This window comes from Lynx canadensis, chromosome E3 (genome assembly GCF_007474595.2).
Source record: "Lynx canadensis isolate LIC74 chromosome E3, mLynCan4.pri.v2, whole genome shotgun sequence".
In the NCBI taxonomy this organism is placed as follows: Eukaryota; Metazoa; Chordata; class Mammalia; order Carnivora; family Felidae; genus Lynx; species Lynx canadensis.
Window position 1 is genome coordinate 36,598,517 of NC_044318.1, and position 60,238 is coordinate 36,658,754.

The window sequence follows — 60,238 nt, forward strand, 5'->3', positions numbered from 1 at the left end:
CCGGTCTGGCACTCAGTAGTCATTCCCGAATCTTGGTTGAATTAGGAATCCCTACTGGGCTTGGGGAGGGAGTAGGCTCGCAGGTGAGAGGGATGTCACCGGTGACTCCAGGGAGAGGGCGGGGTTGGGGTGTCCAGGGGCTGGGGTCGAGGTCTCAGAGTTGGGGCTCACGGGGTGTCCGGGGGTGGGGTCTGGGCCTCGGATCTGGGCAGCGGGCGCTGAGGTTCCCAGGACAGGGGGCCCTATCTCCGGTCGGGGCAAATGGCGCTGGGGTGTCTAGGGGTGGGATGGGGTCTCCGGGCAGGAGTCGCTGGAGTTCCCAGGGGTGGGGCTGGGGTCTCCAGGGATTGGGTCGGGGTCGCGGGATGAGGGCACCGGGATCCCCAGGGGTGGAGCCGGGCTCCAAGGCCCAGAGCGCCCTCCCGCGCACGAGCGGCACCTCCTCTCCCTCCACGCACGCCCCCTCCGGGAGCCGCGCTCGACCCCGCGTGACCGGAAGTGGCCCCCCGTGGGCGCGGGCGGGGCGGGGCCCGGCGGCAGCACTTCCGGTGCCCACGCGCCGCCGCCGCGCAGCTCCGGGGCCGTCACTTTGTGTAGCGCTGGGCGCGCAGGCCCGGCCCGGCCCCGGCGTCCGGCGGCGGCTCGGCCGGCCCGGCGCGCGCGCGGTGAGTGGGCGGCGGCGCGGGCGGCAGGTGCGGGGGCCGGGCGCGAGGGCCGGGCCGGGGGGTCGGGCCGCCCCTCCACGCCGGCGCTGGGAGGCCGCGGGGCCGACGGGGCCCTGGCCTGGGCCTGGCGGGGCCGGAGCGGCGCGCCGGCCGGGCTCTCGGAGGCCGCGCCCACGCCCGGCGCCGCCCGCCGACCCCCGCCCGGCCCCGCGCGATGGGGGCGGGCTCCGACCCCCGGGGCGGGCAGAGGCCGGCGGCGCGGAGCAGGCGGGGCTGGGGAGGACACGCGCGGACTCCTCGGGAGGTGCCCGCCGCCGGCTAGGCCCGAGGGGCGGGGGTTGGGCCGTGGCCGCCCCCGGGGACACACCCATCCAGGAGGGGCTGTCACCGCCAGGGCCTCTGCGGGAGACCCGAGCCCGATAAGCCCCCTGGAGGGATGGAAGTGGCTTGGCCAGGCGCCCCGGGAGCTTGCTTAGTGACCTTGGGGGCCTCGTCTGGGTCCTCCCTCTCTGCAAATGGAGGCTCCGGTGGGCTGCTGTGCCGTCTTCTGCTGCTGGTCGTCCGGTAGGGGAACTCATCCCTGGGGTTGGACAGGGTCTGGGCCGCCCCATGTGGCGGCAGAGGTGGGAGAGGGGCTGGCCTTTGATAGAGGACTAGGTGGGTAGGGAGAAGGGGAGGTGTGCAGAGGGTTTAGGCCCCTAGCTGCACCTGTGCGGAGAGATCTTGATACTTGGTTTGGTTCAACAAGTGTCGGCAGGTCTGGGGAGCTGGCCAGCATAGTGAAGGGCTGGCCCGGGGGAGCTGGGGGAGTAGCCCCATGGATACACCTGCACCAGGAGCAAATCCTGGAGAGTAGGGGAGCCTGGGCCATGGACACACAGTGAGGATCCTAGTTGTCAAGGAAGGAAGGCTTCTTGAAGGAGGCAAAAACCTGGAAAGCCTTGAATAACAGGAGTGTGGTCAGTAAGGCCACCTAGAGGGAAGGAAGGGGCCTAGATATATATGTACCCACACGTTTCTTCCTTTCTAGGTAGGCTTCTTGGATTTGGGACTTTTGTGGAGAGTTCTAACAGTTTCCAAACTTTGCTGCCGCTTTCTGTTCTCATAGAGGGTGTTTTGTCATCCTCAGTTCTGAGTGTCGGCAGTGCTGTGTCCTAGGGTGCAGGGCCCCAAGGGAGGTAAGGGTCTGGGATGCCCTGGGGGCTTATGTTGATGAGGCTGCTTACCTGACCCTCTGTGGCTTCTGACCTGGGATCGGATGCCAGGAAGCGGGCAGAGTGAGTTTCAGTGGGCTGGCAGGCTGGGAAGAGGAGAGAGGAGAGCGTGTGGGTCTGGGGGAGTGTGCCCAGCACCTAGCTGCCTGGTGAGGCAGAAGGAACCTGGTGCCTGAGTGACTGAAGTCTGTTTTCCGGAATGATTCTGTTCTGGATTCTGTGTTGGGGTATGTGGGGTGTCTGTTTGTGCTAGGCTGTGATTCCATCTGCAGAATGACTGCTGACCTCCAGTGCTGCTGAGCCTTTCCCTTCTCTGGTCATCAGCAGGTGCATTTTGGAGGAAAAGGGACTTCAGGTGACAGCCTCTTTGAAGGCAGAGACTCCATAGTGCTTCTGGGATGGGTTCCATTTTGAAGGACCCCAAAGAGTGGTCAGTCTGTTGTGGAACGTGGCAGTGGGGCCAGAATACCGAGGGTTTTGTTTTTTGTTTTTGTTTTTAGTGAGCTCTGTGCGCAACGTAGGGCTTGCACTCAGAACCCCGAGATCGAGAGTCGCATGCTCTACTGACTGAGCCAGCCAGGTGCTCCTGAGTTTTTAAAATCTCATGTTATCATGTTGATTACAGACTTTAGAGCCGTTTCCTTAATAAATATTTGAGTGCTCGCTCTGTGCCTGGCACGGGGTGGGGTGGGGGGAGTGTTCAGAGATGAGCAGAGGGAACTTCGCCTTCCTGCAGTGGACTGTGTGCTTGGGGAGACAGGCACTGAGCAGACAGTTCTGTAAATATATAAAAGTGAGGCGCCGTGAGGGCAGAGTTCAGAGAACTGTGTAAAAGGGGACCCAGGAGGCTACTTCCAGAGGATCAGTGAAGAAGAGGGGAAGTGAGAGCCGGGGAAAGGGAATGGCATGTGCAAAGGTCCGGAGGTGGGACCAGCATGGGGCCACTGTATTCCAAAGCCTTGGGGTTTTCTTCTTTTGTGAGTGTGTCCTCGGGTACAGCAGACTGGCCTGTGGGAGTCTGCTCTGGATGGTCGCCAGGCAGAAGACAGCTCTGCTGGGCTTGGTGTGGTGTCTGAGTTCAGTGTGGATTTGTAGCCCGAGGCCTGGGTGAGAAAAGCCCTCCTGTGGGCCTGAGGTGGGTGGTGGTTGGGAAACCTTTGCTGAGCACACTCTCAGTGCCCTGAGTGCTGAGGAGGGCTGTGCCCTCCTGGAAGTGGCTGGCGTTACCCACGGCACACGTTTCTACACCTGGGCACCCTCACGTGCCCAAAGAACCATGGAGACCGAGGAGGTTGGTTTGGGGGAGCGTCTGGAGGCTGGGGTGGCCTGTAGAGGCATAGCTCTTCACCTGTGACCTTGGATTCAGTGTCTGTGAATCCGCAATCTAGTCAGCTAGAGGGGAGCGTGAGGGGCAGGACAGAGGTGGCCTCTGGGTGCCCACACATCCCAGCCCCTGGACCCGGGCCTTGGTCTCTGGAAGGCTCTCATGGGTGCACCGAGGCACCTGCTCTGAAAGTGTGGGCGTGTAAAGCCTCGGCAGCTCCGAGTGGTGCCGAGAACCGGTGCGTGCTGCCTCGTTAGTAGAAAAGCGAGGGGTTGTGGAATGAGAGCTCGTCACTGAGCAGTTTCCCTGTGGATACCTGGTGTTCTGAGCCGCTCTCGTGACCCTGCACGTCTCCATGTGGGGCGCCCCTGTCCCGTTGGAGGAGTTCCGCGGCAGATGCTGTCCACTGCTGGAGCCCGATGAGCTGCGCTGGGCCCACCTGCCCCACATGGCCCGATGTTGCAGGATCCTTCTGGTGGTCGTGCCGTCATCCCAGGGTGCTGGGGTTGCTGTGTTTGCAGTGGGCTCAGATCACTTCGGGAGTGGCCCACTTTAGGTCTGAAACGCTGACGGGGCTGGGGGGTAGGCTCCTCAAGTTTTCACTCAAGAAGGAACCCCAGAAACCGACCTGTCAAAACTGTGACTCTGTCCTGCCCTTGGATCTCCACAGGCTGGTGGGGGGTGTGCACCTGGGAGGGAGGCGCGGTCCCGCCCCCACCCCCACCCCCACCCCCGAGCCCTCGGGTCTGGGCCGTGCCGCCGCGTGGCTCTGTCTCCGGAGCACCTGGGCTGAGGCAGCTGTGACACTGGTGTGAGTGGCACCCTGGAAGCCACTGGGCCTTTGACAGTTCCCTCCTGGGATTCTCTGATCCTTAAACTTGAAGAGCCGTTAAAGGGCATTTTAGGTTGTATCTGCTGGTCCGGCGATGAAGCAAGTCTCCACGAGCTGCTGAACTTTTCCCGAATGCCCTGGATGGAGTGAGGGGCCAGGGAGACGCAGGGGGCAGTGCAGACCCACGACGTCTTGTGTCGCTGCCTCTGGCAAATAGGAGCCCGACCGGCCTGCCTTCCAGGCGGTGGCGAATGAGCCCGCCTGTCTTACCTGTCACCCCTGCCCGAGCCCGGGCCTTTCCTCCCGCACCCCTGCTGGCACAGTGTCGGTGTGCAGAGGTGGGTCCCCCGGATGGAGGTGGGCTGTTGCTCACAGGCCGCACTCGCCCCTTGCAGCCAGATGTGGGCCACCCTCGGCCGTGTGGCCTGGACCCCCTGCTTCTCACAGGCCCTGAGGATGAAGACCTAGGCTAAATCCCTGATTTACTCCTAGACTGCACAGCAGTTCGTGCCCTGCACAGAATTGCTGGCAAGAAGGAGCTGAGGCTGCATAATGGGGTCACAGAGAGGGGCTCTGTGGTTAGTCTTTCTGGGCACAGAGTGTCCCAGTTGTGCCTCATGAGAGCACGGGAAGAGCCTCGGTCCTTCCTCCTCTGGTGCGTCACTATCTAGTGGGGGAGATAAGTCCTGCCTCCCGGGGGACGGAGGGAGGCCCGAGGAGCAGCGCGTGGGAGCGAGCGGGGGGTGGGGGCGGCTCATCCCCGCTGCCCGTCTGTGTTTCAGGCCGAGCTGAGGCTTTCCTCCGGAGAAGATGGCAGCTCTTCGTACGACCCCGGACTCACCAGCCACGCAGCTGGCGAAGGCGGAGGATGGGTTGGGATGTGGTCCTGCTCAGGAGGAAGAAGAGGAAGAAGAAAAGGGGGAAGAGGTGGAGCTGGAGGAGGAGGAGGAGCTCCTAGCGGAGGACGGGGAGGACCAGGCGGTGGTGGAGGAGGAAGAGGAGGAGGGGGGGCAGGCAGGGCACGTGGAGCAGGTGGAGGTGGAGGTGGAGGCGGACGAGGACGAGGTGGTGGCAGAGGAGCAGAGTCCCACGTTGGGGACCCAGGGACGCCTTCGCCGTGCCGGTGATGCCAAGTCCCCAGTTCTTCAGGAAAAGGGTAAGAAAAAGGAGCTGGCTTTGGGGGGAGGAGGTGAGGGAGCTTGGGAGGGCAGGTCGGGAGAGCTCTTTGGCCCGATAGGGTGGAGCTGGAGCGTCAGGACCCAGGCTTTGGAACGGAGGAGCGGGGGCTCCCGACCTACTTGCTGTCTGGGCAGGGGTGGCCATGAGGCCTGTTGGCGAGGGAGGGTCCCTAAGAGATCCTCCCCTCAGCCTTGCAGGCCAGCCGGGCTCCAGCCACACCTAGGGATGAGGACCTGGATGAGGATGAGGAGGACGAGGACGAGGAGGACGAGGACGAGGAAGATGATGACGATTCCCTGACAGCTGGGTCTCAGGTGAGCCGCTCTCTCACTTGGAGCTCAGTTAACCAGGCAGGCTTTCCTGAGGGGGAAGCCTGGCACCTGCTGTCCTGGAGAGCCCTGTTGGCAAGGCAGGGGCGCCGTGGTCATCAGGGCGAGCTCAGGCTGTGAGCAGGGACGGGGCAGCAGGACGCGGCTGGGGGTCTCTACCCACAAAGCCATGGGATATGGTTCCACTTCCCGGGGGCCCGAGACTTCCCAGGCCATTGGGATGTCCTGAGTGTGTTGAGTGCCACTTACTCAGCTGCTCTGTGCATAGTTATTTCAGGGGACTGGCTCTGTCCCAGGATCGGGCTGTGGTCCCTCACCTGGAGTGCCGCTCGCCTGGCCGGGCTCTGGCTTCCTGCCGAGCCCAGGCAGATTAGTCGATGCCACATAGTCACCCGGGCGTGGGCCTTCTCATTGCTGATGCGACTACTGGCTTAGGTTGGACGACGACATAGGAGGGAGGATACCGCCTCTTAGCACGGCCGTGGACTTGAGCTGCATTGTCTCCTGGCCTCAGTGTGAGAGTCTTGGCTCTGCCCCACACAAGCTGAGCGCTCACCCTGTCTGAGCCTGGGTTCCTCACCTCTGAATGGACGTGGGGTCCTTGCCTTCCAGGGTGCAGCCAGGCTCAGAAGCCCTCGGTGCCACTGGGGCTTTGGGCTGTTGGGCTGTGTCCCCGTGAGCTCCATGTTGCAGGTCCACGGGCAGCTCTTCCTGAAGTAATTTTCTGTCGCTCTCTTTCTAGGGGCTCCCCTGCCTCTCTCCTAGGGCAGCTTAAGGCAGTGGCCAGGGCTCTTTGTTTTCCAGGGGCTGGTCACCTTTGAAGACGTGGCTGTGTATTTCTCGCTGGAGGAGTGGGAGAGGCTGGACGCAGGCGAGCGGGACCTTTACAAGGATGTCATGCAGGAGAACTATGGGATCCTGGTGTCCTTGGGTAAGCAGGGGGCCTTCCGTCCCCAAGAGGCATTCCTACGTGATGACTGCCAACAGCTTAGCTGTTTGAGAGAGTGGCTTCTGAAACCCCAGGGTCTAGGAGAAGGGGGTCCTGGATCCAGCCCACCTCTTGGGGGTTCTTAGGGACCACTCTGGCTTCTGGATGGGGCTGTGTTCTGGGGTCTTCACTGTGGTCCAGCCGTGCCGTGAGCCAGGTGGATGTGTTCTGGGAGCCACCGGTCCAGCTGTGGTCTCTGTTCTGTATACTCCCCAGGGGCCTCCAGGGGGGAGGAGTCAGGTGATAGAAGAGAGGGGTGAGGAAGGTGTGGGGGGGCCCTGCAGAAGAGCTGGGGGGTATCAAGGCAAAGTTCTAGAGAAGTGAAGGTGGGCTTTCCCAGAGTGGAGGCTGGGAGGCGGGAGAGCTGGTCCTGGGAAGGAGGGAGAAGAGCGGCGAGAGAGTGAGGAGGGCTTGGGGTGTTGGGATGGCACCACGTGGGGTGCGGGCGGGCCTGGCCAGAGCGGCCCTGCAGCTGCTGGCTGTCCTTCTCCTGGCCAGGATACCCAATCCCCAAGCCGGATCTGATCTTCCGGCTGGAACAAGGGGAGGAGCCCTGGGTCCCAGATAGCCCCCGTCCTGAGGAAGGAGACATTGTCACTGGCGTCTACACAGGTGAGTATGAGATGGACTCTCGTGCGGTTTCTGCCTCTGTAGCTCCTCAGAGCCCTGCCGACTTTGGCCTTCACCTTAGCTCTCTGCTGCAGCCCTGGTGCTGGCGGTCTGGGCCGTGGACGGGCGCGTGGAGACAGGGAGGCCGTCGTGCGCCAGTCTCTGCCTTTGTGGGTTGGCTTCTCTTGATTCCAGCCTGTGGTCGTCCAAGGCTGGGGAGTCCTTACAGAACCTCGAGCTTCCTCTTAGGAGCCCTTCACACTGTCCCTGTCCCTGCCTTGGAGCGTCTCTTTGGGTTTTGGAGTTGTTTTGGTAAGCGGGGGCCAGTTGTTAAGTCTTTGGCGCAGAGGGACGGGAATGGGCACGCTCGGTCCTGGCCGTGCCAGAGCCCTTCTGGGTCCCAGACTGGAGCCGGCTCTTTGCCTTCTGCACCCACTTGGCCATCTCTGAACGAAGGGTCTGGGGGGCCGGCCACAGGCCTGGGCGGGCAGCCACGCACCTTCCCGGGAGGCGGTTTGGGAGGGATGCGTACGGAAAGTGTTCAGGGTGGCAAATTTCTCCGGGGACTGAGGCGACTCTGGCTCTGTTCCTCTAACCCCCTGAGCTTTGCTTGCTTTACTCACACGGGGAATAAAGAAATTCGAACCGAATCCATAATTTCCAGGCTGAGGACGCGGGACTGTCGGTTCTGTGGGGGTGCTTCAGGAGGTGTGTGTTAGGCTTGGTGTTTCAGGGCTCCCTGGGGGCCCTTGCATGGCGGGTGTACCGGCCTTGGGTTGGAGTGATGTCACCTTAGTGAGGGGCGCCGGATGGCTCATGCCAGTCACGTGCCTGGATAGACTCAGAGCCTCTCCTGAACGTGTTTTCAAATAAAAACAGAGAAACACAGACAATGCTACGCCTACACGTGTACTCTTCAAAGCATTTTCCCATTTACTTTGTATCCTCACGGCACCCCCGTGACATGGCAGGGCAGAGGAGAGCAGCCTCCCTTGCAGATGAGGAAATCGGCTTCTAAAGTGGTGGTTAAGAGCCCGGGCCCCGCTGTCCATGGTGTTGCAGAATGGCCTTCCTGCCCCAGCTGTCCACCCTCTCCGGGACCCTGTCTGGGAGCCGTTCCTGGGCTGCAGACTGGGGAGGGCTTTAGTCAGTGAGACCATGGCAGCTGCTTACAGGATGAGGCTTGGATGTGGGTGATGTTTCTCAGGGGGCCTTAGTGGGGGGTTGGCCCTATTCAGAATAGTCACCTGCAATTAAAGGGGCCACAGACCTCCGTCGGCCTGTCTCTTATCATGTGGTCTAGATGTGGCCCCATTGTCTACGCTTCTTGGAGGGTCCTGGGGTGCAGACTTCCGCAGGTTTCAGCCTGGGTGGTCCCCACAATGTGACCTGTGACCCTGGGTGAGTTTGGCAGCTCCCTGAGGAGGACGGCTAGCCAGGCCACTGCCCCTCTGTCCTCCCCAGTGGCTGGTTGTTGTGTCAGGTAGGGCCGGTGAGCCCAGTGTGCTCCCCTATCCCACCCCTCCTGTCTGGGGAGCCCGAGGTAGGGGCAGGACCGGGCATAGTCTTAGACGTGGCCTTGTGCCCGGGAGGGGATACGGTAGCCAGGGCTGGGGTCAGCTTGGGTGCACTAAATCCACCTAAGGTCCTTCTTAACTAGAACTGTAGTCTGTTTGCTAGACGGCCTCCTTCCCTTTTGTCCCTGTACTCATTTCTGAGCACCTGAGTCCGTTGAGAATTGAGGATTGCTGGGTCTGGGCGGGACAGATGCCGACTGTTCTGAACCCAGCAGAGTTTCTGGATTTCTAGATTGGACTCTGGCAAAACACAAGTGTATTCCTCTCTTGTGCTGCTTGAAAAATTGGGCCAAGAGGTCTGGCACATTGTCCGCCTCCCCCGACTCAGGCACCCCGTGACCTGTCCAGTGCTGACTTGGCGCGTCCTGCTCTGGCTCCCCACCCCGTGGCCACCACCTCCAGCTCCCGGGTGCTGGCTGTCCTCGCCTCTTCTGACCCCACCCCTTTCCCGCACCTGTCTCCTCACCCGGCTTAGATAGCAGCATCTCTCCCTCCTTCGTGATTGCCCCGTGTAGTCGCCTGCCAGACCCCTGCCCCTGGCAGCAGCCCGTTCCCTGCCCACACGTGCACTGGAGCAGGGATCGTGGCTGGAATACGGCATACCTGTGGGCTGACCACAGGCCTCCTGAGGACGCCGCCACCACCTTGGCCTGCTGGGCTGGCCTTGTGTCCTTGCTAGGCTGGCTTCTCTGCTCTCTGAGATACGGACCCTCTTGGCCTCAGGACTCCACGTGCCTCGATTTCTCAGCTGCTTTCCCGGCTGCTTCTCCGCCTGCCCTCGCTTGTTTACGAGACCAGGACGGTCCTGCGTCCTCTTCTGTCCTCTCTAGGTGACTGGTGACTGGGACCAGAGCCTCCGGTACCATTTCTATCTCTGCTGCCCATTCTCAGCTGCTTTCTCCAGCCCTGACCTTGTCTGCTTGACATCTCCACTCAGTTATCTGATGGGCGTCCCGCAGTGAATCCCCCCAGCCCCCAGCGTGAAGTGGCCCCGCTTGTCCCCCGCAGGCCCCCCTTGCAGCGTCCTGGGCACCTGAGTGGGCCTGGCTGCCTGCCTGAGTGGTCCTTGTCCCTCTGCCTTCCTTGCACTACCCCATCCCACGCTTCTATGAGGCCATCAGGCACAGGTGTTCCTGAGCTGGCCGTCTGCCTTACTCTCTGGAAGTTTCCCCATGCGCTTGGAATAGCATCTGGGCTCTCTGCTGTGGCCTTGAGACCTGCCGCCCTGCCAGACTCACTTCACACACCCTTGGGTCTTCAGGCTCAGCTCCACAGCCGGCCTTTCTCTTCAGGCTCTCGCCTGCCTCAGGGCCTTTGTGCCTACTGTTTCCCCTGCCCAGAGTGCCCTTTGTGTGGCTGGCTCAGCTCTTAGGTCCCTACTAAGTCGCGTGTTCTCTGACCACATAGACTTCAGGAGCACTCCCTCCTGCCTTCCTCCAGGATGTTTCCTGCACGTACAGCAGACAGTGCTGTCTGAAACGGTCCTGGCTGGATGTTTGCTTCCTCATTTCCTGCCTGCTGCCTCCGGCAGACTCCATAAGAGCTGGCACTGTGTATTGTCCACCCCTGTGCTGTCTCCACGGTACCTGGCGCGGGCCTGGCACCCAGTGGGGCTGGCTGCTGGTCCTGCCCCTCACGTGAAAGTGAAGGACAGACGAGGAGTACAGAACACAGGGTTAAACCTGCCTGCAGGTGATGCAGGAGAGGATAGAACATTTAAAGGCAGTAAGAGGTAAAACACTAAGGTGGGCGAATCCCACGGTGGGTGAGCGCGGGGAGTGGTTCTGGAGAGGAGGAACTCAGAGCGGCTGTGGAGCGGAGGCACAGGCTGGGCGCCAGCCTGCAGGTGGTGTCTACTTCACACAGCCCGTGAGCGCCTGTCTGCCCTTGGGAGAACTGGGGTGGGGGGGTGTCAGACCTCAGCACGGGCTTTCCCTTTGTCACACCCCCGAGGGGACCTGGGATATCACTGAATCCCCCTTTGTGGTCTGAGCCAGGGAGAAGGCACGGAGGTGCCGTCTTGCCTCAGACCCCGGGGTTCGGTGTCGGCAGAAGGGGAAGGAGCCGGGAAACATTCCAAGTGAGGAGGGGCCCGGCCTCGAGCTCTTGCTAATAACTGGTCCTTGGTATTACAGTTCATGGTACAAATGAGGAGGCTGAGGCCAGCGATGGGGGGCGGGCTCTGCCCTCACGGGAGGACAGTTCGAAGCACAGAAACCTGGCCCTGTCGGGAGCTGTCACACTGGAGTCCAGCCCTGATTACCAAATCCCTGCTCAATGGGGAGGAAAGGCAGCTGGCCGGCAGCCCTGGAGGAAGGAGCCGTACGCAGCTTTGAGCACACCAGCCCCTGTCCATGTCCTCCTTTGGTAACTGTCCCCAGGTGGGGGCCTCTCCCCAAGGCCACCTCGAGGCTCCGGGTCTGGAGGAAGAGGCAGGAGCAGGTGTGGACTTTACTTAGGGGTTGCAGCAGAGAGGTTTTTAGTCAGAGCAGACCCACAGTTGACTCACTGTTGGGCCTGAGGGCAGGCCTCTGGGTCCCTGGACAGGGGCAGAGGCTGCCTGAGGGTGGGAGTCCTAGTAAACGGTGGCACCGTTCTCCGGGCGTTGTGTGTCGGTCATGCGGAGCAGCTCAGGGGTACAGGTGCACCAGGTGTGTGGCCCAGGGGCCCTCCCCTTCCCCAAGGCCCTCCGATGAGCGCCCGGGTAGGGCACTTACTAGAAGTACCTCGGGGGCTGTGCTGAGGCTGCCACTGGTCAGCCCCTGGGATTGTCACTGGGCCTCTGAGGGCTGGTTCCAGCCTAGCTAATCACCCAGGGTCACACTCCTTAGGAGCAATGTCTCTGGGGATGGAACACCGGCTCCCACTCAGGGTCCTCCCCTCTACCCTCTCCCTGTGGATTCTGGAAGAAGCAACTGTGTTTGACCCCATAGGCCACTGTTGCAAAATGTCCCGTCACCCTCTTTGTCAGAGCAAAACCTCTCTGTCCTGGCTCTCGTGTCACAAGTAGACCTGGTAAGTGCTCACTTGGATCCCAGGTTCCCCCCTGGAAACCCTGTCCCCATTGCAGCCCGGAGTGACCCTTACATGGGACACCCCCACTCCAGGGCCCAACCTCCAGACCTTGGCCCACTTTGGTGACAGGAGGCAAGGGAACAGAGCCCAGCCTAGGGCAGGCTGCTCTTTGTCCTGTGGCCCCGTGCCTTCCAGAGGTCCTGTCTTGCGGTGCAGCCAGCTCTGACTGCTAGGGACGTGGCTGCCCTTACCGTCCTTCCCTTGGTGTTAGTGGTGCTCTCCATGACCTGGCTGTGTGTTAAGTGTCGTCTTGTTCTCGGATAAATGGCTGTGCTCGTTCCAGGGCTAGTGACCCGGTCCCCCAGGTCCCTCTTATGATCACTCTCTCTGTAGAGCCTTGTTCAGAGGCTCGAGGTAGGGGCAGGGCAAGGGTTCACCCCCCGCCCCGGGGTGCATGGGGGAAACTTTCTGCTGCTCCTGGACCCCAAGGAGGAGGTGTGGTGGGTGAGTCACTGGGACCTGGCCCACCCCTTCCAGTACTGAGTGGCCGAGGTCGCCTGTTGGTGAGCCCTCATTTGGCCTGAGTGGCTGTTTTGGAGCCAGCAAGTGCTGCCCCTAGGCTAGGTCCTGGGGTGCACAGTCACCCCACTAAGACATTGCACTTGTTCCTCAGCTTGAATTCCCCCTGCCTTAGGGAGTCTCATTCAAACTACTCACGACCCTCACCAGAGTCTTGAGTTAAAATTCTTTTTGAGACTCACGGAAAGAATTCCAGTGGATCTATCCGCTCAACTGCCTGACCCTCCCACCGACAATCCCATCTCGTGAGGGCACTGCAGTCTCGGCAGTGAGGAGCATGCCCCCTGTGCTGTTGAGGTCGCTGCCACTCCACAGCACCCACTCATGCCCTGGGTGGCACCTGCAGGCAAACTGAGCTTAGTTCAGGGAACTTCTGTCTCTTGCTTAAAGCTTATTTTTACTACAACGGTATATTATTAACTGTAGAAAATTTAAAGGATTGCAATTATGAAAAAATAAAATAACCCATCTCTGTATCCCTTTACATGATGTGTGGTTTTTTTTCACAGCTGAAATCATGCCTGCGTCTGGCTTTATTTCACTCTGCGCTGTGCTGGGTTTGCCCATGTGACCATATCACCATACACGTAGAGTGCCGTACAGAAATACGGGACGAGGGCTGAGCCGGGCGTGGGCAGCCCTGCCGGGCCCGGACCTTCCCTTGGGGGCAGGACTCGGCAATCAGACTCATCCAGCCAGGTGATGCCTGGCACTGGCCACAGTTTTGGTGGCGGACCCAGGTGGGGTAGAAGGGATTCCCACCCTCGGAGCCCGAGCCTTCCAGACGTTAGGGTTCTGAAGTGGGCTACAGCAATGGTGTGCGCCCACTGTGGACACACGTGGGGCAAAGTGTTCACGAGAAAGTAGGCACACAGGTACTTTGGAACACCTGGGGCCACCGTGGGTCAGGCTTTTCCCTTCTGTTCCTTGGGATTCAGTGCCTGCTCCGTAAATAGTAGTTCCCTCCTGGGTGTATCATAATGGCAGCTATATCAGGACTCCATTATATAAAGTAGAAAACCCTGCAGGCCCGAGTCCATATCCATGACCTGCACTGAAGGGAGAGGTCGGGGTGCGGTTTGCTGGGGGAGGTACAGAACTGCAGGACCTTGGAGAGGGGGCTGTCTTTGGCCTTCTGTGATAAGGTGCTTGCAGTCCCCCCAGTCTTAGCCACCTGGGGACTGTTTCCCAGATGCACACTCAGAAAAAGCCCAGCTTTGCACACTCAGAAAAAGCCCAGCTTTGGGGTGGCTTAGCAGGGGAGCGTGGGCTATACCTGAATAGTTGCTGGTGGCTGTTAGGATGAGTGCAGAGAGCTGGGGCCCAGTGGCCCCTCTGGGTCCCCTCCACTTAAGGTAGCTTTTCTGGTTCTGCTCTTGAGTATGGGAGGGAGACCCATGGCTGCTGGCCAGACTGAGGCTGGTGAAGAATTCAGAGGTGAAGGGCTGCCCAGCAAAGCTTAGGTGCTTTGGAGGGCAGGTCCTCAGCGGCAGGGGCCCGGGGCTGTGCTGGCACCACAGTTTTGCTGGCCTTGGGCCAAGCAGGGGTGGGGGGTGGAATTCTCTGGAACACAAGGGGCTTTGAGGAAAACAGCTTGGGAATCTTTTTCTGAGCACAAGACCCCTGTCCCCTGTAATATTCTCACAGGAGCCTGCAGGCAAGGTCACCAACTTTGTAGAGCATCCCTGTTCCTCAGCAAGTGGCAGTAATTAGTTGATGCCGTTTGAGGACAGTCCAAGAAGTGAAGGAATCTCGGCTTCCCTAGGAGGGACACCCACGGGGGAGGCGGTGGCTTCACTGAAACGGAGGTGCCCTGTCCCAGACGGGGGATGGTCCCGCCCAAGCTGCGATTTCTCAGGGGGAGGAGCCTGCAAGGAGCTGCCTCTCACCTCTTTCTTCTGGCCTGCCTTTGTCACCTTCAGGGGCCTGGTTCTGGACCGACGATATAGAGGACCACGAGGAGGAGGAGGACGAGGACTTCCTGGCGGAGGTGGCCGAGGAGGAGAACGAGCCCCCGGGGCTCTGGTCAGCAGCTTATGGCGTGGGGGACGTGCCTGGGACATGGGGCCCCGATGACTCGGATTCGGCGCAGACTCCGGAGGGTTGGGGTCCCGACCCCGGGGGCCTCGGGGTTCTGGCCGAGGGGTCCGAGGCGAAGCCTTTCCTGCCGGGCCGGGAGCCTGGCGCGAACCTGCTGGCACCCTGGGCGTTCCCTGCCACCGTGGCTGCTCCGGCAGGGCGGCCCGAGACCACGTGCGACGTGTGCGGCAAAGTGTTCCCGCACCGGTCCCGGCTGGCCAAGCACCAGCGCTACCACGCGGCCGTCAAGCCCTTCGGCTGCGACGAGTGCGGCAAGGGCTTCGTGTACCGCTCGCACCTGGCCATCCACCAGCGCACGCACACCGGAGAGAAGCCCTTCCCGTGCCCGGACTGCGGCAAGCGCTTCGTCTACAAGTCGCACCTGGTCACGCACCGGCGCATCCACACGGGCGAGCGGCCCTACCGCTGCGCCTTCTGCGGTGCGGGCTTCGGGCGCCGCTCCTACCTGGTCACGCACCAGCGCACGCACACCGGAGAGCGGCCCTACCCGTGCCCGCACTGCGGCCGCAGCTTCAGCCAGAGCTCGGCGCTTGCGCGGCACCAGGCGGTGCACACGGCCGACCGGCCGCACTGCTGCCCCGACTGCGGCCAGGCCTTCCGCCTGCGCGCCGACTTCCAGCGCCACCGGCGCGGCGGCGGTTGCACGGAGCCCGGCGGCGAGGGCCCTCGGCGGGAGGCCTGCGACGCGGTCCCTGCGGCGGGGCCCGAGGAGGCCGAGGCCGGGCCTGAGGGGCCGGAGGAGGCCGAGGCCGGCGAAGCGGACGGAGAGGCCGAGGTGGAGGCGAGAGAGGAGGCGGCGGCGGTGGGGCCCACCCCCGGGAGCAAGGAGGACCCCGAGCCGGACAGGCGGTTCCTCGAGGTGGGCAACGGCCTGGGGGAGGGCGAAGGCCCTTCCTCGCACCCCCTCGGCTTCCACTTTCCCGTGCACCCTAAGTCCTGGCTCCACCCGGACGGCTTCCCGATCCTGGGCCTCCCGGACTTCGGGGACCGGCTGCCGGCAGACGGGCGTCCCCTGCCGGGACCCCTGGGGGGCCGGCTCGCCCTGGTGGAGGGCGCGGGGCTGGCCTGCGACCCCTTCGGCGGCAGCGGACCGGGGGGCGGCGGCGGCGGCGGCGGCGGCGGGCTCCGCGCGTTCGCGCCGGCCGTCGGGGGGCTGCTGGCCGAGCCTGCGCCCGCGGCGCTGGCCGAGGAGGAGAGCCCGTGGATCTGCTCCGACTGCGGCAAGACGTTCGGGCGCCGGGCGGCGCTGGCCAAGCACCAGCGCTACCACGCGGGCGAGCGGCCGCACCGCTGCGCGGACTGCGGCAAGAGCTTCGTGTACGGCTCGCACCTGGCGCGCCACCGCCGCACGCACACGGGCGAGCGGCCCTTCCCGTGCCCCGAGTGCGGCGCGCGCTTCGCCCGCGGCTCGCACCTGGCGGCGCACGTGCGCGGCCACACGGGCGAGAAGCCTTTCGTGTGCGGCGTGTGCGGCGCGGGCTTCAGCCGGCGCGCGCACCTGACGGCGCACGGGCGCGCGCACACGGGCGAGCGGCCCTACGCGTGCGGCGAGTGCGGCCGCCGCTTCGGGCAGAGCGCGGCGCTGACGCGGCACCAGTGGGCGCACGCCGAGGAGAAGCCGCACCGCTGCCCCGACTGCGGCAAGGGCTTCGGCCACAGCTCAGACTTCAAGCGGCACCGACGCACGCACACGGGCGAGAAGCCCTTCCGCTGCACGGACTGCGGCCGCGGCTTCGCGCAGCGCTCCAACCTGGCCAAGCACCGGCGCGGCCACACGGGCGAGCGGCCCTTCCCGTGCCCCGAGTGCGGCAAGCGCTTCTCGCAGCGCTCGGTGCTCGTCACGCACCAGCGCACGCACACGGGCGAGCGGCCGTACGCCTGCGCCAACTGCGGCCGCCGCTTCTCGCAGAGCTCGCACCTGCTCACCCACATGAAGACGCACCGCAGCGCGGCCGGCGCCCCCGGCTCGGCGGCCGCGCCCCCCGCGTCCAAGGCCGAGGCGCCCGCCAAGGGGCCGCCGGGCGCGGGCAGCGGGCCCGGGGAGCGCGGCAGCACCCTGCTGGAGTTCGCGGGCGGAACGAGCTTCGGCTCCGAGCCCGCGGCCGCCTTCGCGGGGCCCTCGGGCGCCTACGAGGAGAGCATCCTGTGATGGCCCGAGGCTGACGGAGGCGCAGCCCGCTGGGCCGCCGGCCCCTTGCTCCTCTGTCCTTGGGGTGCTGAGGGCCCCAGTCCTGGTGCGGTGCCTTCCCCTCAGCCCCCGGCGCACCGCCCCGCCCGCCCCCGCCCGGCCTCGGGCGCCCCTCCTGCCCCGCCCCGGGGAAACCGGGCCGCCAAGCCCGTCCGGCCGTACAGGGGGCGCGCGGGGAGAGGAGAGCCGCGCGCGCGGAGGAGGCGAGGGCAGGGGGCGGCCACCCCGACCAAGACTGCGGCATCCCTGGGTCTGTGCTGTGAAGCCAAGCGGTAGGGATGGCGGGCGATGTTATTTATTTCACTCGGATTCCAATTTGGGTGGCCTGGGGTACCCGCGGCCGACGAGTTTGTGAGCGGGTTGTACAGCGAGGGCGGGGATGCCCTAGCGTCAAGGGGAGGGGAGGGTGGTCGAGGGCAGAGCATCCCGCTCCTCCTCCCGTGGGTTCGGCTGACGACTTCTTCCATTCCTCAGTGAGAGACTTCAGGGACCTTCTGGTCATTTGAGTGTGTCCGGGAAGTTTTAGGGACTGCGCGTGGCTAAGGGGAAGCCTTAGGGTTTCCAGAGGACGATGTTCCTCCCTACCCCGGGGGGACAGACATGCAGCTAGGAGAGCTTTTATTCTGTCTACTGTGGATATTTATTTCCATCTCTTGTGTGGCCTGAAGAATCTGGGAGGAGAAAACGGCAGAAACCAAATTTGTGGCCCCAGGCTGGTGGGTTGCAGGTGTTTGCAGGGTCCTGAGGGAGTTTGAAGCCTTATTCTGGGGAGAGTCACCCACTCTCCCCACCCCACTGGAGCACCCGGATCAGCCAGGCACTCGTGTTGCCGGGTGGGTTTCGGTCTCAGCCTCGTCTTCGAGCCCTTCGGTACTCTCACCCCCGACAGCCAGAGGCGGCACACTCAGAGATCCTTGGGGGCCTCTTGCCCGCTGCTGAGCCAAGGCCCCAGCCTTCAGCTGCCTGGGCTGTCCCCTCCCCTGGGGCAGGTGGACACACAAGGCCCTGCCCTCTGAGCCCAATGCTTCTTTAGATTTAATAACCAACTGTAAAGCAGCAGGTCGGCAGCAGGATCGTTTCTCACAACCCTACGGGCTTGGGGCCCTGTGATGTCTGCAGGTCCCTTTAACTCTGCTTCTGTCACTATTCTGTACTAGAAGCAAGTAGTGTTTCCGTTTAGAATCCCATTTCACAGGATGGACAGTCTGCACAGTGGCAGTCCACCTCTGGGGGTGCGGACTTGAGCCTGTGGCTCAGTGACAAGCCAGGCACCCAGCTATGCAAGGCCCGCACCTGGTGGGCACCCCACCCTCCGGGTTGGGCCATTGGGAGCCACTGGGCAGGCAGCTGAAGTGTGGCTCACGTGAGAGCCCTCTCTTCCCTCATGCCTTTTGGGCCAATGTGAGTGGGGCCAGAAAACAGACTTTGAAACAACTGCATTCCCTTTTAGACCTAGTTCCTTCTGTTTTAGTGTAGGCAATGGCCTTGGGGCCTGAGAGCCAGCAGCCGGGCTCTCCAGCGCTGGGGGCGGGGTAGGAAGCGCAGTAGTTGGTGGGGGGGGGCGGGGGCGTGGACGGTGGTGGTAAGAATTCGCCTGGCTGGATGAGGTGACGGGGTGGGGTGGGCGACGAGGAGGACAGGGGTCCCGGGAGGCGTCCGCAGTACTGGGCGATGCTTTCCTGCCCTCAGTTTCTTTGCTCTCCCTGTGGGCCGGGAACGTCGGGGGCCAAGGGCAAGGCGGACTAGCCCTGCACGGCCGGGGTCCGGCTCCGTGCTCCTCCCTCCGTGCACAGCCCTCAGAGTACGACCTGACCTTCGGTGCCCCTCCTGGGCCCCAGCTGCTGCTGCCTGGCCGCGGAGCCATCGGCAGGAGGACCTAGCTTTAATAAAGAGTGGAGAAATGAGCTTTCTGACTGCATTCCGTGTTGTTGCCGCTCGGCTCCTCCGTGCCCTCAGGGAGGCTCTCTGTGAGGGCTCAGGCCTTGTTTTTGCAAAAAAGAAAAAGAAGAAAAAAGGGTTTTTGTTGTTGTTGTTGTTGTTTGTTTTTTTAAGGAGTTTCTCCTTTCAGAAACTAAAATTGGCCTCCGAGGAGTCAGCCCACGATGAGCTTTGGCCTGCAACCTGTGTCCACCACGTCTCTCTGGGAGTCCCCAGCCACACTGCCACATGCTCTTTGTAATACACCCATCCTGGAACCTTACTGTGTTTGGGATTGTTTGCTCCAGCTTTCCCGCGGTCAAAGGAGAGGGGCCAGGTCCCCTTCCTGGGGGTCCAGACACCTGCCGAGTCCCAGACATTTCCTCAGAGGCCCCAGCGCTTCGTGGGCTTATCCGGGCTTACCTGCTCTGTGCCGGGGAGAAGCGCACATCCCAGGACCCCAAACACCTTCCTTTGAGCTGATTTACTGACTATCTGCTCACCACATGATGTCCCCCCAACCAGATCTGACCTCCCACCCTTTCCCCAAGCATTTGGAAAATACAAACTATGAAGTAAATTCTCTTCCAAATGTGATTTCGAAGCATCAGAACCGAGCCCAATATTTCAGTTAAAAAAAAAAAAAGGCTTTGAGAGGCAAATGGAGGTTAAGACCTAGTTAAAAATTGATAGCCTTGAGGATCTTGAAGTCTATTCAGAAAAGGTAAATTCTTCCCTGATAGGGCTTACAGACGTCCAGCCAAATTCTTTTTTATTTGGGGGATGGGGGGGGGGCAATCCTGATGGTCATAGAAAAAAAAACCCTTCTGGTGTTGAGAGGACTTCTAAATTAATGGAGTCCCTAATCAATTCCCCAAGTATCAGTTTATCAGCTTCGATCATTGCCAAGGAGTGGAAGCCCCCGTGAGTTGTGACCCATGAAAGGAGGTACTCTGAGAGTTTTGAGGCTCTGAGCATCCCTCTGGCCTCCACCCACCTTTGTCATTTTCCTGTTTGTCTACTGCTTGTATTTCCCCAACCTCCTCCCTGTCTCCTGACCCTTACACTTGATCTCTTCAGACACTTCCTTCTAACTTTTTTTCTTTCTCTAATTGGCTACATATGGAATAAAGTATTTTGAGATTTTTTGGTTATATTTATTAAATAAAGCTTTATGATCCTTGTTCATTATTTAATTTTTTTCCTGATGATAAAGCACATGCTAGTTGTCAAAACTCCCAACAGTAGAAAAGTGTGTTATGTGCATACTTCTCATCTCCTAAAGCGTCACACTGCATCCAGCCATCAGGCACCACAGTTGATGCAGGAGGGCGTGGGGGCACATTTCTTCCACGTACACAGAGATGTTTCACAGCTGGGGATTGCTTTGTGTGCCCCTTGCAACTTTCTCTTTTCATTTAACAACGTACCAGGACATTTCTTTCCTACTGGACAGACCTACCTTACTCATTTTAAATGCTCCGTCATAGCATTTCACTTAATGGGTGTACCATAGTTTATGTACCTATATCTCCAACAATGGGTATTCGGTTGTCTCCAGCTTCTCCTGATTACAAACAATGCTGCAATGTAGGTTCTCGTACATATTTCCGTGCAGTTCTGTAGATGTTCAATTGTCTGTTTGAGAAAAAGTACCAGAGGTGATGTTGCTAGGTCAACAAAAGGCATGTATGTTTAAAATTCTGCATATAGCTAAATTGCCACCAAGAAAGGCTAAGCAGTCCCATGGTATATTCTTCTCCCAGTGCAGTGAGAAAGTGCTGCTGGTTCATGGCCTCACCAACACGGGGCATCCATAATCATTTTCATCTTTGTTCCAAATTTTACAGAGGTGAGTGGCTTGCATTTTTCTATTTCTTTTAAACATGTGAATAGGTTATTAAAAGAAACAACTCATGGCCTTTGCTAAGGTATTTCTGGGCCTGTGGCTATAAACTATCCCCACTCACCCCAAGTTGACGGCCTCCCTATTTTCTGGTATGACAAGATATCTCAGGTTTGCCTTCCAATTTTCCTATCCCAACCCTGTAATCAACCAATTCTCCAAGGAGCCAGGATTCCTTTAGTGTGAAATGATATTTAGGGACCACAATTTGGTGCTGGGGTGCTCAATGCTACTAGGCTGATTTTTTTCCTCTAAGGAAAAAAAAAAAATTTCCAGCTTAGAATTCTGTATCCAGCCATGGTATTCCAGTGATGAGGACAAATGATATTTTTAGATATGCAAGAATTCAGAAAATCGGCCGTCTTCTGACCACTCTTAGGAGGCGTGTCACAGAATGAAAGAGTCAACCAAGAAAGAGGAAGGTTTGGGATGCAGGAAACAGTGGAGCCAGTCCAGGAGAAGGAGCTGTCAGGGACAACAGCTATGCATCGGTCCAATTTGAGCGTGAGGATGGACGGCTTCAGGAAGTAGGTCTCTGTGAAATGGGGGAGACCAGCAGAGTCGGGAATATGCCCGAGAAGTTGCACATGGAAGAGCACAGCTGTGGGTGAAAATCAGGCCAGAAGGGAAGAAGGGTCCTCGGCTGGAAAAGCCAGCATGGAGCATCACAGGCCATGAAGTAAACTCTGCAGGCAAGATTTGCGGCGGGGAGGAACCAGGGTCTTGTTTCCACCTGGAGACACACGCTGAATGCTGATGCTACATCTTCCCATAACTGGCAGCCGCAGAGGCCGCTGTGAGGCTCCGTGCAATGTTTGCTTTGTAATTTGTTTTTCAGCTTTGAAGTTATGTCTTTATTTATACCCGACTACCCCGGACATACATATTTAGGTTCTTGTCATATTGTTCCGTAAGCTTAATTTGTGTCATGCTTTGATTGGTAAATTTGTCTACTTTTTCTTGGCATTAGATTTCTTCATATTTTGGTAACTTACTTTGCAGGCAGTCTCATCTTGAGGAGGAGGGTTTTTATTTGTTGGTTTCTTTGGCCAGTGTTTGAGTTCCAGTCTCTCTCTCTCTCTCTCTCTCTCTCTCTCTCTCTCTCTCTCTCCTTGTCCAGGAGTCTACCATTTGTTGGTTATCTCCATGGTAACCAAGAAATGTGCCAACAGTGCCCTGAGCTACTGCGCCATGATGATACCAGGCATGCCGCAGACCCAGGAAAGGAGGCACACGCAGCTGGGCTGGACTCCCGGTCAGGAAGCTGGCTCTCAGTCCTCTTCGCCCACCTCCCTAGGCCCTCAGCTCCCTGTAACCCACAGTCCCCAGCAGCAGGTGGGCAGCCCCGGTTCCCAGCTCTGTTTCACCCAGTGAACCTGCCTGGGGTCCCTTTCTCATAAGGGCTTTCCCCCAGAGCTGAGCCTCCAATGCCTCCTGCTCACTCCCAAACCCATGAGTCCATGAGGCCTTTTCTCTCACCACGCACACTGTTTCTGCTCATTTTTTGGTTCAAAGAGATGTCTGCCCCGCTTTCTGAGCCTGGCTCTGTCTTTTTCATTACCTGTTGACAAATTTTATCTTCCGTCGTTATGTGACCAAAACAAGGAGTGGGGTGAATGCAAATTTGCTGTGCTGTCTCACCCCGATCGATAACACTTTTATTACTTCCCCTTAACTTTATTCCCTTTATCCTCCCTCGTTGTCCACTCTGTATCCATTCTTTCCTTCCTTTGCTCTAAAAGAACCTCTACACAGCTGGGCGAGCCAACGTGCCCCAATGACACTTCCCAGCCTCCTCTGTATACAGAAGTGGCCAGTTAAAAGGTAAGGAAAAGATAATTACGTGGGGCTTCCAGGAAAGTTCTTTAAAAGGGCCTGACTCAGCCGGAAGGCGTGCCTTTTTGCCCTTTGATTCTCCTTTTCTTGTACCTGAAATGCCGATGTGATGGGTAGAGCTCAGCTGTCATCTTGAGACAATGAAGTCACTTTGAGGGTGGCAGCCACATGCTGAGAATGGCTGAGCAGAAAAGCAGCAAGTACCTGGGGTCTCCAAGAGGGAGATCAAGGTGGGCTCGGCAGTGGAGACACAGCCAAGGTTCTGCCCCAGGAACTTTCCAGTTGGGATGACCAGCAGCTACAGCTGCTAGAGTAATTTCTCAATAGACCCTCTGTATTCGCATTATTCCCTGAAGATTCAAAGTTCCAGGTGGGAGGAAGTATGTGATTGGCTGAGCTTGGGTCAGGGGCGTTTTCCAGCTGCCAGGAGGTTGAGAATCCCTGGCCCCTTTGGCATCTATAGTGGGACATAGGCACTGCCTCCTACTGAGACCCACACAAAGGATTCCTCCCCGGAGAGTCCAAAAACGATGGGTAACATCCGCTGTGCCCCTGCAGTAACTGATTCACCAGGACGTCTTTGGCCAGGATCCCTCCCCTTGACCAGGTGAGCTGTGGCTCTTTTCTACTCACTACCAGGGTGGATGCAAATGAGAACACAGGGATGGGCTCCCCTCTTGGCAGGCATCCTGCCTTTCCAGGCTTTTCTTAACTCTCCGTTGTCTGGTCTCTCTCATGCAAATCCTGGGGAAGCTCTTTTCTTGGATCCTGGCTCACGGCACTCTGGGCTTTATCTCCGTCTCATCTTGCCATCTGTCCCTAGCTCCCATCCCAAACCTAGCCCTTTACAATAGCCAATGCACACAGGCCCGGCCGTGGTGTTCATTCAAGGACTTCCTTTCCAAATGGTCAGCCCATTCTTAGAAGGTCTGGGCCAGGTGTCACCCACTTAGTCAGGTGACAACAGTCCTAGCAGTGGCCATGCCTTCCTGAATCACTGTGCCAAGATGCTGATCCTCGTGTCCTGTCCCCTTTAGGTTCTTTCCAGGTAGAGATGGCAACATGAAGGACAGGTGACAAAAATGTGAATTTGCTTTATTTCCACTTTTTTTTTTTTTAATGTTTATTTATTTTGAGAGACAGAGCATAAGCTGGGGAGGAGCAGAGAGAGGAGAGAGAGGATGCCAAGCAGACTCTGAGCTGTCAGCACAGAGCCCAACATGGGGCTGGATCCCACAAACTGAGATCACGACCCGAGCCGAAATCAAGAGTTGGAAGCTTAACCGACTGAGCCACCCAGGTGCCTCTATTTCCAAGTGTTATGCTCATTTATGGATCTGGTGCTGGGCATTGGATGGCCTACAAAAAAAAAACCAAAAAAACAAAAAACAAAACCAAACAAACAAAAGAGACTCACAGTGCTTTTGCTGGCACAATACGCAAAGCATCAGGAAGATGTGCCCTCTTCTCCTCCGTCTGCCAAATCTTACCCAAGTGCATCTAACTGGAGGGCCTAATTTGATTCCAGAACCCTAGAAGCAAGGAAGCCTGGGGAATGCAGGAGTCAGCGTTCCAGCCCCAGCAGGCACACTTAGAAGGAAATGAGAAGGGGTACCCATGCCCACCCACCATATCCTTAACCCCTGCCATCAACAGGGAACCCCACAGGAAGCCACTTGCACACACCAAGATTTGTGGGTTGTCACCGCCTGGTCCCAAGGTTGTAATGTGTCAGCCAGGGACAGATGACAGATGAAGCTACCCACCAAGTTCAGCAAACACCGTGACTTCCATACACAGAAGGTGGTAACTAGACGGTTCTGGACGGTTTTTGCGGGTCATGTCAGGAGACTGCGGGTGCATCATTCCTGTATCTGACTTAGAGTGCCATCGGAGCATTAAGGAACCTTGGTGAACGGGGTCAGAACACATCTGTCCTTCTCCTGCTGGATGTTACTAACTACTTCACCCACAGAGGCCGTTCCTAATGATCTGGGATCCTCGCCGTAGAATCACAGGCACTTTTTTTTTTTTTAAATTGAGGTGAAATGTATGTCACATAAAAGTAACCATTTTGAAGTGTACAGATCCGTGGCACTTAGTACATTTCCAGTGTTGTACAACCAGCACCTCTGTCTAGTTCCCAAACATTTTGGTGTCTCCACAAACAGTCACTCCTGAAGCTCCCTCCCCTGAGCCCCATCCAAGGCTCTTGAGTTACTTATACACAGCAGTTTTCCGTTTTTGGCTTAAGCTCTCTTGGATTGGATTTCTGCACTTGTACCGGAAAGAGTCCTAAAATGGCAAAGCTCCAGCATAACCATCTGCTTGTCAGACAGGTCTTCTGCTCCCCTTACCTAATGTAGGTTTCCCTGTTCCACCCGCTTAAGGCAACGCCCAGTTCTCACTTTCAAGGTTCTTAGCACAAATTACAGGATTACTTGTGTTCCTGGTTTAACGACGGTCTCCTCCGTGGGCCACTACCATCCAACAAGGTGGGGACAGCTTATTTTGTTCTCTTCCTCTGACTAGCACAGTGCCTGTAAAAAGAATTCGTGCAATAAACGTGCCTGGGGGAAAGCGAAGGGGGGGGAAAGGCGACATCTAGACATAAAGACACCAGGTCTGGAGTGGTCCCTAGCTAGTGACGATTCGCTATTGAGTTGGGGAGCCCCTCTGCCCCCCTTATCTTCCAAAGCCTGGTTCCTCCTCAGCCCCAAAGAAGCAACTACAGACTGCCTTTTTGGAAACAGCTGCTGAGAAAAGGCAAAACAAAAGGGTGAGGAGGATACTAAAATACCGTTGATACAAATGCTTTTATCTGTTTGAAAACTTAATGCATATTATACAAATTCAAACATATCACAAGGCTTTAGATTAGAGGGGGGGAGGGGGAAAGGTTGATTCTTTTTCTCACACCTACTAGGAGTCACACCCACTTGCTGTTCCCTTCGTGAAAGGCACCTGCTGTTACTAATCTCTTGTGTCCCAGAGAAACTATATACATATTCAAATGCATATATATCCCTACCTTCTTTTTAAACAAATGCTGGAATAACAAACAGGATACTTTTACCCTCTTAACCTTGTATCCTGAAGTCACTTTCTAATCAGTACAAGGGGATCTACCTCTTCATTTTAATGCCAAATAGTTGCATTGTATGAATGCTACATTTATTCACTCACCTCCCCTTGAATGGACATTTTAGATGCTCCCTCTTTTTTGCTACTACAACCAATGCAGGAAGGCATATATGCCCTTTGCACACGCCTGCTAGTATGATTAGTATGATAAATTCCTAGAATGGAATTTCTCTGTCAAAGGGTACATTGATTTTGAGTTTTGCAGAAGTCCTTATAACATTGGACCTCTGGTCAACAACACGGGCCCCTTTTTCCCAACACAATCGTCAACAGTATGTGTTAATCAAACCTCTTGATCTTTGGCAACCCGAAGGGTAAAACGGAATGCCCTTGTCTTAACTAAAAATTTTCAAAGAACCCGTGCAGAGAATATACTATAAAATGAACAATCATGAATCTTTCATCCATATCCAGACTTGGTGTTTTTCTTTATCGCTTCAAGAATTTTCATTTTGTTAGAAATAAATGTTACAGGTGCAGTAGAGCTCATCTATGTATTCCTGTGTACTTTCATTCTCTTTCTTCCCCCCGTGGAAGTGACTGTCATTAATTTGATGTTCACTGCTCCCATGCGTTAGAGTTATGCTGCATATTTATGTCTCAAAAACAATATTTTTGAATGTTTTAAAGCTGTATCTATTAGTCATCAAATTCTGTGCATACATAACTGTGTTTAAATTGTATATATCACTATACATAATATACCCCTATGAGTAAATATTATGTATTACAGTCATATATAATTAAACTGTGTACAGTATTCATCAAATTTATATATTGCAATTGATACAGAAAGAACATTAGATAAAGTTCAACTAGAATCAGAAGGGGGCTGTCTTAACCTTGTAAGGGTTATATAGCAAAAATCTATACAAACATTATATTTAATGAAAAAAACATTAGATAGATTTCTTTTAAAATTAGAAACATATGTGCTCACTATCCTTCTACCATTTAGCATAATACTGGAGTTTCCATGCAAGGAAAGAGGGGGTGTAAGAATTACAATGGGATAAATTAAAAATGTTCTAATTCTCAGATAACATAACCATATACCTAGAAAAACATCAGAATCCATTGCTCACAGACTAGAACTTATAGAAAAGTTCATATAAGATCAACCTACAAATATCAACGGTGTTTCTCTACCAGCAATCTAAATAATGGTTGTATCATGCTTTTGGAGGGGACGACTTAATACTACAAAGATTTTCTCCTCCAAATTAATCCATAAATAAGGCAATTTCAATAAAAATTTCAGTTGGGCTTTTTGAGGGCCTTGACAAATTTCTGTGGAAGAAGAAGAGTAAAGAGAGGTTCACTTACCCTACCAATGACAAGAAAGCACAAATTGTTTGGTAGATGAGGTTAGAGAAGCTGGGTGATAATACTGGATCCCTACTTCACATCAGATAAAGAGGTGGATACCTGATGCATTGAAGACCTAAAGACAAAGGTAAAACCACAATATCAGCAGAAGGAAATTTAGGTGAAATCTTTGGGACCTCAGGGTAGGAAAGGACTCAACAAAGCTCCAATATCATAGCCATGAGGCAAATAATTGATGAATTTGATCACTTCAAAATTTATAAATTTTGCACTATGCAGGACTCCAGAGATAAATAAATAGATATCAGAGGAGGGAAATATTTGAAATGTCTAAAATTGACGAGGGACTATCATCTAAAATACTTGATGAACTCCTACAAATAATAAAAAAAAAAGATAGCAACTTAATGGGAAAGTGGGAACTTTTAAGTTTATCCTGCTCAGAACCTATTTTGTGAACTGGTGTATGAACATATTTCCTAAGTCTGGGAATTCTTAGACAGCAATTTCTAATATTGCCTTTCTATCAGTCTCTCTATTTTCTTCTTCCAAATTCCTATTTGACTACTGGACTAAAACTGTATTTTGATCCACACCTCTCTCAACATACCAGAATTAGCTCAAAGGAGATAACAGACCCAAATGTAAAACCATGAAGCTTTTGAGAAAACACAGGGGAAATTTTATAAATGTTTCGTTAGGCAAAGAATTTTTTTGAGATACAACAAGAACCATAAAAGAAAAGAAACCCCTATAAATAGACTTTATTAAAATCAAGAATTTCAAAAGACATTGTAAAGACAATGAAAAGACTGAAAGAAAATAATACAAATCACATACCTGATAAAGGGGTTGTATCCAGAAATACATTAAAAACTCTGAAAGTTCAATAGTAAGAAAACAAAGAACCCCGTTGTTTTTGGGTGTGTGTGTTTGAATGGGCAAAATAGTTGGACATCACTAAAGTAGATATATGGGTGGGAACTGAGCACAAGAAAAGAAACTCAGCACCATCAATCTTAAGAAAATACAAATTAAAGCCATGATAGGATACTACTACACAATACACACCTATTTTAAATGACTGTAAATATCTAAACCATACCAAGTGTTGGCAAGCACAGGAAACTACTTAAACTCCCATTTACTGATGGTGGGAATGGAAAATAGTCAACCAGTTTGAAGTTTCTTAAAATGTTACATATATATCTACCCTAGACTCAGCTATTCAACTCCTAGGTATTTACCTAAGAGGAATGAACCTACCTAAATGTCCAGTAATAGGTGAATGGGTAAACATAATGGGAGCCCGCGTCGGGCTCTGTGCTGACTGCTCAGAGCCTGGAGCCTGTTTCCGATTCTGTGTCTCCCTCTCTCTCTGCCCCTCCCCCGTTCATGCTCTGTCTCTCTCTGTCCCAAAAAAATAAATAAACGTTGAAAAAAAAAATTTTTTAAAAAATGCAAGTAGTCAAAAAATCCACTTGATAGCCAAACCAATTCTAATTTCAGGTGTTGACTACTGATGCTTGCATGATAATTTTCTAAATTCTCTAAAATTCTTATTTTGTGATGGTTTAGATCTTTTGGAGAATCCTGGGAGAGTTTCCCAGGTGTGTGTATGAGAAAGAACCAGGCGTCCTTCTGGTGGAGACGATATTACTGTTTCACATTAATAATTGAGAACTTACATTTCCTAAGCCGAGCTCCGTAAACCAAATTTCTGCAACCCCAAAGAAAACTTCCCGCGGACTAATACGGTTTTCTCATAGGGACTTTGGTGGGATGAATGACGTTCTCTAATTGGTTGAAGCTTTTACCCGCTACGCCCCCTGGTGCTTCCGGGATTGGCTGGCGCAGGGGGCTGCTCCCTCAGGATTGGCTAAAGCTGGCTTTCCACGCTCCCTACTCTCTCGCGATTGGCTGAAACTCGCTTTCCGCGTCTCATGATGCTCCCTTGGGATGGGCTAAGTCAGTGACATTCTTCCCGCCTTCACCTGGCTGCCCTCCTGTTTCCTTCCTCTTTGTGCTCACGATGCAGCCCCTGGGGGTGTGTGGAGTGGGATGGATGCTTTTCTTCTGGTTCTGAATTTCTGCCCTTTATAGGGTCCTCAGGACTCCCCCGGGAAGGGCCCCTCACAATTACCGAACCTTTGGGCCGAGACCCAGCTTATTCCATGAATGTGGAGAAGCAGCTTTATCAGGATGGAGGGAGAGAAGGGTCCCTGGGAGTGATCCCAGTGGATTTCCTCCTGGGGTGCCCGCATTTTCCTCTCCTCCTTGAAGATGAGAGAGGGCGAGGGATGCAAATGCAACTGTCTCTAACAGTTTCTGTTCTCATGGCTTAGGTGGAAGAGGAGGGAAGAAAGAAGACGTCACCACTGATGGGCTGTTTCCTTGCCTGACTCAGTTGGCGTGTCCATTCTGGATGGCTGCCTTTCCTCATGGCCTCTTGGATGGCTCTCCCATAAGGTTTGGTGGCAGCACGGGGGAACAAATACTTTTGTGAGTGGTGTTAATCTGGCCTTATGGTTAAGAGCTAAGTTTGAGAAAATGGTTGTGGTTCAGATCTCAACTCCAACATGTACTGATTTTATGACCTCTACAGGTGACTTAACCTCGAAAAATTTCAGTTTTTCCACATGTAGAGGGCTGCATAGCTACGTGGTAGGGTTGGTGTTGAGTTACAGGTGGGGAGAGCTTGGTACAATGTCTTAGACTTTGATTCAGTGACAAACGACTGGCCCTAGATTCTGCATAGCGGCACATGACAGGTGTCCATTTCTGTTCTTCATAAGACCTGTGATGTGTGTGGGGATCGGGGAACAGCAGACACCAGGCAGACCGGTCAGGAGGCTCTGCCTTCTTGAACCTGTGCCATCTGGAACACATAGCCTGACAGGTTGCTGCAGAATCTGGATGGAGAGAGTGTGAAGTATCACGGCGTCTGCGTTAGTTCAGGCTGTTGTAACAAATTACTGTAGACTGGATGGCTTAAACATCAAACGTTTATTTCCCACAGTTCTGGAGGCTGGAAGCCTGACATGTGCCAGCACGCTTGGATTCTGGTGAGAGCCCTCTTTTGGGTTGCAAACTGACTTCTGCTATTGTCACAACTAGCTCTCTGATCTCTTCTTTTAAATTTTTTTTAACGTTTATTTATTTTTGAGACAGAGAGAGACAGAGCATGAACGGGGGAGGGTCAGAGAGAGGGAGACACAGAATCTGAAACAGGCTCCAGGCTCTGAGCTGTCAGCACAGAGCCCGACGCGGGGCTCGAACTCACGGACCGCGAGATCATGATCTGAGCCGAAGTCGGCCGCTCAACCCACTGAGCCACCCAGGCGCCCCTCTGATCTCTTCTTATAAGGGCACCAATCCCATTCATGAGGGCTCCGCCCTCACAACCTAATTACCTCTCAAAGGCCCCACCTCCAAATGCCATCATTGGGATTGGGTTTTCAACATGTGAATTTGGGAGGAACACACACATAACATAATAAAGTTATTATTTTCTTACTCTTTGGTTTGTCTATAACCTTCCTTATTTCAAAGAAACTGGGGTGCCCCCCCACCACCATGGTGCATGTAACTACACTCACACAAGATGACAGTATACATTCAGATGGATTCCTTAGAAACACCTAAAAGCTACCAATGCCTAGAACGGCACCCTGTGCATGTACCCTGATCACTGGCTTATTGGGTGAGAGCTCTGCCAGCCACTGCTGAATCAACTCCTTTGGTCCTTACAAGCCTCTGGTAAGAATGATCATCCCCATTTTACAGGTGAGGAAAGTGAGGCACAGAGAGCCACCCTAAGGTCTCAAGGTCTGGTAGGCTGGAGAATCGCGGTTTGGGCCCAGGCACTGAGATTTTGTAGACCTAGCTCCATCCCTCTGCATAACTGCTTCTCAGACACACTCTTAGGACACATTCGTGCAAATACACACAACCATGTTTTTATCTGCAGTCATAGTCCCACCAACACGATGTCATATAGCCAACTCTATTCCTAAACATCAAGGTGGTGTCTTTCTTTTATCTCATGGTGTTAGGAAATTGCAGATCCCAGATTTCCAAGAGTTTGGGGACTTATGCACAGCTGGAATGGTCAAATCATTGGCTTGTGAAATCTCATAGCTGGAAACTCACTGCATGACCCATCCCATTGCTCTTTATGGGCGGAAGCACTGAAGTCTGGGCATTTGAAGGATCTCGATCAAAGTTATCCACAGCTAGGACCAGGCTGTCCCTGCTTGACGTCATCTTTGCAAATGTGAGCTGACCCCCTTTTTGGGCAGGACTACTGTGCAGTGCTGCCTCGTGCCTTACAATCCCACAGATAAGTAATTATCTTTTCCTTGTGGGGGGAGAAAAATGTAGAGAAACCTGAAGTCATATATACTAAGTGGATCTTAGGTCCACTCCTCCAGAGACTTCACTGTTACGAATTAATTGTGCAGACATCCTGACCTTCCCTATGACTTTATATACAAATATAGAGGACACACAGTAGAGTACTGTCATATTTCTATAGGTCTTTTAATCGTGCAGATTTGAGGTAATGGTAATCAAGTACTAATAATCTCATAGTAAGCCCAAATTTTAAAATAATACAGATTTGTTAAATTGTAAATTGAACGTTTACAGGAATTGTAGAATGGTAAAGCTGACATGCTTTGCCGGCATTTCAAGGTAGTGTCCCTTAAATTAATATTCAGATGTTAATTCCATTCTTAGACTCCTGTGAATGAACCATGTCCAGAATGTCTACATTGTTCTATACTGTTTGTGGGTTCGTCTTTGTTTATTTATCTTCAACTTTTTTTAAATTTATTTTTGGGACAGAGAGAGACAGAGCATGAACAGGGGAGGGGCAGAGAGAGAGGGAGACACAGAATCGGAAACAGGCTCCAGGCTCTGAGCCATCAGCCCAGAGCCCGACGCGGGGCTCGAACTCACGGACTGCGAGATCGTGACCTGGCTGAAGTCGGACGCTTTAACCGACTGCGCCACCCAGGCGCCCCGCGTCTTTGTTTATTTAAAAAAACACAGGGGCACCTGGGTGGCTCAGTTGGTTAAGCGTCTGACTTTGGCCCAGGTGATGGTCTCCTGGTTCGTGAGTTCAAGCCCTACATCGGGCTCTCTGCTGTCAGCACAGAGCCTGCTTCAGATCCTCTGTCCTTCTCTCTCTCTCTGCCCCTCCCCTGCACTATCTTGCTCTGTCTCAAAAGTAAACATTAAAAAAAAAAAACCCCACATATTTGTTTATATTCTCTACAGCACATAGGCACATTAAAAAAGGACCCTATCTTCTATCTTGGAATCTATCTATCTATCCATCTATCTATCCATGTATCTATCAGAGAGAGAATGTACGTGCACAGGGGAGAGGGGCAGAGGGGCAGAGGGAGAGAGAGAGAATCTCAAGCAGGCTTCACACTCAGCACAGATCCCACGACCCTGGGATCCTGACCTGAGCTGAAATAAAAAGTTGAACACTCAACCCACTGAGCCACCCAGGCGCCCTGTATCTTCAAGTATCTTTTGATTCCAAAATGGATCACGAACATTGTTACACGTGAGTTATTTACCTTACATTATAGTTTTGAATGGCTACCCCCTTCCCCAATGTATTTTACATATTCATTGATTAGACACTTAAATTGTCTAAATTTATATTGCTTCCATTATTTTTCTAGTGCAACTAAATTGAACAAGATTCATATATATACATCATTGGAGGTTATTTCATTATTATCCAATTGCTTGGCCGGGCAATTGATTGCAAGGACTAATTTCGTTAAGATTTTCATCTGTATTCCCGAATCTCTCCCTTGTTTGGCGGCTTTGAGGCCCCTCACCTCCTGGCAGGAGAGGTCGCGGAGCTGGGGTTTGTGGGGGGAAACATGGGGAACTGGGGGTGACGTGGGGGCGGAATGGGAGTGGGGCGATGTGGGGGAAGGGAAGGATGGGGTGGGAGTTGGGTGACGTGGGGGAGGGGCAGAGCGGGAGTCAGGGTGACGTAGGAGCGGGGTGGGGAGGGAGTCCAGGTGTTGGGGGCGGGGAAAAGGGCGGGCCCGCGCAGGCCACGCCCCCACACGTGGGCGGAGTGTCCCGCGGGGTGGGCGGTGCGCGAGGCCGGGCCGGCGTCGTGCTTAGTGCGCAGGCGCGCGTTTCTCCTCAGCTGAGCGTGCCGGCTGTCCCGGTCCCTACTCGGGTGCGGCGGCGCGAAGGCGGGCGGTGGGTCCGGGAGGTCCGGGAGGTCCGGACCGTGGTCCGCGCGGACGGCCTGAGGCTGCGGCGTGGGGCGTGGGGAGGGAGGCTTCGGGTTCGCTCGGGGCCCGCTCAGGCCGCCCCTCCTCCCCCGCCACCCCGGCGGGGGCCGAGTCGACACCGAATGGGGGCGCCTCTGGAGGGCCCCGAGCGAACGCGCAGGAAGTGCGGCGTTTTGGGGGGAAGCCGCGCTCGCCGCGGGGTCTCCGTCCTCGTAGGCGCCGAGGCGGCTCGACCGCTTCTCGGAGGTAGGACGGGGACCGGGTGTCGCGCGCTGCCCGCCGTGCACTCGTCGGACCCAAATGTATTGTGGTCACACACACACACACACACACCCCGCGGCGGTGTGCATCCCAGGGCTCCTTTCGTGTCTCCCTGGGTCCGTGGAATATGGGTCCCCGGGGAGCCGCGGGGGTCCTGCCCGCCGGGGGCCGAGGGTGCTCCCCAAATCGCTGTCCGGGGGCTGAGGGCGCTTCGCGGCGGCCCGCCTGCCTTTGTCCTCAACCCCCTGCTTTGCGCTCCCTGACAGGCGCTGTGTGTTCTCGGGGAGGCGGGTCCGGGGCCCCTGGTGAAGGTGCCAGCCAGCGGGTGTCTGTCCCCTAGGCTCTGCTGGAACAAAGCAACTTCACGGAGGCAGGAAGGACAGGGCCGCAGGCGCAGGAATCCCGCCGGGAAGAACGCATCAGAGCCCGTCGGAGCCTCAGAAGAGAAAGACGGAAGAAACGCGGAAAAGAAGCAAAGCGGGGCAGGGCTCCGGGGATTTCACCGCATTCAGATGCTGTGAGTCACTTTGCCGGCAGCTGGGGCCAGGTGGTGGCGAGGGACAGACCGTGGGGAGAAGTGTCGCCTGGTTGGCGGGACGCTAGGAGTTCTACAGCCGGGCAGCTTTTCTTTTCAACCGCCCCCCAAACGCTCTCTTGCCTCCCTTCGTTCTCCACCGATTCTTTCCAGAAGCTGGGCAGCTTTCACCGCGTCGGGCCTGTGGAGGTGCGCTCTCGTGTCCCGATCTTACAGGCTCAAGAGTAGTAGTTCAGGGAAGGTTTGCCAGGATTTTTCCTTTCTTTCTATTTTTGTCTCATCTGGCAGAAGTGGGGGAAAGATCCTGACAGAGGAAACGGCTTATTTAGGATTAACAAGAGGGAATAGAAGCCAGAGTCCCTGACTCCAAGCTTGGTGCTGTCCTCACAGTCCCATCAAAGCAAGTTTGCTCCTAAAAGATCCTTTTGAGAAGCATCAGTCCAATTAGAAGAAACACGTTTTTAGAAGACCTGCATTCAACGCACCTGTGCCTTTTTCTAAAGCTTTGAGGATTCTCCTACCCAGGGGGTGAACGTTATCTAGTAAATCAGAGACACAAAACATCCTTTAGGATTTGTTATCCCCTGCAACGTCAGGTTTATTTTTTTTTTATTTTTATTTATTTATTTTTAAACATTTTTCTTAATGTTTATTTTCGAGACAGAGAGCATGAACGGGGGAGGGGCAGAGAGAGAGAGAGAGAGAGAGCGAGACACAGAATCCGAAGCAGGCTCCAGGCTCTGAGCTGTCAGCACAGAACCTGATGTGGGGCTCGAACTCATGAACTGTGAGATCATGACCTGAGCTGAAATCCGACGCTCAACCGACTGAGCCACCCAGGGACCCCAACAACGTCAGGTTTAATGAAGACCTTGTATTTCATTTTTTTGACGTGCCAGAATTTGCTTAACAATAGTTCCGTTTTTAACGTTTCTGTGTTGGGGGGGGGCAGCGTAGTTAAAGCAGTAGGAAACATTGCAGGAGTCACAGAGGGACGGATGTCACCTTCCTTCTCTTCTCCACCATCAGAGGTTACTCAGCCTGTGTGCAGAAGTTTGTACAAGAATCCAGATGCTGCAGGGCCGGCCGGCTCTCATTATCCTGTTCCTCTGTCCTCTTACAGGTACGCCTTCCCAGGTTTTGATGCTCTTCCGAGTACAACGGAAAATGAACAAATCCCGGGTGAGTTCTTTTCTTTATTGTTGATTTCTTTTTCCGGCAGGTTTTGTGGTTTTTGTAAATGTGTTCCCATATTGTTGTAGAAGAGTGGAAATAGAGGCAAGTACTTCAGGGCCAATGAAGAATGAGTGGGTGGCATCTGTCTAGCAGGCAGCGAGCAGTTGGCTGCAGGTCACGGGACTGACCCTACAGTCATCAAAGGTGACCCACACGTTTATCTTTGAGCTTCCTGATCTACACAGGATTTTCAGTGACCACAAAAAGAGACCAGCCAGTTTTTTCCTGGGACAGAGAGACTTAGTGACTCTGCAGTCTGGAAAAAATGTCTTTGAAGTTCTTCAGGTAGTGAAGAACCTTACATTGAGCCCCTGGTTGCCTGTAATCATTTCTCATTGGAAGTGGAGGTCAGAACTCAGGTTTTATCAGGGACTACAGTGGTGTCGGAGTCTGGAGAGCTGTCCGAACGTCCGCTCTGATCTGGGGACAAAACCCGAAGGCTGTCTGGAGGAATGAAAGAAACGGACGACTGGTTCTTTTTTAACTTGTTAAATTGCACAGTTGGACAGCAGATTGTTCAAACTCACAGTCTTTGGCAAATGCTTGTGCACTATCCGTTCACGTTTCTTTTATTTTGGTAAAGTGTATATAACAAAATTCGCCATTTTAACCATTTAACCATAAGCATACAGTTCAGTGGCATTAATTACACTCACAGTGTTGTGAAGCCATCACCATGATTTTCAAAACTTTTTCATCTCCCCAGACACATCTCTGTAATCCTTAAGCAGTAACCCCCGATCTCCCCCCACCCCCCAGCTAGTGGTACCCAAAACTGCTTTGTTTCTATGAATTTCCCTATTCTAGATATTTTATTTAAGTGCAATCACACAGTCTTTATTCTTTTGTGTCTTGCTTCTTTCACTTAAAATGTTTTCAGGGTTCATGCATGCTATAGCCTATATCAGAACTTCCTTTTTAAAAAAATTTTTTTTAATGTTTATTTTTGAGAGAGAGACAGAGCATGAGTGGGGGAGGGAGTTGCAGAGAGAGAGGGAGACACAGAATCCGAAGCAGGCTCCAGGTTCTGAGCTGTCAGCGCAGAGCTGGCCATGGGGCTCGAACTCATGAACCGTGCCAGATCATGACCTGAGCTGAAGTCGAACACTTAACCGACTGAGCCACCCAGGTGCCCCATACTCTGCTCTTACTTGGTAACCATCCTACCTGGGAACCCAGCAGGGCCATCCGGGAGAACTAGGGTGTCCTTTCCCTTCCCTGAATGCTGTCTTGGATCATACAAGGTGGAGTTTTGTTGTTGTTGCTTTAAGGATTTGGTTTTTGTTAGAGCAGCGTTAGGTTTCCACCAAAATTGAGTGGAAGGTACAGAGATTTCTCATGTACTCCTACCCCCCACCCCCAGCCTTCCCCATTATCAACATCCCCCCCCCCTCCCAGAGAGGTGCATTTGTTGTAATTGATGAACCTACATTAATACATCATAATCATCCAAAGTCCATAGATTACCTTAGGGTTCACTCTTGGTGTTCACACTGTGGGTTTTTGACAAATGTGTAACATGTATACCCAATTACGATATCATACAGCGTACCGTTGACCCTTGAGCGACTTGGGGATTAGGTGCACCAATACCTCGTTCAGTCAGAGATTTACACATAGCTTTTAGCTCTCTCCCCCCACAAACTCAACTGTTAATAGACTGGAAGCTTTACTAGTAACATAAACAGTCGATTAACACATATTTTTATGTTACCTGTGTTATATACTATATTCTTACGATATAAATAAGCTAGAGAAAAAGAAACTGTCATTAAAAACTCATAAGGAAGAGAAAACATATTTGTAGTACTGAATTTATTGAAAAACATCAGGGGCACCTGGGTGGCTCACTCACTTAAGCATCCGACTGTTGATTTTGGCTGAGGTCATGATCTCCCGCTTCAAGAGGTTGAGCCCTGCATTGGGCTCTGCACTGACAGCATGAAGCCTGCTTGGGATTCTCTCTCTCTGTATCTCTCTCTGTCCCTCCCCAGCTCATGTTCTCTCTCTCAAAGTAAATAAAAATTTAAAGAAAAAAAAAATCTGAGTATAAGTGGACCCATGCAGTTTAAACCTATGTTCAGAGACCAACTGCATTTTCACTGTGCTTAGAAATCCTCTGTGCTATTCATCCCTCCCTTCTCCCTCCCCCTGGCAACCACTGATATTTTCATTGTCCTCATAGTTTTGCCTTTTCCAGAATGTCATATAGTTGGGATTGTACAGTATGTAGCCTTTTCAGACAGGCTTTTTTTCACTTAGTGGTATGCATTTAAGATTCCTGAAAGGGCACCTGGGTAGCTCAGTCAGTTAAGTGTCTGACTTCAACTCAGATCATGATCTCACTGTGGGTTCGAGCCCCACGTAGGGCTCTGTGCGGACAGCTCAGAGCCTAGAGCCTGCTTTGGATTCTGTGTCTCCCTCTCTCTCTGCCTCTCCCCTGCTCACACCTTGTCTTTCTCTCTCGAAAATAAATAAATAAACATAAAAAAAAAAAGATTCCTGTCTTTTCATAGCTTGATAGCTCATTTCATTTCAGCTCTGAATAATACCCTGCTGTCTGGATGGGCCACAGTGTAGTTAATCCATCACCCACTGAAAGACATCTGGGTTGCTTCCAAGTATTGGCAGTAGTGAACAAAGCTGGAATAAATGTCCACGTGCAGGTTTTTGTGTGGACACAAGTTTTAACTTCATGGAGTGAATATCAAGGAGTGTGATTGCTGGATCATATGGTAAGAGTATGTTTAGTTTCACAAGAAACCCATCAAACTTGTCCACGCTAGCTATACCATTTTGCGTTTCCCACCAGAACTGAATGAAAATTCCTGTTGTTTTCCATCCTGACCAGCATGTGGTGTTATCAATGTTCTGGATCTGGGTCATACTAATAGGTGTGTGGTGGTATTTTAATTTTCATTTCTCTAATGATATATGGAGCACCTTTAAAAAATTTTTTTTTATATTTATTTTTGAGAGAGTGAGACAAAGTGAGACTGGGGGAGGGGCAGAGAGAGAGGGAAACACAGGATTGGAAACAGGCTCCAGGCTCTGAGCTGTTAGCACAGAGCCTGACGCGGGGCTTGAACCCACAGACTGTGAGATCATGACCTGAGCCGAAGTCAGCCGCTCAACCGACTGAGCTACCCAGGCGCCCCAGGAGCACCTTTTTATATGCTTATTTGCTATCTGTATGTCTTTGGTGAGGTGTCCCTGAAGGTCTCGGGTTGTTTGTTTTCTTAGTGTGGAGTTTTTATTTTTTAGGTTTATTTATTTTATTTTAATAATCTCTACACCTGACGTGGGGCTTGAACTCATGACCCTAAGATTAACAGTCATGCTCTTCTGAGTGAGCCAGCCAGGTGCCCCGCTTATTGTTAAGTTTTAAGAGTTCTTCGTATATTTTGGGTAACAGTCCCTTATCAGATATTTTTATTGCAAATATTTTCTTTCAGTCTGTGGCTTGTCTTCTTACTCTCTTGACAATGTCATTCACAGAGTGGAAGTTTTAATTTTAATGAAGTCTGGTTCATCAGTTCTTTGTTTTGTGGATTATGCCTTTGAAGTTGTATATAAAAAGTCATCTCCAAACCCAAAGTCTAGATTTTCTTCTGTTTTGTCTTCTAGGAGTCGTATGGCTTTGTATTTTACATTTAGGTCTGTGACCCATTCTGAGTTAATTTTTGGGAAAGATGTAAGATCTGAATGTAGATTAATTTTTTGGCACGTGGATTTCCAATTATTGCAGGGCTATTTGTTGAAAAGACTGTCTTTGCTCCTTTGTCAAAGATCAGCTGACTGTATTTATGGAGGTCTATTTCTGGGATCTCTGTTTTGTTCCATTGATTTCTTCCACCAGTAGCAGGTGCCTTGATTACTACAGCTTTATATAAGACTTGGGGTGAGGTAGTGTTGGTCTTCCAACTTTGTTCCTTGCTTTCAATATTATATTGGCCACTGTAGGTTTTTGCCTTTATGTATAAACTTTAGAATCTGTTGATATCCACAAAATAACTTGCTGGGATTTTGATTAGGAGGATTAGGATTGATTAGGATTGAAGCTATAGATCAAGTTGGGAAGAACTGATATCTTGACAACATTGAGTCCTCCTGTCCACAAACATGGGCTAACTCTCCACTTATTTAGTTTTGTATTTGTTTCATCAGAGACTTATGATTTTCCTCATACATATTTTGTATATATTTTGTTAGATTTATACCCAAGTACCATTTAAAAAAATTTTTTTAAGTTTATTTTTTTTATGAGAGAGAGAGACAGAACATGAGCAGGGGAGGGGCAGAGAGAGAGAGGGAGACACAGAATTGGAAGCAGGCTCCAGGCTCTGAGCTGTCAGCACAGAGCCTGACGTGGGGCTCAAACCCACGAACTGTGAGATCATGACCTGAGCCGAAGTCGAACCCTTAACCGACTGAGCCACCCAGGTGCCCCCCAAGTATCATTTTTTTCTCGGTGAAAATGTACATGAAATTATGTTTTTAATTTCAAATTCCACCTACTCATTGCTGTTATAAGGGAGAACAGTTGACTGCTGTATATTAACCTTGTATTCTGCAAACTTGCTATAATCACTTAATAGCTTCAGGACTTTTTTTGTTAATTCTTTTGGATTTTCTACATAGATGAACATGCCATCTGTGAACAAAGACACCTTATTTCTTCCTTCCCAATCAGTTCCCAAGCTTCTAGTTCCTCACCATTAAGTATGATGTTAGCTGTAGGTTTTGGTAGGTATTCTTTATCAAGTTGAGGACCTTTCTCTGTATTCCTAGTTTATTTAGAGTTTTTATCGTTTTTCAGATGCTTTGCATCTATGGATGTGGTCATGTGATTTTTCTTCTTTAGTCTGTTGATGAAATGGGTTTACCTTAATTGATTTTAAATATTTAACCAGCCTTGTGTATCTGGGAAAAATACTACTTGGTTGTGATATATAACTCTTTTTATACATTGTTGGACTTGTTTTGCTAATATTTTATTGAGGATTTTGCTTCTACGTTGATGAGAGATATTGGTGTGCAGTTTTCTTGGAATGTCTGTCTTATTTTAATATTAGGGTATTGATGGCCACATAGAATGAAATAGGAACTATTCCACTCTGTTTCTTTTTTCTTTTTTAGAGAGAGAGAAAGAGTGCACATGCATGATGAACCAGCCAGGTGTAGAGGGAGAGGGAGAGAGAGAATCTTAAGCAGACTTCCCCAACTAGCATGGCGCCTGATGCCGGGCTCAATCTCACGACCTGAGACCACGACCTGAGCTGCAATCAAGAGTCAGACACTTAACTGACTGAGCCACCCAGGCGCCCTCTCTGTTTCTATCTTGTAAAGGAGATTGTAGAGAAGTAGTATAATTTCTTCCTTAAGTGTTTGGTAGAATTCACCAGTAAACGCATCTAAGCTTGGTGCTTTCTGTTTTGGGAGATTATTAATTATTGACTCAATTTCTTTGACAGATACAGACTTATTTAGATTGGTGTCTTTCTTCTTGTGTGTTTGGCAGATTGTGTCTTTGAATAACTTCATGCAGTTTTCAAATTTGTGGACAGAGTTATTCATTGTATTCCTCTATTATTATTTTAACATCCCTAGGATCTTTTAATATCCCTAGGATATCACTATATCCTCTCTTTGATTTCACATCTTAGTACTATGTGTCCTCTCTTTTTTTCATAGAAAGCCTAGATAGAGGTTTATTGATTTTTTTTTTTCTTGGATCTTTTCAAAGAATCAGCTTTGGGTTTCACTGACTTTTTTTTTTCCTATTGATTTCAATTTTTCAATTTCTTTTGAAATTTCCATTTGATTTCTACTCTAATTTTTATTATTTCTTTTTCTTCTATTCACTTTCGGTTTGTGGCTCTTTTTCCAGTTTCCTAAGGTGGAATCTTAGGTGATTGATTTTAGATCTTTCTTTTCTAACATATGCACTAAATGCTATACATTTCGCTGTATTGCTCTGGCTGCATTGCACAAATATTTGATAAATTGTGTTTTATTTTTCATTTAGTACAAACTATTTTAAATTTCTTTTGAGATTTCTTCTTTCACCCGTGTGTTATTTAGAAGTGTGTTGTTTAATCTTCATGTATTCTGGAGTTTTTCAGTTATCTTTCTGTTATTGCTGTATAGTTTAATTCCCCTGTGGTCTGAGGGCAGAAATTGTATGACTTCTATTTCCTCTTAATTAATTAAGGTGTGTTTTATGGCCCAGAATGTGGTCTGTCTTGGTGAATGTTCCATGTGAACTGGAGAAGAATGTATTCTGCTTCTGTCGGATGGAGTAGTCTATAGATGTTAGATCCAGTTGACCGATGGTGTTGTTGAGTTCAACTCTCTTACTGATTTTTTGCCTGCTGGATCTATCCATTTCTGGTAGAATAATGTTGAAGTCTCCAGCTATGTAAGGGTGGATTCACCTCTTTCTCCTTGGAGTTCTGTCAGTTTTAACATATTTGGCATTTTGTTGTTAGGCACATACATATTGAGGATTATTATCTTTTCTTGGAGAATTGACCCTTTTATCATCATGAAAGCCTCTCTTTATCCTTGAGAACTTTTATTAAAGTCTGCTGAGCCTGAAAATAATATAGGCCCGCCTGCTTTCTTTTGGTTAGTATTAGCATAGTGTGTCTTTCTCCAGCCATGTACATTTGATGGGGGTTCACTCTTCAATGCAATTTTCCCCAATTTTTTTATTGTGGCATATAAAATTTACCATTCTAATTATTTTTAAGTGGTATTAAATAAATACATTCATAATGTTGTGCAGCCATCTCCACCATCCATCCCCGTAACTCTTTTAACCTTATAAAACTGAAATTCTGTGCCCATTGAACAATAACTGTATTCCTTCCTTCCTCTTGTCTCTGGCAACCACTATTCTCTGTCTATGATATTGACTATTCTGATATCTGATATATTTATATATTCATATCTATGTCTGATATTCCTGTATATTTAGCTCATGTAAATGATGTCATACAGTATCAGTCTTTTTGTGGCTGGCTTATTTCACTTAACATAATGTCTTAAAGGTTCATCTATATTATAGCATGTGTCAGAATATCCTTCCTTTTTAAGGATGAATAATATTTTGTTTATATAACACATTTGCTTATCTGTTCATCTGTTGAGGAATACCTGGGTTGTTTCCACATTATAGCTATTGTGAATAATGCTGCTATATATACAGGTGTACAAACATTTCTTCACAACCCCGCTTTCAGTTCTTTTGGGTCTATATCCAGAAGCAGAATTTCTGGGTCATGCGGTAATTCTGTTTTTAACTTTTTGGCAGAACTGCCACACCCTTCCATAATGGCTGTACTATTTCACATCCCCACCAACTGTGCACAGGGGATGCCCTATCTCTACATCCTCTCCAGCACTTGGGTGTGTGTGTGTGTGTGTGTGTGTGTGTGTGTGTGTGTGTATTATCATAACCTAATGGGTGCAAGGTGGTATTTCATTGTAGTTTTAATTTGCATTTCTGTAATGATTAGTGATGTTGAGCATCTTCTCGTGTTTATTGGCCATTTGTATATCTTCTTTGGAAAATGCTGAAGTCCTTTGCCCATTTTTGAACTGGATGTTTGTGGTTTGTTGTTGTTTTGCTTTAGGAGTTCTCTATGTATTCTGGGTATTAACACCTTATCAGATATATTACTTGCAAATATTTTGGCCCATTCTGTGGGTTGCATTTTACTCTGTTGAGAGTGTCTTTTGATGCACAGACTTTGTAATTTTCAGGAAGTTCAATTTATCTGTTTTTTCTTTTGTTGCCTGCTCTTTTGTTGTGATGTCCTATCCAGAAAATTATAGCCAGGTATAGTGTCATAAAGATTTTGCCTTAAGTTTTTTTCTAAGAGTTTTATAGTTTTAAATCTTACATTTAGGTCTTTGATCCACTTTAATTTTTGTCTGTGGTGTTAAATAGGGTTCCAACTTCATTCTTTTGCATGTGGATACCCAGTATTCCCAGTGCCATTTGTTGAAAAAACTGTCTTTTACCCATTTCATGGTCTTGGCACTTTTACAAAAAACTATCTGACCTTGTATGTGAGGTTTTATTTCTGGGCTCTCTGTTCCATTTGTCTATATGTCTGTCTATTGCCTGTGCCACACTGTTCTGATTTCTGTAGCTTTGTAGTGAGTTTTGCAGTCAGGAAATATGAGTCCTCCAGCTCTTCTTTTTCAAGATTGTTTTGGGTTATTTGGGGTCCCTTGAGATTCCATGGGAATTTTAAAAAGAGTTTTTCTATTTTTGTAAAAAAAAAAATCATTGGGATTTTGATAGGGATTGCGTTGATTCTGTAGATCGCTTTAGGTAGCATCTTGACATCTTTGCAATGTTATGTCCTCCAGTCCATGAGTGTGGGGTGTGTTCCTATCTAGTTATGTCTTTAATTTCTTTAAGCAGTGTTGTGTGGCTTTTATTGTACAAATTTTCACCTCCTTTGTTAATTCCTAGTATTTTATTCTTTTTGATGTTATTGTAAATGGGATTGTTTTTATAACTTCCATTTCAAATTGTTGTTAGTGTATAGAAATGGAACTGTTTTTTTGTGTGTTGACTTTGTATCCTTCCTGCTACTTTGCTGAATTCTTTTATTAGCTCAGTTTTTTTTGTGGACTCTTTAGGGTTTTCTGCATACAAGATCATACTATTTGCAAATAGCTGTAATGTTACTTCTTCCTTTCTGATTTGAATATGTTCTCTCTCTCTCTCTCTCTTTTTTTTTTTTTTTTTTTGCATAATTGCTCTGGTTAGAATTTCCAGTACTATATTGAATAGAAGTGGCGAAAATTGGGCATCCTTGTCTTGTTCCTGGTCTTAGAGGAAAAACTTTCTTTCACCACTGAATGTGATGTTTTCTCTGGGTTTTCCATGTATTACTTTTATTATGTTGAGGTAGGTTCTTACTATTCACAGTTTATTGAGTGTTTTTTCATGAAGAAGGGGTACTGGATTTTGTCAGATGCTTCTCCATCAGTTGAGATTATCGTATGGTTTTTTTTCCTTCAGTCAATGTGTAGTATATGATGTTGATTGATTTTCATATTTTGAACTATCTTCACATTCCAGGAATAAACTACTTGGTTATGGTATGTACTACTTTTAATATACTGCTGAATTTGGTTTGCTAGAATTTTGTTGAGGATTTTGCATCTGTACGTAAAGGATAATGGTCTGTAGTTTTCTTGCAGTGTCTTTTTCTGGCTTTGGTATCATGGTGATGCTGGTCTCACAGAATGAGTTAGGAAGTGTTCAGTCCTCTTCAGTTTTCTGGAAAAGTTTGAGAAGGATTGTAATTTAGCTCTTCTTTGAATTTTTGATAGAATGAAACAGTGAAGCCATGAGGTCCTGGACTTGTATTTGTCCCTATATTCCTCATTTCTGACCCAGTCTCCTTCCTAGTTACAGTTCTGTTCAGATCATCTATTTTCCTCCTGATTTAGTCTTGCTGGGTTTTGTGTTTCTGGTAATCTGTCCATTTCCTCTTGGTTTTCCAGTGTTTTGGCACACTGTAGTTCATAGTAATGTCTTATAAGCCTTTTTATTTCTGCAAAATTGGTAGTAATGTCCTTATTCTTCATTTCTGATTTTAGTAATTTGAGACTTCGCTGTTTTTTCTTAGTCCATCTAGGTAAAAGTTTATTCATTTTGTTTATCTCTTTGAAAAACTGACTTTTATTTTCATTTTATCTGTTGTTTTTCTATTTTGTTTATTTCTGTTCTGATTTTATTATTTCTTTCAGCTGGGTTTTGGTTTAATTTCTTCTTTTCCTGGTACCTTAAGTTTTAAAGTCGGGTTTTTGGAAGTTTTTGATTTGAGATCTGTCTTGTATTTCAGTGTAAACATTGCAGCTGTGACAGTGATTGCTTTCAATCCTTACTGGCTCCTCATTATCTTGAGTGTCCTACCTCCTGCCTATAGAGGGCCTAGGATGCTCCAGTAGGAAGGAACCAGTCAATTGTCTACATTCAACTTTCAGCCAGGGGGAAAAAAAAAAGTTAAATTAAGCCTATCATCATTGCGTGGGTTGACAGGGTGTATATATTATTTATTAATAAATACATTAATTGGAGGTGCTCAAAAATTTATTGCTAGGGTGAGGGTGCAGTATTTTAGAGACACTCAGCTATAGGACTAAGACCCAGACTCACTCTGTAATGTATCCCTGAACACCTTTGTAGATCTTTATCTTCTGAGAGTCCTACACCGCGTTCTCCTGTCACACTTCTGGGTGTTTGTCATGCCTCCTTGGCTCTGCTTGTGTAATGGTGTCACATTAACAAAGATCCCCTGCTAGATGAAGCACAACCTGACAATACACAATAGAACCATATTGTCTACCCTTATTTAACACTAACTGTACATGATTCCCATGCACATCTCATAATACCGTATTACAGGATAAGTGTTTGTAAATGTGATTTGCCTCCTTACTAAGGCTTAAGCTCCTTAAGCGCAGGGTGAAGAAAAGAGGACTGATTTAGCTTTATATTCTTGGCAGGGTAGGACAGTTTCAGAAACACAGTAGGAAGTGTAGTTTTTTTATTTGAATTAATAAGTTAATACACTGGGTTTTCCTGTCATATCAGTTTACCCCACAAAATAAAAACAAAACAAGATACAGAGTAGGCAACATGTATAATATTTGTTGTAAACTCTCAGAGTAAACATGTTAAGAGTTAGTTCTCACATATCTGTTTCATGTCACCTAATAACTGATCTCTTTGGCTTGAACAGAAATGCGGTGGTCTGGGATCCGTGTCGTTCAAGGACGTGACTGTGGACTTTACCCGGGATGAGTGGCTACAACTGACAGGCACGCAGAGGACGCTGTACTGGGACGTGATGCTGGAGAACTACAGCCACCTGGTCTCAGTGGGTGAGGGGTGTTCCCTGTGTAATGTCTCATAGCATGCGTTTCTTTTCTTCGTTCTTAGCTGCCAGAGTTTGTGGGCCCTTGAAGGAGTGTTTAGTGATAATGTGTGTACATCTCATGGGTCAAAGATGTTCTCATTGGGCATAGAAAGGATGTGTTCCTGCCTCCCTAATGAAAGGTTCAAATGGGCACCTTTATCATGTGGCTCCTAAAGCTGCACCTTCCTCGTCCTCCACGGACCCTGATACCCAAGCAGCCCGTGAGGAGTTTTATCCTGTATCCCACTCACAGGGTGTCACCTCACCAAACCAGAGGTGATCTTCAAGTTGGAGCAAGGAGAAGAGCTGTGGCCATCAAGGGGAGAATCCCCAGATCAGGGTGATCAAGGTGAGTTAGTCATTATGGAGAATGAAGCCCACAGAAATCAGGTCCCGGATGGGCTGGTTCTGAGGTTGGTGTGTGTCTCAGTAGTTCTATTTTGGGCCCTGAGGCCTTCGGAAGTAGCTGAACAGTGAGCTAGCAGACCTCCAATCACCCAAATCGCCCTACTTCATCACTTGTAAATACCAGTGCTGTCCTTTTCTGCCTGATACCCAGTATTGAACCCTTGCTTGCGTCATCTTAGCGTCTTCTGTTTCTTTCTCTAGTGTGCATCTTCCTCCATTTTCATGGTGTATTTTCTTTTTTTTTTTTTTTAATTTTTTTTTCAACGTTTTTATTTATTTTTGGGACAGAGAGAGACAGAGCATGAACGGGGGAGGGGCAGAGAGAGAGGGAGACACAGAATCGGAAACAGGCTCCAGGCTCCGAGCCATCAGCCCAGAGCCTGACGCGGGGCTCGAACTCCCGGACTGCGAGATCGTGACCTGGCTGAAGTCGGACGCTTAACCGACTGCGCCACCCAGGCGCCCCCATGGTGTATTTTCTTTTTATGTTCCCCCCTTACGTGTGCATTCATTCATTCATTCTTCTGCAGATATTTCTACTATGTGCCACTCATGTTCTTGGTGTTGGAGATAAACCAGTAAATGTAACAATCTTCCTGAGCTCTTGGAGCTTACAAGCTAGCAGGAGAAGATAGATATAACTAAAAAATTTACCTATCAAGTGGTGACAAGACCCATGAAGACAATTAAAGCAGGCTAAAAGCAGATGGAGTGGGGTGTGCTCTCTGACACCCCACCTGGGCACCTGGGTGGCTCAGTTGGTTAGGCGTCCAACTTCAGCTCAGGTCATGATCTCATGGTTTGTGAGTTTGAGCCCCGTGTCAGGCTCTGTGCTGACAGCTTGGAGCCTGGAGCTACTTCAGATTCTGTGTCTCCCTCTCTGCCCCTCCCCTATTCACATGCTATCGCTCTCTCTCTCTCAAAAATAAATAAACATTGAAAAAATAAAAATTAAAAAAAAAAAGGTGGTCAGAGAATACCTTTTTGATGAGGTCCACCTTAGAGCAGATAATTGAATGTTATGTGGATTCTAGGGGTTCCAGGCACAGTGAATACCTGGGCCGTGCTCTTGTGGCAGGGTTTGTTGGAAGTGCTCTGGGGGCCACTGTGGCTGCAAGGATATATTTGAGAGGAACACTGGTAGGGGATGACTTCAGAGAGTCAGCCAGAGCCCAGATGATGTTTTACAGGGCATGGTAAGGGCTTTGACTCCATTTTTGGTGAAATGGGCAGCTGTTAACAGATTTCTGCAAAAGAATATTTTAGAAGAGTTTCCGTGGCCACTACTGTCCAAGAAGATCAGAGATGGGTGTGAGTGTGGTGGTTAAAAGTAGAAACAGAGACCGTATGCAGGGCTGGCCCCACGAGCACGCTGCCGGAATCACCCGCCAATATGCCACATTTGAATTTATTGCTCACCCTGACAGTTTCAGTAGTGCCTTGTAGGTGGGTGAACAAAATCAGGTTATTTGTGGGATTTGAGGGTATGGTTTCAGACAGGATCTTGATAACCATTGGGTAAGGATGCTAATGTAATAGTTCAGGATGTGTGAACACAACAAGGATTGAAGAGTCCTGGAGAAAAAGTTTATTATTTATTGGAAAGTTAAGCAGTTTATTTGAAAGGTTTCTGGGAAAGGGTGTTTAGGTGGTCAGTCAGCTGAGCGTCTAACTCTTGATTTAGGCTCAGGTCACAATCATTGTGGGTTGTGGGATCGAGCCCTGCACCGAGCGTGGAGCCAGCTTCAGATTCTCTCCCTCCCTCTGCCCGTCTTCCCTGCTAGCACTCTCTCTCTAAAATAATAATTTGAAAAATTAAAAAAAAAAAAGGTTTTGGGGAAGCTTCTGAACATTAAAATTACTTGCAATCTGTAGCTTCCTGGGCAGGAGTTTCCTGCAGGAGTAAAGTCCTGTCACAAAGACAGCAGAGCACTAGTCAGGTTAGCCTAGATGGTGAGCTGTGTGGGCTGTTGGGTTTCAGTGGGGGAGACATGCTTGCATTGCTTCAGATGAGAAGTGATGGCGGCTTAGAATAAGGAGCTGGTGCACATGGGGAGGCGGGGCTGCGTGTTTAGAGAGGAGGATTGGCTGCTGAGTCAGATGTGACATGTGATGGGGGGAGGCAAGTGTTCCATCTGAGCAACATGATGGTGGTGGTGGGAGGTGTTACTGCGCTGGGGGGTTGGGGAGGATCGGTTTGGGGACGTTTATAATTTAACATCGAATAATTCTAAGATCTGAAGTCCTTTATGTTTTCATTCTATTCTCATAGCCAGGCCCCGCTTCCAGGCTTGATTCCCAGTTCAACAAATCAGTCCTCAGAAGCAGTCTCCTGCTGTATTACATTTTACTGTCCTTTCCTTTCCTTTCCTTTCCCCTTCCTTTCCTCTTCCTTTCCCCTTCCTTTCCCCTTCCTTTCCCCTTCCCTTCCCTTCCTTCCTTCCTTCCTTCCTTCCTTCCTTCGAGAGAGAGAGAGAGAGAAAGAGCGAGCTGGGGAGGGGCAGAGAGAGAGGCAGAGGGAGAATCCCAAGCACACTTTGCACTGTCAGCACAGAGCCTGACATGGGGCTCAGTCTCACAAATCATGAGATCATGACCTGAGCCGAGGTTGGATGCTTAACTGAGCCACCCAGGCACCCCTACCATTTCTTGATTGATGTTCATTTTCTAGTAGGTTCTTTAAGAATTCATGAAAACAATATTTACCTGCATTCTTGCATGTTCAGATTCACGGGCATTACTTCACCTGAGTACCATTTTGTCTACATATGAGACTGTTGGGATTTACTTTTAGTCTTGAAGGATTTGTCATTCTTTCCCCATTGCTTTTAGCACTAAATGCTATTATGGTTGTCTTAGATCAGCTTGATTTTTTTTTTTTTCTCACAAATGACTTATTCAAGTTCTGGGGGTGTGATGCACAGCATGGGGACTAAGACGGTAAGAACAGAGGAAAGTTGTTGAGAGTAGATGTTGACCATTCTCACCACACGCACAATCTACTTGTGTTAACTACATAAGGTGATGGATGTGTTAATTATCTTGATCTTGGTAATCATAGGAAATGTGTTAACATCTTTAAAGTAGACTTAATTTTTCTTTATGACCTTATAGACAGAAGCCAGGAAAACCAAGATAAATGTTTGTGGCGAGTTTCACTCATTAACAAAAAATCTCTGACTAAGAAGAGAGAGAACGTTTGCAGAAAAACACCCTGTGAGTATGACTCATGTGGAAAGAGTTTGAAAAATGTTTCAGAATCTGTTATTAGTGATAAAAGTCATTCAAGTAGGAACTCTGATGAAATTACTGCATGTGAGAAATTTCTTTTTGATAATAATCAAGAAAATATTCCTACTGGGAAGAAATCTGACGCACATAGCCAAGACAGGAAATCCCTCAGTCAGACTCAGGACCTTACTGAGCAACACAAAATTCAAACTTTGGGACTACTTTTTGAAGATGACGAATGTGGAGAAACCTTCCTTAGTAAGTCAGCCATCATTCCACCTACAAGGGCTCAAACAGAAGAGAAATCCCCTGATTGTACAGAACATGGGGGAAATATCAGTGATGAGTCAGCCCGCCAAGTCCTTCAGGAAACTCACACAAGGAAGAGTCACTCTGAGGTCAAAGAGTGTGAGAAGTCAGCCCTCTTAAAACATCAGAAAGTTAACGTGGAGGAGAAAACCCAAGAATCTAATGAAAATGAGAATAACTTCAGCAAGAAGTCCCATCTCACTCAACCTCCTGCAACTCACACGGGAGAGAAAACCTTTGAATGTAGTCACTGTGGGAAGTGTTTTTATCAGGAGTCTCCCCTGACTCAGCACCAGAAGGTACACACAGGAGAGAAACCATGTGAAAGTAATAAATGTGGGAAAACTTTTCAGAAATCACAACCCACAGACCCTCTGGGATCTCACCCAGGAGAGAAGCCTAGTGAGTGTGACACAGCCCCCGTTCAATTGGCCCCTCCTGGTCAGCAGAGGACACAGTCAGAAAGGAGGCTGTATGTGTGCAGTGAGTGCAACAAGTCTTTTCGTCATAACTCCGCCCTCAAAGTCCATCAGAGGATTCACACAGGAGAGAAGCCCTATCAGTGTACCGAGTGTGGGAAATCCTTCTATGCAAAATCAAACTTCAATCATCATCAGAGGACTCACACGGGGGAGAAACCCTATGAATGTAAGGAATGTGGGAAATCCTTCTGTGTGAAATCGAACTTAACTAAACATCAGAAAACACATACGGGGGAGAAACCTTTCAAATGCAATGAGTGTGGGAAAACGTTCTTACAGAAGTCACAGTTTGCTGACCATCAGAGGACACACACAGGGGAGAGACCCTATGGATGTAATGAATGTGGGAAATCCTTCTACTATAAGTCAGCCCTGCACGTACACCAGGGGAAGCATACAGAAGAGAAACCCTATAAATGTGCAGATTGTGGGAAGTCCTTCTGCTATAAATCAGCCCTGATTATCCATCAAGTATCTCATACAGGGAAGAAACCCTATGAGTGTAAGGAATGTGGGAAAACCTTCTGTGTGAAATCAAACCTCACTAAACATCAGAAAATTCACACCGGTTTGAAACCTTATGAATGTAACAAGTGTGGCAAAGCCTTCTCCATGAATTCCATCCTAATAGTACATCAAAGAACCCACACGGGGGAGAAACCCTATGGATGCAATGAATGTGAGAAGTCCTTCTATAAAAAATCAGCCCTCACTAAACATCAGAAAACGCACACAGGGGAGAAACCACATGAGTGTGACAAATGTGGGAAGGCCTTCCATATGAAGTCAGCCCTCATCATACACCAGAGAACTCACACTGGAGAGAAGCCCTTTAAGTGTAATGAATGTGAGAAGTCATTCTATGTGAAGTCACTTCTTAATATTCATCAGAGAAATCACACGGGAAAGAAACCCTACGTATGTAGTGAATGTGGGAAAGCCTTTTCCATGAAGTCCAATCTCACCGATCATCAGAGGACACATTCGGAAGAGAAACCCTATGAATGTAACGAATGTCAGAAGACCTTTCGCCATAAGTCAACTTTAACTGTACACCAGAGGACTCACACGGGGGAGAAACCCTATAAATGTAACGAATGTGGGAAATCCTTCTATATGAAGTCAGCCCTCAGTCAACACCAGAGAATACACACGGGGGAAAAACCTTATGAATGTGAGAAATGTGGGAAAACCTTCTTCCAGAAGTCCCACCTCACTAAACATCAGCGAACACACACAGGGGAGAAACCCTATGAGTGTAAGGAATGTAAAAAAACCTTCTTCCAGAAGTCACACCTCATTGAACACCAGAGAACACACACTGGGGAGAAGCCCCACGAATGTAACAAATGTGGGAAATCTTTCTGTTATAAGTCAGCCTTAACCATACATCAGAGAACTCACACAGAAGAGAAACCTTATAAATGCAATGAATGTGAGAAATCTTTCTGTATGAAATCACACCTCACTGTCCATCAGAGAACTCACACAGGGAAGAACCCCTTTGAATGTAAGGAATGTGGGAAAACTTTTTATGTGAAGTCAAACCTCATTAATCATGAGAGAACTCACACAGGGGAGAAGCCCTATGAGTGTAAGCGATGTGGGAAGTCCTTCTGTATGAAGTCGACGCTCACGGTTCACCAGCGCACACACACGGGGGGAGAAGCCCTATGAATGTAGCAAATGTGGGAAGTCCTTCTGCAAGAAATCGACTCTCACAAAGCATCAGGTAATTCACACAAGAGAGATACCCTAAAGATGCAGCAGATATGGAAAACCCTCCTGAGCGAAGTCAAATTTTGTCACTCCAAGAGAACCCAGGAGAAACCTTATGACTTTAATAATGTGGAGACCCTCTCCTGTGGAAATTCAGTCTTTAATTGGCATCAGAAGACAAGGGGGCGGGGGTTTGTGGGCTCTCTCTGGAATGAATGTCGGGGGGGTATCCATGTCATACAGTACTAAATATCAAAGAACTCACGTGGAGAGACAGCCCTAACAATGTCCCGCATATTAGCGTCTACCTATGAATCTAACCTGTGTCTCAGAGAAATCAGTCACAGCGCTAAAATCACAGAGTGCAACAAAAGTATAAAAGCATTTACAGAGTCACAGCTTACTGATCACCAGGTAATTGATGCTGGAGTGGAACTATATAAATGTTTTACATACATGAAAGTGTTCAAAGAAAAAAATCAAACTCTGTAGAAGAAAGGAATTAATATTGAGGGGAATTCTATCAATTTGGAATATGTGGATACATTGTTTTTTCTAGAGATAATGTAGCACTAGAAGTCATAATCCTGACGTGGTACCAGATTTTGAAGATGCTCATTGTGGGAGTATGAGGCCTTTGGAAAAGCACATGGCAGCAGCTGACAGCATGAGACACTTGAGGTGCCCAAGTAAGGACGGCTTTGTACACACATGATGTATGTTTGCTTTATGTAGCAGATGTTGAAATTGGTGTCTGTAGGAAGTATCTCCCCATGGTTTAGTAATTATCAGGACAGATTTCTCACACTAAATGCCCCCAGTGTGTTTTTGTATTTTTATAGTACAATATGCATTATAAGTGATACGTTTGACAAATTTGAAGTACTATACCCCAACAGACTGTTAAGGAAAGGGAAGTACACTAACACCACATATCACGCTACATTCAGCGTAAGAGTTGGGAAGTAATTTGCGCGCGCGCGCACACACACACACACACACACACACACACACACTCGCTTATTTTTGCAAAGGGAAGTACTAGAAGGATAAACCGTAAACTAATAAAATGAATCGGAGGCAAGAGTGAACATGCTAGAGTCAGGGATAGAAGCAACATTTCTTTCGTTACACCTTTTTATGAAATTTTGACTTTTGAATAAATGTAAAATTATTTACATATTCAAAAATAGAAAATAAAAGCATTCTGAAATTGAAAACAGAAATCATCTTTATATCAAATTGGTAACCGCACAGAGAAAATAATTTTTACAAGAAACTTGTGAATGCAGAATTATGACTGTATGTTTTCAGTGGGATATGTTTAAGGACAAAGACCTGCAAAAACTTATAAACATGGCTCATTAATTTTATTAGTAATCCTGGTGTTATTTTGGATCCAGTTTTTGTATATTGTAAGATAAGGCAAAAGGAAACCATTGGAGATACCAGAGCCCAAACCCCCAGTTTAAGAGAAGAGGTGACCATAAAAACAAGAATTTGTGTAAACCTTGCCATAATGAGAAATATGAATTGAAAGTATTGCTCATTATTTTTTAGAAGTTGTATATCTCTTAGCTGTGTCCACTGAGGGTCCAGAAGCCATGGCACCCCCCCACAGATGAGCAGATATGGTGCCAGCATTTCCCACACAAGGAACCAGGACTCCCCGGAGAGACAGCTGGGTCTAGACCTGGGCCCTGAAGTGTCCAGGATGAGGCTGGGACCTCTTGTGTCAGAAAACAAGGAAATACTCAAAGATTAATGGGGAGATGTCAGAGGTCCCAGAAGCTAGCCTGCAGGGTTTCTCCTTGGCCAAATTTGAGGTAATTTGATGATCAAACAGACCGACTATGACTGATGGCAACATTCGAATAAACAAAAAAATCTGTCCACAGCAATACAGAAAAAGAGAAAGGGGCTTGAGCTCATTTCCACCATTGGAGACAAATCTTGCCCAAACGCCTTACTCTGTAATTAGAAGAATTTCCACCCTGCCCTTTTAGTGGGCACAGTTGTGGAAAGGCTGATTATTACAGAAAAGTGTCCACTAATAAATGTAGGAGGAATGATAGAATTTGAAAAATTGCTAATTTGTAACCCCTAGGGCATCTAGGCAAAGATGATCAGTGGATGCCAGGATCATTTGACACAAAGGAAACTGGGAGTTTGTGCAGTGCGAGAGAATCTCCCACAGACATCTTCCTCACTGACCCTGTAAAAGGTAACCTTCACAATGGAATGATTGTTCACCCCCACTCACCAGGGGTGACATTGTGTGCCTCTTGCTGAGATGCAGTGTGAGGTACGTACGTACGTTGCACTGGGGCATAGTCTTGGCAGGATATTTAATATGGTTTTAATCCAGCGTTTAGTCTTTTAGTTTACAGAAAATACAGAAGAGAGGAACAGCTTCAGTGGAGAAATCAATCAGCGAAATCTGTGGGGCATTCACCAAGGCAACTGGCCTGATCTCTAAAAGCCAATGTCATTTTTAAAAAGAGAGAAAGGGTCAGGGGGACTCTTTCAATCCAAAGAGACTAACGAGACATAATCAGATGCAGTGTGTGATCCTTGATCGGATCCCCAAAACATCCAGCTCAAGAAGACATCCACGTATGTACTTTGGAGGCATTGAGAGGAATTTGAATGTGGAATGGTATTCGGTAATATTACAGAATTAGTTACTCTTCCGAAGTGTGATAATGGTGGTTATGGATGGGAATCTTTCTAGGATGCCATGCGGAACAGAAAGGTAAGCTGTCATGATGTCTGCAGCTTTGAAGTACGTAAGTGCAGCTTACGCGTACATAAGTAGATGAAGCAGAAAGTAGCAAGATCTTAGTGAGTGTTGAACATAGTGGTCGGGACACGGGTGTCCACTCTACTTTTCTTAACAGAGCTCTGAGAAATTTCGTTAAACCTTTTGGAGAAGTACCTCACTACTTATCTAGTCTCTCACTGTCTTTTTGGCATTTATAAATAGTGATGACCATCGTTACTGATCTGCTCTTTAATAAAGAAGGCAAACAGTACCTTAAAAAAAAAAAGTGTTTGCCTGTCTTGGGTTTAGCTGATTTAATAAAAACACAGTCATTAAGTGTGCAGAGGCAGGGTGCTGCTCTGTTAGCAAAACACAGTGTTTGTTACACTGAAGACAGGCGTGTGTAGAAAATACCCTTCTCTTTCCTGCTCCTGACAGTATTTGGGGTGCCTACAGATGTACAGCGACAGAGTTCTCGTGTGAGGGACCCAGGGGCCACGTGCGTAACAGGACGCCAGAGACAGTGTCCTGTCCTTGTCTCCTTCCTCACTCAGTGTCCACACAGCAGGTCGGCAGCTGCTGAGCCCTTCCTCCTCGTGGCAGTGCCTTGGTGTGGCCTGGTTTTCCTCCCTCACCAGAGGCTGTTTGGGGCTGAGAGTCTGACCAGACACTGGCCAACAGGATGTTTAGGGAAGTATTTGGGGTGATTCTTCATTGAGGAATCAGGGCAGAATGGCATTGTCCATCTGGATACCTGTTGATTGCGTCTTGTGACTCAGGGCTGGAGGTCAGGGTGGTGAGCTGAGGGAGGGCAGAACCGCAAGCAGGGAGCACACGGATGGTGAATTCACCAGCTCGGAAGCCGCTCTGTACCCGGAAGGTGAAGGTCATTCACATTCCTTACGCCTGTTGGACTTGAGACTTTTCTGTTCCTTGGAGCTATAAAGCATCCTGATATTGCGGAGGTATACTTTCTTTTCATTTTTATGATGTAATTCACACATGTTAGATACAGGAATTTGGGAGCAAGAATGATTTCTTTTGAGAAAATGATTCAGTGACTGCCCTGTGCCCTATAAATTTCCATGCAACGATGAAGTACTGTTATTTCTTGTCTGAAAGAAATGGAGCACAGGAAAATTCTTTTTGCAACCCAGTTACATACCAAGTATTCTTTCTCTTTATGTGAAACAACCTTTAAAAAATTGTCATTCGTTGATCTTTTCCATGTTTCTTGACAAGATGTGGCTTGATGTGTCTGATTTTTATTTTCCTAATGAACTGCTAGTTGTCTACGCCACTCATCTTTTTGTCCCCGACTCAAAATACTGTCTTTATCATGGATTAAATGATCATTTGCAGTGGTTTTCCTTTTTGTGTGCTCAGTGCTCTTCCCCACATCCTTTTAGAAAGGGAAGCTGATACCCCAGAGCCAGCACATTCCCTGGCAGGCCAGTCACAGCACCCGCCCTGTGAGCCCAGTTTAGTGTCTGGGATGGATGCCTAATCTAAGGCCAGCGAGACTCGACGAGGGCTCCTGCTTGGGCTTTGGTAGACATCGCAGGCCAGCGGTTGGCTGGTTTGGATGATGGAGCTGCTAGCCGCTTGGTTATCTTGGGTTTTCTCCTATTTGCAGTCAGTCCTAACTCATAGCTTGTAAGTACTCTGATTCTGGCTTGTTTGTTTCTGTCTTACAGACCTCTTTTAGAATTGTGATGAGCTAAACCATGTTTTCATTGCTCTGTCTCTGTAATGTTTTGCCACGTATTGAAAAGCACGTCTCTCTTCATTCTGTTTTTCAAATCTCTCTTGGCTTTTCCCGCATTAGTTCTTAGAGACAGCCTCCCGAGTGGACTTAACCAGGCTCTTCTCCCAAGCCTTTGGGGTTCTGCTGGAGTTCGTGTTTAAATGTAGTCTCAAATAGCTGCCCACCAAGAGTGGCACACTCTTGATCCATCCCCAGCGACCAGAGAGGTAGGACTCATGGTGACAGCTTGTTAATTTCTCGTTCCTGTGAGTAGACCATACTTTGTTTCTTTGCACGTTTTACAATTACTTGATGAAAACTGGACATATTTTTTAATGTTCATTTTTGAGCAGGAGCAGATGAGAGGGTCAGAGAGAGACACAGAATCCCAAGCAGGCTCCAGCACAGAGCCAGACGCGGGGGCTCGAGCCCATGAACCGCAAGATCATGACCTGAGCCAAAGTCAGATGCTTAATTGACTGAGCCACCCAGGCACCCCAAAACTGGGCATTTTAAATATAATCAGCAGCTCTGGGAATCAAATTTTCCCCTCACCCCAGAGTTTGTGTTGTTTCTTGTGTGCTCTTTTTATTGACTTTTCTGTATCAGTAGGTATGTATTCCTTGTCATGTGTGGCCACTGTTCTCTGTTCCAGTAACTTAGAAGTTAGGTGTATTTTCTCACTTTGCTTAAAACACCTGCAGCTGAAAAAAGAAAAAAAAAAAAAAAGAGGTGGGGAGAAAGAAAAAGAGGAAAAACAATGTTGTCCCAGTCTTTGCAGACTGGCTCTTTATCAAGCATGCCTTCACTGCTCAGCCAAGCTGGTTCCGGTTCTGCCTCAGCCTTCACTTCGTTTCTGTTGAACCCGCAGGCCCATCCATGGTGAGAGCCTAGGGACTTCTCGACCTTTTCTAAGCTGTGACCCACCCAGGGCACACGTCATTTCCTGGCATGCACGGAAGCTTCTAGAAGCCCTCATTCCCACACATCTCTCCTTTCTCAACCTCTTCTTTCCCAGGTGTCTCAGTTTGCTGCTCACCTTGACTGTCATTTCTTGCTCCAGCTGACTACAGCCAGGACTCTTGCCTTTATTTATTTTTATTAAGTTTCTTTATTTTTGAGAGGCAGAGAAAGACAGAGCCAGTGGGGGAGGGGCAGGGAGAGAGGGAGACACAGAATCCGAAGTAGGCTTCAGGCTCTAAGTTGTCAGCACAGAGCCCGATGCAGGGCTTGAACTCACGAACTGTGAGATCATGACCTGAGCTGAAGTCGATGCTCAACCGACTGAGCTACCCAGGCGCCCCTGGACTTGTGCCTTTAAATGCTTTCGGCATGAGCCATCTGGGAAGCTGCCCAGGCCCATGACTGATGTGGGTCCAGGAGACAAGAGGATGCCCCTCGAAACCCTCCTACAGACCTCTGTCCAGCAGGTGAAGCCCACTCTGCAGCTGTTTGAGAACAACCCACTGGCCTGGAATGCAGGCTGTCACCCATTTGGTAGCTGATCTGAGGTGTGGGGGCAGGGGTGGTGGTGGTAGGTGGGCAGGAGAGTCATCTTTCTGGCTGCACAGCTGTGCCCCTGCCTCACCAAGCCTCGCCTGATACTTAGAAATTTTGGACCAAGCTCTAGAGTTCTGCAGAAGATGCCAGCTCATTAGTTGTTCCTACTTGGGGGGCGGGGGGGGGGTGGTGGCGTGGGCAGAGCCCCATTTTCCTCCTCTCTGCCATATCTTCTGATCAGTTCCTGAGCACTTCCTGTTTACTAGTACAGATAAATGTTCCGTGGTTTTATTTTTCCTGATCAGCCTTGGAGTAAACTGTTACTCTAAAGTGTGATATTTAGAAATCAAGATGTGAGCACACATTTTTCTAAAGATAGAAATACTGCATATTTTATTAGGAACTTAACATTTTAAAACCACATCTTTTATTAGGATTGCTACTGATTGTGCTAGAACTCTTGTTATATTACAGAGGTTTTGAATGGGCTGCCCTTTATTTTCTTCCTGTGACTTACTCTTAAGTCATTAGCATACCACTAGGTTTGGGAAGAACATATATGTTGCAGTTTAGAAGAAATGACTGTGGTTCATTTTTTTGTTGGCTAATTCTGTATCAGTGTTGGATTAGTTGGTAAGAGAGAAGATGACGATCTCATGTACAATTCTAAACTACCAGGCAGGCGGTCCAGGGAAATAGGATAGCTCCGGTCCAGGATGTTCTCTAGAGAAAGGGTCCCCTTTATCTTGTTACTTTTCCATCCCCTAAAAAGGAGTTAGCAAGGTACAGTTCATGGGCCACATTTGGCCTGCTGCCTTTTGGTGCATCCCGTAAGCCAAGATTGGGTTTTACATTTGTCAGTTTTTTTGAAAAAATCAAATATTTCATGGCATGTGAAATTCTACAAAATTGAAATTTGTGTCCGTACATAAAGGTTTACTGGGACACAGCCAGGCCATCCCCATTGGCTGTGTAGGTGCTGTCACATGTGGAGGCGGGCTGAGCAGCTGTGAGGGGCTGTACCCACAAAGCCTGAAGTGTTTCCACCCGGCCCTTCCCAGGCCCAGTTGGCCATGCCCTGTCCTCCGGTATTACCCTTGTCACCATGGTGCTGTCACAGCCCATGGAGGGAGGAGGAGGCAATGGGGAACAACAGTCCTCTTCGAATATGACTCAGAAGATGACATATCCCCCAGCTCGAATTCCGTGGACCTAAACTTAGTCACCTGGCCACTGCTGGCTGAAGCCGGGGACTCAGCTCTGCAGGGAGGCGCACAGCTGAAACTGGGTACAAGGGGGCACCGTGGTGCACTGAGCAATGCAGTCTCTCCCACAAAATGACCGCTGCAACGCGGTGCAGATACTCCCAGCTGGGGGCTCCTTCATCCTAGCAAGAACATTTAAAAGTACAGAGTGACAGGGACACCAGCTGCTCAGTAAAGTGTGCAACTCTTGATCTCAGGGTTGTGAGTTCAAGCCCCACGTTGGGCATGGAGTCTACCTAAAAAAAAAAAAAAAGAAAAAAAAAGAAAGTACGGAGGAACCAACAAATGGAGCAGCCACGACAACTTATTGGAAGCTGGGTTGGGTTGAAGTTGCCAGAAAAGACACAGACATCATTTAGGCACCCGAGCCGTGAAACTCTGGCTAAAACTAAACAGCATAAAATGATGAGTTTTACTTCTCAGGTCCTTTAATTCTTGTTTTAATGTTTCTGGAGGAGTCCTGGGGAACAGTGTTAATCATACCACTGGGTTCAAAACATTTATATTCAATGTTGGTTTCTGCATGGAGGCCATTCTGTGCCTGATTTTTCTCTTCATTTCAAACTCTGATTCTGTTCCCTTCTCACAAGCCATTCATGCTGGTCGGTTTATGACCTTAACCACATTCCATTGTAACGTATATGGGTGTGTGTGTGTGATGTTAACGGATACAAATATTTAGTTGCGGAAATCCCTTTTCATTTTTAAAGTTCATATCCATGTTTTATCAAATGTGTTATGCATGCCAGTGCTTGATCAGCGTTTTATTACCTCTTCTGGTGACCCAGACATCTCAAACATCCTGTTGACAGAATTCCCT

General features: G+C 49.6%; 2 protein-coding genes across 2 annotated transcripts; both read left to right on the forward strand.

Annotated features, from left to right (window-relative positions):
* Nucleotides 1–958: 958 nt before the first annotated feature.
* Nucleotides 959–19,768, forward strand: ZNF316 (zinc finger protein 316). The gene is made up of 5 exons (XM_030300872.1): nucleotides 959–5,191; nucleotides 5,404–5,528; nucleotides 6,348–6,474; nucleotides 7,030–7,143; nucleotides 14,234–19,768. The coding sequence occupies exons 1-5, from the start codon at nucleotides 4,846–4,848 to the stop codon at nucleotides 16,558–16,560; spliced, it is 3,039 nt and encodes a 1,012-aa protein (XP_030156732.1). The 5' UTR covers nucleotides 959–4,845; the 3' UTR covers nucleotides 16,561–19,768.
* A 1,800-nt stretch (nucleotides 19,769–21,568) lies between these two features.
* On the forward strand, nucleotides 21,569–53,261 carry LOC115503920 (zinc finger protein 33B). The gene is given in 8 exon segments (XM_032591588.1): nucleotides 21,569–21,757; nucleotides 32,919–33,255; nucleotides 33,611–33,787; nucleotides 34,929–34,987; nucleotides 45,817–45,958; nucleotides 46,247–46,342; nucleotides 49,486–52,082; nucleotides 52,084–53,261. Coding segments are annotated over 8 exon segments (3,696 nt in total). The 3' UTR covers nucleotides 52,183–53,261.
* Nucleotides 53,262–60,238: the final 6,977 nt, after the last annotated feature.

Bases quoted from the DNA above. Each gene is read 5' to 3' on its own strand.
- ZNF316 (XM_030300872.1), top strand. From the start codon at position 4,846: ATGGCAGCTCTTCGTACGACCCCGGACTCACCAGCCACGCAGCTGGCG. The intron at 5,192-5,403 runs GTAAGAAAAAGG...TCCTCCCCTCAG, and splicing joins CCCAGTTCTTCAGGAAAAGG to CCTTGCAGGCCAGCCGGGCT. The intron at 6,475-7,029 runs GTAAGCAGGGGG...TCTCCTGGCCAG, and splicing joins TGGGATCCTGGTGTCCTTGG to GATACCCAATCCCCAAGCCG.